At 26.6% G+C, this 71,679-nt stretch overlaps 8 protein-coding genes across 10 annotated transcripts; all 8 read right to left on the bottom strand.

Annotated features, from left to right (window-relative positions):
- Nucleotides 1–25,467: 25,467 nt before the first annotated feature.
- On the bottom strand, nucleotides 25,468–25,698 carry LOC127288340 (uncharacterized proline-rich protein-like; the record flags this gene model as incomplete). The annotated part of the gene is made up of 1 exon (XM_051315732.1): nucleotides 25,468–25,698. A coding segment is annotated over one exon (231 nt), but the record flags the coding sequence as incomplete, so codon positions are not given.
- Nucleotides 25,699–43,678: 17,980 nt separating this feature from the next.
- Nucleotides 43,679–46,482, bottom strand: LOC127288375 (uncharacterized). Its single transcript, XM_051315783.1, has 4 exons — nucleotides 46,428–46,482; nucleotides 45,933–46,070; nucleotides 44,838–44,993; nucleotides 43,679–43,872 (listed from the first exon to the last, which is right to left on the bottom strand). Exons 1-4 carry the CDS (start codon nucleotides 46,473–46,475, stop codon nucleotides 43,690–43,692), a joined length of 525 nt encoding a protein of 174 aa, XP_051171740.1. The 5' UTR covers nucleotides 46,476–46,482; the 3' UTR covers nucleotides 43,679–43,689.
- Nucleotides 46,483–47,890: 1,408 nt separating this feature from the next.
- Nucleotides 47,891–50,362, bottom strand: LOC127288363 (uncharacterized). Its single transcript, XM_051315767.1, has 4 exons — nucleotides 50,034–50,362; nucleotides 49,529–49,699; nucleotides 48,370–48,525; nucleotides 47,891–48,156 (listed from the first exon to the last, which is right to left on the bottom strand). Exons 1-4 carry the CDS (start codon nucleotides 50,079–50,081, stop codon nucleotides 47,950–47,952), a joined length of 582 nt encoding a protein of 193 aa, XP_051171724.1. The 5' UTR covers nucleotides 50,082–50,362; the 3' UTR covers nucleotides 47,891–47,949.
- Nucleotides 50,363–51,484: 1,122 nt separating this feature from the next.
- Nucleotides 51,485–52,725, bottom strand: LOC127288339 (uncharacterized). Its single transcript, XM_051315731.1, has 3 exons — nucleotides 52,714–52,725; nucleotides 51,734–51,889; nucleotides 51,485–51,658 (listed from the first exon to the last, which is right to left on the bottom strand). The coding sequence occupies exons 1-3, from the start codon at nucleotides 52,723–52,725 to the stop codon at nucleotides 51,485–51,487; spliced, it is 342 nt and encodes a 113-aa protein (XP_051171688.1).
- Nucleotides 52,726–54,923: 2,198 nt separating this feature from the next.
- LOC127288377 (uncharacterized) lies at nucleotides 54,924–59,480 on the bottom strand. Of its 2 annotated transcripts, none has more exons than XM_051315786.1 (4): nucleotides 59,344–59,480; nucleotides 57,211–57,348; nucleotides 56,770–56,925; nucleotides 54,924–55,170 (listed from the first exon to the last, which is right to left on the bottom strand). In XM_051315786.1, exons 1-4 carry the CDS (start codon nucleotides 59,389–59,391, stop codon nucleotides 54,997–54,999), a joined length of 516 nt encoding a protein of 171 aa, XP_051171743.1. In that variant the 5' UTR covers nucleotides 59,392–59,480; the 3' UTR covers nucleotides 54,924–54,996. The 2 variants fall into 2 exon arrangements, with proteins under 2 accessions (XP_051171743.1, XP_051171744.1); XM_051315787.1 differs by having other exon boundaries at nucleotides 57,280–57,348.
- A 1,739-nt stretch (nucleotides 59,481–61,219) lies between these two features.
- LOC127288362 (uncharacterized) lies at nucleotides 61,220–63,474 on the bottom strand. The gene is made up of 4 exons (XM_051315766.1): nucleotides 63,307–63,474; nucleotides 62,757–62,933; nucleotides 62,040–62,195; nucleotides 61,220–61,550 (listed from the first exon to the last, which is right to left on the bottom strand). The coding sequence occupies exons 1-4, from the start codon at nucleotides 63,352–63,354 to the stop codon at nucleotides 61,344–61,346; spliced, it is 588 nt and encodes a 195-aa protein (XP_051171723.1). The 5' UTR covers nucleotides 63,355–63,474; the 3' UTR covers nucleotides 61,220–61,343.
- Nucleotides 63,475–63,930: 456 nt separating this feature from the next.
- On the bottom strand, nucleotides 63,931–65,486 carry LOC127288370 (uncharacterized). Of its 2 annotated transcripts, XM_051315775.1 has the most exons (4): nucleotides 65,370–65,486; nucleotides 65,138–65,269; nucleotides 64,620–64,775; nucleotides 63,939–64,506 (listed from the first exon to the last, which is right to left on the bottom strand). In XM_051315775.1, the coding sequence occupies exons 1-4, from the start codon at nucleotides 65,430–65,432 to the stop codon at nucleotides 64,330–64,332; spliced, it is 528 nt and encodes a 175-aa protein (XP_051171732.1). In that variant the 5' UTR covers nucleotides 65,433–65,486; the 3' UTR covers nucleotides 63,939–64,329. The 2 variants fall into 2 exon arrangements, with proteins under 2 accessions (XP_051171733.1, XP_051171732.1); XM_051315776.1 differs by lacking the exon at nucleotides 64,620–64,775 and having other exon boundaries at nucleotides 63,931–64,506.
- Nucleotides 65,487–66,058: 572 nt separating this feature from the next.
- LOC127288371 (uncharacterized) lies at nucleotides 66,059–67,754 on the bottom strand. The gene is made up of 5 exons (XM_051315777.1): nucleotides 67,610–67,754; nucleotides 67,239–67,370; nucleotides 66,833–66,988; nucleotides 66,535–66,734; nucleotides 66,059–66,341 (listed from the first exon to the last, which is right to left on the bottom strand). Exons 1-4 carry the CDS (start codon nucleotides 67,670–67,672, stop codon nucleotides 66,558–66,560), a joined length of 528 nt encoding a protein of 175 aa, XP_051171734.1. The 5' UTR covers nucleotides 67,673–67,754; the 3' UTR covers nucleotides 66,059–66,341; nucleotides 66,535–66,557.
- Between the last annotated feature and the right edge of the window lie 3,925 nt (nucleotides 67,755–71,679).

The following is a 71,679-nucleotide window of genomic DNA, read 5'->3' as shown; positions in this document are numbered from 1 at the left end:
AAAGTGAAAAAGTATTATAATTTTATTGTTGTCAATATTTTTAGTATAAAAGAAAAAAAAAATATGAATTTTTTGAATGCCTGAGTAAAGAATTTGATTGCGAAAATTCGTGAAAAAAAGTTATATATTTTCCAAGAAATCAGGTATAAGTTTCCCAAAAAGTTTTGCTGACATATATATACAATTTCATGTGAAGTTTGATAAAATTGAATCAGCAAAATCCCATCTCAGAGTGTATATATATATATATATATACCTATATATTGGTGTTAGACTTCCGCTTTTCGTGAAAAATCGATTTTTTGCCTTGGGTTTCACACATGATAAAATTGCATGGGGGAAACGTGAAGAAAATTCCTTAAGACATAACCTCTTAAATTTTTTATAATATACTTTTTTTTACCTTTTTTCTCTTAATATAGGGTCAGCCGGGGTAAATCCGAACGCTTTTAGTAAGTTTCAACAATAACATAAGTTTTTTCTTTTAAAAGACAATACTTCCGGTATTCTGGTGCATGAAGTTGTTACTTTACTTCCATAGAACAATTTTATGGGGTAGCAAAAATTTTTGATAAATTACAATCGCAGGAAACTTAGCGTTCGTATTTACCTCGATACTTTGCAACTTTCCTAAAATACCCGGGTAAATACGAACGCCACTGTATTTCAGAAAAATCTTAGGGAAAATAAATTTAAAGTATTGCAATTGTTAAACTTATATAAAAACTCAAAAAAATACGATAAAAAACCTATTATGTAATAATGCATCATATATAAATACAAAAATCAAACAGGTTAAAAATTAAAATGCATTACACAATTAAAACCTTCAATAACTTTATCAAATCATAATGGATTTCTGCAAAACTTGATACAGAAAGTATTTTGGAGTGATTGAATGTAAATACAAAAATAAAAGTGAAATTTTTTAAATTCAAAATGGCGGACTTTCCTAAAACTTATTTTTAAAAATGATCAAATTTGCTAACTCCAAATTCGTAATCAGCGACCCTGAAACCCCCCGAGTAACAATTTTCGAGCGAATCCAATGAATTTTTTAATTCTCGTCCGCCATATTGGATCCGCCATTTTGAATTTTTAAAAACTGACTTGAAATTGGTAATCAGCGACCCCAAAAACCCTAGAATACCAAATTTTATTAAGATCCTGAAAAACTTTTTTCAACAAACCATTTGGCAAAAAAAGTGGAACACTCCTTCGAGAGAACAGAGATTAAGTTTCTGCTTATTAATTACTAACGAGGATACATATAGAAAGAAAAACTTTTTTCTATGTACACTGAGAAAACTGTTTGGTATCATCTACTGAAGTTTGGTACTCCAAACCAAATTTTTTATTTGATATATGTGCAACTAATCCGTTTGGTTCGGGCTACTAAATTTTTTCGTTGAATCATTTTGTTCGGTCAACCAAATTTTTTGTTTTGCACAACTAACTTATTGTTTTTAAGCAAACAAAAAATTTAGTTAAATGAAAAAAATTTTTTTCTTTTCTCAACCAAATTATTTTTTGGCTCACACTTATATTTTTTATTTTTCACTTAATTTTATCACTTTTGTTATCCTCTTTTATTCTTTTCGCTTTATATTACCTACCACCCTATGTCTACTTAAATTAATTTCTATTGCGGAAAAACCTAACACTGCTGGGGATCGAACCCTCAGACTACGCAACGCAAATCAAGAACGCTGACCACTACACTAAGAATCCTAGTGACAATGTGAGTGTAAATTATTTTCATAAAGTATACAGGCTGGAGAAAAACTTCCGTTCTTTTAACAAGCTTTATTCTCTCGACAGCCATGTTATAAAATATGAGAATAAAGAATTTTTTGTTGTAATTCTCGTGATCATAATTGACGTGCTCGAGATTTTATTTGCATATTTTCTTTTCACCAAAACACAGTGACATTTGACAGTTGAAAACATTAGAGATCAAGAGTTCTTACGGTTTTTGTAATTAATACCGACCATTTTCCTATATAAAATTTTTTCACTCAGTAAATTAAATGATAGAACTATCACTTCAATCAAGAAAATTAATATTTTCAAATATTTTCTAATGAGATGGTTCGATTTTCACATGAAGAACGAACATATTTCCCACATTTATCCATTTCTTGATCATATTGTTCGATATGCATCACTACACACACTTGAATAAAACTGGACGACACGAAGAGCGAAGCATGGTTAACGTGTGACATCCGTAAACAGAGAAATAAGCCATATTTACGAGAACAGCGCATGCGCAATTGAGCATTCAGACGGTTTGGTTTGGAGAACCAAATTATTCAGTTAATAGACGCAAAAGCTTGAACGAAATTTTTGGTACAGCCAACTAAATTTCTCGATTGATTGCTTCTTTCGTTACTGTTATGTCAACTAAATTTTTGTAATCTTAACTAAAAGTGCTCTACCAAATTATTTTATTAACATTACATTATTATTTTTCTCAGTGTACTTTTATAATGTTAAAATAATAGTGTAATCAAATAAAAATAATTTTGTGTGGCTCTGATATAAGAAAAAATTATTAAAAATACCGTTCGGATTTACCCCGGTTTTCCAATTTTCCGGGGTAAATACGAATGGTCTGATATTATTAATAATTTTTTACAGAAGGCAAAAATGAAAAATAGTTTCTGTTGTAGTATTCATAATAAACAATTATAAATAATAAAATTAATTTTTAGCTTCTTTTTCTTCAAATACGAGACAAAAAATACTGAAAGAGTGTCATCTTTGATTTTCAATCTTTTTTGCAATACTCGTTATCTTTGTTTATGCTGTTGCTAATTAACAAACGAAAAATGGGATAATACTTAGAATCTCTTGAAGAGGATCTGAGGTAAAAATTCTCATGTCTAACATATTTTTTAAACTTTTAAGTAAGCTGAAATAATTAGCGTTCGGATTTACCCCGGCTGACCCTAATGAAACTCAAAAAAAAAAAAAAAAAAATTTAGTTAAATCAAAAATTTAAAAATCGATGATATGTTGAATATCATCCTCCCAAATATACAGTATTGGTAAATTAAATATTGGGAGAGAGAGAGAAATGTCGATAAATAACAAATTTTGAGTTCCCAGGATAATAATTTTTTTTTTCATTTTTTTTTTTCATTTGAGGCAATCCCTGTTTCCGTTATTTGTGCCATGAGGAATACAAACAAGAGTTTCGATCGGGGTCGAATGTACAAGAATGTGTAGAGAGTATTATTTTTGGAGCACGCGCTGCAAGTTGCGCAGGTCACGCTTGACAATGGGTCGTTACGTATTTTTTCTCTCGCTTTTTTTAGACCAGAAAAGTGTGCGACTGGGGATTATTACGAGACTCACGGGGATGGACCAAATGTGCACGGGCATATAATACGGCAAATTGCTGACCGATTTATATACAATCGTTCAAATCACGTGGTCACTGCTACCGTTCTTGGCCAAAAAAAAAGAAAGAAAATCGTTAATTATTGGTCACCAATTCAGTGTCAAAAAAAAAAAAAAAAATTTCGTAATGAAAATTCTATTTAATTGAAAATTTTAAATAAAATTTTTAATTAATAAGAATTATGCTAAATAAAAATTTTGCTTAATGAACATTTGGCTCAAAAAAATTTATGTTAAATAGAAATTTTGCTAAATGAAAACTTTTGTTAAATAAGAATTTTGCTAAAACTAATTCTGCTTAATGAAAATTTGGCTTAATAAAAGTTATATTGAATGAGAATTTTGCTAAATGAAAATTCGGTTTAACAGAAATTTGGTTAAATAAAACTTTTGTTAAAAAAGTATTTTGCTGAAAATAATTCTGCTTAATGAACATTTGGATTTAAAAAAAATTATGTTAAATGAGAATTCTGCTTAATGATAATTCTGTTTCATGAAACTATATTCATATAAAAATTTTTTCTTGATGAAAATTTAGTTAAATAAAAATTTTTAAAATAATATGTTTATAGTGAATATTCATGAGTCCTTTATTATATTTAACGACTTATTATTTTTAGAAAAATAATTGCTGAGAATATTCTATTGATGATTATCAAACAAAATAAATTATTAAATTCACAAAAGAATTGGTAAAATCTTTTTCCCTTCTTAAAATTCAAAATTGCAGTATAATCACATTAGCATTTGAAATACAACTTCTCTTTTGAATTGCAATTTTAAATCAATAAATATTGCGTGGGAGTTGAATTTTATCATATAATATTGATCAGAGAAAAATACAAAAATTTTGCACTAAATGTTTTATTTTTTTTTTTATATTTAAGATATTGCACATAATATACAGTATTTATTTTAAATGTGTATATTACCTTGAAAGGTGGTATATAATAACAATAATAATAATAATAATAATAATAACCATTATTTTTATCATTATCATTATCGACTTGAAATTGTTTCCTTTGCGCTGAATGATTTTCTACGAAAAGAGTACTGAATAAAAGAATTATTATTATTATTGTATAGAAGGTTAAAAGCTTTTTTCTCTTCTTTTATTCGTAAAAATGTTAGGAAATTTTTTTTACAATATTATAAGTTATTAAAACAATTATTAGAAAAAATTGTAATTTAAAAAAAAATGTTATTTAAAAAAAATTCATTATTTTGAAAAATTATTATTGAAAATTATAATTATAATATTGTTTATTATAATATTATAATATTATAAATTATAATTTCTTTTTTTTTGGTGCTTATTAAAGTAAGTTTGGAAAGAATTCTTTACGACAGATAAAAAATATTTCTATATGAAAACAATTTCGAAAAAAAAGAAAAAAAAAAAAAGTTTCGTGAAATTAAACTTTAATAAAACTATGAAAATTGCATGAACGCTTTTTATTTCCGCTTTTGGCTTTCGGGCATCATAATTCCAACACCGAGAAAAGCAATGTATTTTGTATAGTGACATAACTCTTTTGCATCTCTAGCGGATTTATATATAATATATATATATATATATATATATATGTGTGTGTGAAAAGTCTGAAGTAACCTATGAATATAATTAAAGAAGAAAAATATCAAATAAAAATTTTCCATCTCTAGTAAATAATGTGACAATTTTCTTTTTTTTTTTTTTGCTATACTAGTAGTAATTATTATTTTCAATTTTTTTGAAAGGTTTCATATAAATCCATATAAAGTTTATTTGTAACAAAATTTAAAAAAAAAATTTTTTTTTTTATTATTAAAATTATTCAGTAGCAAAAAATATTTTTCAGAAATTAATTATTAAATATTCCTAAATAGTAATATATTAAATAATATAATTACACTAAAAAAAAAAAAATTTCGAGAGTGTTGGTAAGTAAAATATTATAATTAATAGGAGAAAATAATTTTAATTAATTATAAAGGAAATAATTAAAACTTTTTATTATATTACATAACTGATGATTATAATTAAATGTAATTATATTTATGTTATCAAAGAAAAATGAATTTTAACAAAAAAAAATTTCCATTCTTTTGATATAAAATTTATATAATTTAAAACAATGATATTAAGAAATATAATTAAAAATTTCTTAAGAAAGGTTATTAAAGAATACATATTTTATTTATTTATCTTAAATTTAAAAATATTTATTATTTTTAAGGAAATTATAAAAAAGATTATGAATTTTAATTAATTTTTTCTAATTTATTATTATTATTATTATTATTATTATTATTATAATTATTATTATTATAATTGCTAATATAATATTATCATTTCTAAATTTATTTTATTTAATAAATATTAAAAAACATTTTATAAGTAAATTGTCTGGTAATTGCGTGAAATTGACAAACGGCAAGTGCATGAATGAAAGTGAAAATCTCTGTTGCTGCATGAGGTATAATGCTAGCCATTACCGCTTACAGAAGGCACTTAGCCCTTGTTACTAGAGTCAACGAGCCATAAGCGAACTGGTGCTTGCGATATTGACTGCGCTAAGGGACCTAATCCCCGCGTCCCTGAGATTAAAGTCTGACTTTTCTGCCATATCTTATACACTAAAATGCAGCCCGTGTGTTATTTTTTTTTTATATCCTTATGGGAAAAATAATAATCATTACTTTAAAATTTCTTGTGTACCTATATATAAACTTTTAACTTAAGTATAATCGACACATTGAGTAAAATGGGCACTCAAAAGTTATATATAATTTAGATAAGTGAATTTATTAGTTTTGTTGTTGCTGAAAGTTTAGTTGTAATCGTTTTTGTTGAAATAAATAAATTGTATTTAGTTTCAAGTAGGAGAAATATGTATTTTTTAATATAGCGAAATTCGATTTTTATTTTTAAAAAAAGGTACATAAATTGAAGTTTGACTATAGTCCATGGATTTGAATTGGCAGCCATGACTGAGCCAATAATTGCCCAAGCACGATAGAAAATATTACAATTTGTCGATTTAAATTAACAGCCATGTTTGAGCCAATATTCATCTATTTTTGAAGTCTAATTCTTTAATAGAGTTACCAAAAAATTACGCCCAAGATTGGTCTACTATTTGCATAAATTTGGTAACCAATACTGTAAATTAGGGAGTCAATTTTGGTACCCAAGATTAGCCCAATTTTCGGCCAGTTTTGCTATCCCATGTTCTATAATTGATACAGAAATATTGGCACCCAAGATGGGATCGATATTTGCCCAAGCTTGGCAAAGTTACAATTTAGAGATTAAAATTAGCACCCATGATTGAGCCAATATTGATTGATTTCTTTAAAATCCAATTATTTAATTTATTGTTAAAAAAAATTACACCCTAAATTGATCCAATTTTCGCATAATGCTGTAATTTAATCTGTAAACATTAATATCCAAGATTCTACCAATGTTCGGCCAGTTTTGGTACCTTATGTTGCAATTGATACGAAAAATATTGGAACTCAAGATATCGTATTAACAACTCAAATTCATATTTGTCAAAAGTTGATGGATAATGCTATACTTTTTTCGATTAAAATTTCCACCCACGATTGAGCCAATATTTGCCCAATTTTGAAGCCTAATTCTACATAGTGTTTTTAATAAGAAAAAAAAAATTCACACCAAAGACTGGCTTATTACTATAAAATACTATAAAAAAATATATCATCATATATAAGGGTCGATTTTGAAATTTTGATTAGAAACATTATCTGCCAAGATTGATCCAATATTCGCCCAGGGTTAGTACCTGATACAAAATATATGTGTTATTAATATTAATTACCTAATATTGATATTAAAATTGCAGTTTCTTCATTAAAGCTTTGGTGAATTTTGTGTTACTTTTGTATGCCAATGTTAGTTAATTAATTTTAGTACTGTCAAACAAACTTGGGTGAATATTGGCTCAACCTTGGGTGACAATATTAATTAATTGACAGTATCATTAGTTTTGTTTGTGCATGTTGCCTTAATTGTGGATGTCAATATTTATCAATCAATTACAATATTGACAAACAAACTTGGGTAAATATTGGCTCAATTGTGGTTGCCAATATTTAATCAGCCTTTGAAGTCTAGCTTCGGTGAATTTTTTAACCTAATCTAATGTTAATAAATTACAGTTATGGTTAGCAAAACATGGGTAAATATTGGCTAAACCAGAAAAATGGGTGAATCCTGGTTGATAAAGTTTATTAGCTAATTAATTGCAGTTTTTGCAGTCAAACTTGGGCGAATGTTGGACTAAGCAATTGATCCAATATTAATCAATTGTAGCATTGGTTGTTAAACTTGGGTAAATATTGGCTCAATCGTGGTAGTCAATGTGCGGTCAATTAATTGGAGTTTTTGCAGTTAGTGAATTTTGAACCAATCTATCAGGACAATGTTAGTAAAAAGTCATTTCTAGCCTTAGCCAGCAAATGTGGCTGTATATTGGCTCAATCTTGGGAGCCTGTATTAATTAATGAAAAGTATCATTAGTTTTGTTTCTATACTTCCTGAATTGTTGGTGTTAATGTTAAACAATCAATTGCAGCATTAAATAACGAACTTGGGTGAATCTTGGCTCAATCTAGGTTTTTAATTTTAATCAAGTAATCGCTGCCTATTTTCGTTAAATTTTGAGCGAATCTTGCGAGCAAATGTTAATCAATCAACTGCAGTCTTAGCTAGCAAACTTGGGTAAATATTGGCCCAATCATGGCTGTCAATTTTAATTAATAAATGGTATCATCAGTCTCGTGTGTTTTTACAGTCTCAATTATTATAGGTACCAATTTTGATCGAAAGTTTAGCTATGGCTAACCAACATGAGCGAATCCTGGCTTAATCCTGGGTGCTGTATTAAATTATAATCAATTAGATATAATTGTTTGTTACGCCTGAATGATTACTGAACCAATTTTTTTCAGTTTAAAAAAAATATTAAACTCTTTCTCTCTCTCTTGCTCACTCTTATTATACTTTGTGGGAATAAAATAATAATTGACATTTACGATAAATTTTAATGGAAAATAATAGCTAAAAAGATTATTGTGTCTGCGGCACCTGAAGGTAATTTCAAATAATCGTTATACTGGTATGTCATATTTCCCATGATAGATATACTATAGTTCGCATTGAATTACAGTATAAGATAAGCGATAATGGCTAATAACTAATATAGCCGTTGGCCTCACGTGGAAGCAATAATCTTTTATTTAAAAACTGATTGGGGAATATACATCTCACGATTTACTGGAAAATAATATTTATATAGTCTCCTTTCTCTACTTTTTCCTTTCGCTCTTATTTCATTGCAATATAATTTCATCTAATTTTTCAACAATCTTTTATCATATGCACTTTTGTTGAATGTTTTTAGTATATTTATATGGAAAATATATGCAAGTTTATTCTTTTTTTTTCTTATATAAGGTCTTCTTGCATCATATATAAGGTTTCTTTGATGTATGAATATACATTGTATACGTACACACACACATATATATATATGTATATAGGTAATATACTCTTGCATTATGATAGGTACATCCACTATAACAAGAAATTGAGTTTATCAATCTCTTTTCAACTCAAGCCTGCCTTCTGTCCTGTGTCTATTTATCTTCCTATCTATCTTCAATCTTTTATGATATCGTGTATCTCTGTGTGTGAACAATTTGTCACGCTTCACCTATAAGATTCCTTTATGTAAGAAAGTGTTTGAATATTGTGTAGAGAAAAAAAAATTGATGCAACTTAAATTTGAGACAACATATATAGGATATTTTTGAATATATAGTCTGGTGGTAAAAATATCAGGAATATAGTATAGTAGCGATTCACACGTATCATTATGCACTGAATAATAATATTTTTAAATTAAGAATAGTCTTTGACATTTTTAAATATTTCATTAAAAATTTATTTTCTTAATTTTTTTATAATATAATTATTATAAAATTATTATTATAATTATTATTATTATTAATAATTATATTATTATCTCTCTATATTATAAAAAGATTTCGCCACTGTCTCCAGTATGAGTCTTTCCATGTCAAGTGTACCCAACACATGTTTTTGATAAGGTTAGGTTAGGTTAGGTTAGGTTAGGTTGGTTACTCTTGACATGGAATAACCCATATATCTACCTATATCAGTATTAAAACGAACATAACCTCAAAATTCAAGGGCATAGGTCTCCAGGATTCAAGGTTATGGATCAAACATAACCTTAAAATTCAAGGGCATAGGGTTTTAGGATTTAAGGTCAGAGATCAAACATAACCTCAAAATTCTAGGACATAGGTTTCCGGGATTCAAGGCCTCAGTTTAAACATAACCTTAAAATTTAAGGACATAGGTCAAGGGATCGTTGGGTTTGAGGCTATGTCCGACAAATATAACTTCAAATTCTCCCAATCAAGAAACGAACATAACCTCAAAATTTAGATAAAATTTTAATAATTTCAATACTTGTAAGCTTTTAAAAAATTAATCATTTAAAGTGGAAAATAATGGGGGTTGGCGCGCGAAGTTTTAAGTTTTAATATAATATTATATTGTATTAAGAATACTCTTAAAATATAAGAATATATTAATAGTAACACATTTAAAAAGGTTTCTCAGAATATTAATCTATTAGCGTTAAAAATTTGTATATTTAAAAAAATATAAAAAATATTTGCAAAAAAAAAAAAAATATATTCTTCATTTGAGAGAAAGATTTCTCTACTAAAATCCTTTACAATTTTATATTTGAGGGAAGAATAATACTATTACTCTTTACTTAATAGTAATTTCCTCTCATTTGAAGAAGATAGACATGATAGGACAATAATTTTAACATTTGAATATGTTTATAGGCAGAAAAGAAATATTTTTAAAACAGAAAAAATATTCTAAAATTGAGAATATATTTTTGGCACTAATTTTAGAATATAATAATGTAATTTATTTCTAAATTTAGTACTACCTATTCTATTGTTAAAATTAGAATATACTAAATTTAAGAATAAATTACATTTAAAGTATTCTAAAATTAGGTATCAATCGTATATTTTTAAATTTTCGAATATTTTTTCTAGCTAAAAAAAAACAACAACAAAGTAATGCTTCCATTTTTCGATTCGCGCAAAAAACATGTGATTGTGAGAAAATTAGGGATCCTTGAAAGTGAGTGATTCTGTAAATTGTGTGTAGATAGGAAAGTGAGTTCAAACTAGCCTTTCACTATATATAGATATTCAGTTTACTTTTCGGGTCACTGTAATTTTCACTTTATGTCCCTCTTTGTCCTAAGATAACATAACTTTTTTTAAATGTTGTTACAAATTATCCAGTGCTCTCAAATTTTAATATTATTATTATTATTATTATTATTATTATTATTATTATCATTTTCTTTATCACTATTATTATTATCATTATTATTATTATTATTATTATTATTATTATTATTATTATTACTGTACAAAATTTTAAAAATTATATAATACATGCTAAAAAAACTTTGTATAAACTAGCGAAAATAATCTCTGGAATAGTTATAAGTATAGTTAATATTGCCTTAGCGATAATCCATTTTCGCTAGAATAGACAAAATGAAATTTTCTATGAGATTTAACTATATTAATTATATATCATGAATATATAGTGTTTTTTTTAGTATAATAGCCCCGGTTAACGGTATCAAAATTTTAATTAGTTCCGTATTGTTTTCCTCAATTAATTTATTGTGAACTTCAATTTTAATACTAGAAATTTAATTTTATATAATAAAAAATAAAAAAAATTAAAAAGTGCGTTATATTGGCTTCATCAAACACAATATTTTAGTTATTATATATATATATATATATATATATATATATATATAATAAATTAAATATTGTGTATACAGTTTAAAAATATTGCCTTTTTATGCAAACAAAAAAAGTTGAGAAAAAAAAATCTCGGTAAAATGTTTCATGCAATTTTCAACATGGTATATAGTATATATAGTAGTTGATAGGTTTCCGTTTAATTTGCAGTATGGGTGCTGGTGGAAAAAAAAAATTGGTGAAAAAAAATTGGTGAAAAGGTAAAAAAAAAAAAGAAAACAAAAAATGAAATCAATAGAGTCATGGGGGAAAAAAATTGGAAACCAATAATTATTCGAGGTACGCAGACAGTCGTAGTATACAAATGTGAACAATATTTCAAAGTAATGTCAAATGCAGGGAAAGAGAGATATTACTGGGCCGATTGCTTTCTTTAATGGGTCGTTATTTATACGACAAATCGCACAGTAGTACAAGCACGTTCGGTCAGCCCCAAGTAGAAATGGATTCATATCCAGGCAGCACCCTCTCTATAACTATATATACTTTCTGAAAAATAGAAGTTAAGCGTAATTCTTTTTTTTAGTTTTTTTAAAAAATTTTTTAATTCTCTCTATTCCATTTAAAAATTGACAGTAGAATCATTTCATTTATTTGCTATGACATTTCTTTGGTCATTGAAGAGCTTTTAATTGTTTTACTGTTTATTATCAATTAATTATTATTTGCCATCACACAGAAAAATCCGTAATATGTAAATGGAAATTAATGTAGGGTCAGCCGGAACGCTTATTATTTCAGCTTAATTAAAATTTTAAAAAATAAGTTAGACATGAGAATTTTTACCTCAGATCCTCTTCAAGAGATTCTAAGTATTATCCCATTTTTCGTTTGTTAATTAGCAACAGCATAAACAAAGATAACGAGTATTGCAAAAAAGTTTGAAAATCAAAGATGACACTCTTTCAGTATTTTGTCTCGTATTTGAAGAAAAAGAAGCTAAAAATTCATTTTATTATTTATAATTGTTTGTTATGAATACTAGAACAGAAACTATTTTTCATTTTTGCCTTCTGTAAAATTTTATTAATAATATCAGACCATTCGTATTTACCCCGGAAAATTCGAAAACCGGGGTAAATCCGAACGGTATTTTTAATAATTTTTTCTTCTATCAGAGCCACACAAAATTGTTTTTATTTGATTACACTATTATTTTAACATTATAAAAGTACATAGAAAAAAGTTTTTCTTTCTATATGTATCCTCGTTAGTAATTAATAAGCACAAAACTTAATCTCTGTTCTCTCGAAGGAGTGTTCCACTTTTTTTGGCCAAATGGTTTGTTGAAAAAAGTTTTTCAGGATCTTAATAAAATTTGGTATTCTAGAGTTTTTGGGGTCGCTGATTACCAATTTCAAGTCAGGTATTCAAAATTCAAAATGGCGGATCCAATATGGCGGACGAGAATTAAAAAATTCATTGGATTCGCTCGAAAATTGTTACTCGGGGGGTTTCAGGATCGCTGATTACGAATTTGGAGTTAGCAAATTTGATCATTTTTAAAAATAAGTTTTAGGAAAGTCCGCCATTTTGAATTTAAAAAATTTCACTTTTATTTTTGTATTTACATTCAATCACTCCAAAATACTTTCTGTACCAAGTTTTGCAAAAATCCGTTATGATTTGATAAAGTTATTGAAGGTTTTAATTGTGTAATGCATTTTAATTTTTAACCTATTTGATTTTTGTATTTATATATGATGCATTATTACATAATAGGTTTATTATCGTATTTTTTTGAGTTTTTATATAAGTTTAACAATTGCAATACTGTAAATTTATTTTCCCTAAGATTTTTCTGAAATACCAGTGGCGTTCGTATTTACCCCGGTATTTTAGGAAAGTTGCAAAGTATCGAGGTAAATACGAACGCTAAGTTTCCTGCGATTGTAATTTATGAAAAAATTTTGCTACCCCATAAAATTGTTCTATGGAAGTAAAGTAACAACTTCATGCACCAGAATACCGGAAGTATTGTTTTTTTAAAGAAAAAACTTATGTTATTGTTAAAACTTACTAAAAGCGTTCGAATTTACCCCGGCTGACCCTATATATTCTTATTTTAAGAATAATATATTCTCTCTAAATCAGACTAAGTGAATTTACACTTAGAATTTGTCAAAAGTCTTTAACGTAGAAAAATAAGTTTATATGCACTTAAAAATAAGTGAAATTTTTTTTTGCAAAATTAAAAATTTTATTCCACATTATTTCTTTTCATTTTATCTTGTTTATTTATTTTATTATTTATTTACATTCAATTTAACGTTTAATTTATATTTAACCAATTGAAATATTTGTGAACTTTGATAAAATCTTATCTCTGCCTGGGATCGAACCTCTGTTTTTAAGCTGCGAGTCGGGAGCTCTGACTAATCGACTAAACATATTTGTGAGAGACTTAAACTAATTGTTCTCTTAAGCTATAAGCTGAGAGCGAATCAAATTATTTGGTTGTCGCAACCAAATTTTGGTTAGGACAACAAATGATCATTTGATTTTTTAGACCAAACTATTTTGTTGTGTTAACCAAATTATTTTCTTGTCGTAACCAAATTTTGGTTGGAATTTAAAAATGTTCAACCAAATAATTTTGTTGGCCTAAACAAATGTTTGGTTGAAATAATTCTACGACTTTGTTTTAATCAAACAAAATTTTGTTACAAGAACCAAAATTGCCTAACCAAACAATTTTGTTGCAAACATAAAATCTTTTTTTTTTTTAGTCTAAAATATTTTTAAATATATTCGCCAAAAATATATTTTTAATTTCAGTTTACGGGTTTTTTATGCTTCAATGTTGATCCAAGGCTTGATATAACATTATAGTGTTAAAAAAAAATTATATCTAATATTATTAAATATTTAAATGCGATTAATATTTTTAAAAATTATATATTTTATATATATATATATATATATATATATATCTAATATAAATGGATCATTTACAGGTGCAGAATCAAGTAATTTCTACTATTGGTAAGTACGTTAATATTTAATATTTAACAATTAAATCGAGGGGGAATTTACTAGTTAAAAACGTGTACACTTGACTACCGATAATACACCTTATATTACCCTTATTACCAAGTATTACACGTTATTACAGAGTATTACACATTATCATTTTCACTTTCACTTTAATTTCCACTTATTTATATTTTACAGAAAAAAAAAATTCAGTCAAAATAAATGGTAAAGAAATTTATACAAAATTTTAATATAAAGAAAAATAAAGAAAATCATTTTGAATAAATAAATTCATAATATATGTTACCAATTTAGCGTTATAAAAAATAATGAGAAAAGACATTATTTCCTTTTTGTTGTATATATAAGATAATGCAATAGATATTTGAGAAGAAAAAAATATATATACATACATATCTTATAAATGTTTTAATGAATCATCTTTCATTTTTCTTGTAGATTATTTAAACACTTAAGATAATCAGAATTACTTTTCTCTCTGCTTTTTCAAGTATAACCTTGATGTTAACACTTTGTTCCTCTTCTGAGACAAGTGACATGATTTTCGCAACGTATCTTCGCATAAGTATTACGGCCTCGTCTTCTCTATTTCTTGATGATATCTAAGTTGCATTATTCTGCGTGTGACCCCATGGGCGTGTTTTCCAAACAGTTGCGAATATTATTCGAAGGGCACTTTAAATTCTTTCTTTAAATAATGCGCTTATTATTATAATTATTTTTATTATTATTTCAATATAAATTGCTTTAAATTCTTAAAATACTTGTGTGACAATTACTTGAAGTAGTTGAACATTACATAAACCCTCCGTTGGGGCTATTATACTCAATAAAAGTTGTTTATTTATAAAATATCCTCAACATTTTTTTATACAGCTTTATAGCTAATATAAAATATTTTCTGCAAATAGTCTAGATTAGTGATAAAAAAATAGACAATTTTAAAAAATTTTCTTTATTAAAATTTGTTTAATAAATATAAACATAGAAATTTTACTAAAATCTATATTTAGGGTCAGCCGGGGTAAATCCGAACGCTTTTAGTAAGTTTCAACAATAACATAAGTTTTTTCTTTTAAAAGACAATACTTCCGGTATTCTGGTGCATGAAGTTGTTACTTTACTTCCATAGAAAAATTTTATGGGGTAGCAAAAATTTTTTATAAATTACAATCGCAGGAAACTTAGCGTTCGTATTTACCTCGATACTTTGCAACTTTCCTAAAATACCGGGGTAAATACGAACGCCACTGTATTTCAGAAAAATCTTAGGGAAAATAAATTTAAAGTATTGCAATTAATAAACATATATAAAAACTCAAAAAATACGATAATAAACCTATTATGTAATAATGCATTATATATAAGTAAAAAAATCAAACAGGTTAAAAATTAAAATGAATTACACAATTAAAACCTTTAATAACTTTATCAAACCATAACGGATTTTTGCAAAACTTGGTACAGAAAGTATTTTGGAGTGATTAAATGTAAATACAAAAATAAAAGTCAAATTTTTTTAATTCAAAATGGCGGATTCAATATGGCGGACTTTCCTAAAACTTATTTTTGAAAATGATGAAATTTGCTAACTCCAAATTCGTAATCAGCGACCCTGAAATCCCCCGAGTAACAATTTTCGAGCGAATCCAATGAATTTTTTAATTCTCGTCCGCCATATTGGATCCGCCATTTTGAATTTTTAAAAACTGACTTGAAATTGGTAATCAGCGACCCCAAAAACCCTGGAATACCAAATTTTATTAAGATCCTGAAAAACTTTTTTCAACAAACCATTTGGCAAAAAAAGTGGAACACTCCTTCGAGAGAACAGAGATTAAGTTTCTGCTTATTAATTACTAACGAGGATACATATAGAAAGAAAAACTTTTTTCTATGTACTTTTATAATGTTAAAATAATAGTGTAATCAAATAAAAATAATTTTGTGTGGCTCTGATATAAGAAAAAATTATTGAAAATACCGTTCGGATTTACCCCGGTTTTCGAATTTTCCGAGGTAAATACGAATGGTCTGATATTATTAATAAAATTTTACAGAAGGCAAAAATGAAAAATAGTTTCTGTTGTAGTATTCACAACAAACAATTATAAATAATAAAATGAATTTTTAGCTTCTTTTTCTTCAAATACGAGACAAAATACTGAAAGAGTGTCATCTTTGATTTTCAATCTTTTTTGCAATACTCGTTATATTTGTTTATGGTGTTGCTAATCAATAAACGAAAAATGGAATAATACTTAGAATCTCTTGAAGAGGATCTGAGGTAATAATTCTCATGTCTAACTTATTTTTTAAAATCTTAATTAAGCTGAAATAATTAGCGTTCGGATTTACTCCGGCTGACCCTATATAAAAAGATAATATTTTTTTTTAAATTAAAAATTTTTAAGTTAAGTAAACAACTGAATATAATTTCCAACAAACTTTAAGTTATTTTAGAAAAAAAAGTTACAAAATTAACTTGAAAAATATATAAATATTAATGATAGTTACTTTGTTTATGTTATGTTGTACTCTGTGAAATATTATAATTTATAATTTTTGCCAAAAAAAATAAAGTCATTTAGCGCCCTCTGTAATAAAACTATTAAATAATATTTACACTAAGCGTCAAGTTTAAACATTTCAATATAAATATTTTATTAATTAAAAACTGCGGCACTAAGTATAATAGCCCCTGGGTGAGTAGAATAGCCCCGGTTGATGATATAAAAAAAAAAATTTTTTATTTTTTTATTTATATTTTAAATATAAAAATTAATGCTTCATATATTGGATAAAAAAGGCATACCTACATGTGAAAATCACTGTAATGAAATTTTCAAAATATCGAACCTAATTATGTGCGGGCTACTCTAAATAACGAGGTTCGATTAGCTATATATATATATATATATATATATATATATATATTATATGATGGTGATGAGAAATATACTGTGATTTGATTTTCGATTAGATTACAGTCGAATGTAATTTCATTAGTTCATATGACCCCTTTTCCGCGTCATACATATAACACCGTGGATGCCATGTTCCACGCTTTATTTGAGAAACATGTCCTATGTATTTAATTAATTGCTCTATATAGCATGTCATATGTAATTTAATTATATTTACACCAGGAAAAAGGTTCACTTTAATATTTTTGGGTATAATATTGGTACAAGAATCGCAAATTTTTTTTTCTTTTTTGCTTAACCAAAATTCTAAACTTTATGAAAAAAATGTTTTAAACTATTTTAGTGTTGACATCTTTCTGAAAATTTTTCTCAAAGTTTTGGGACGCATGATTATGTTGTAAAAATCATTAGTCAGAATTTACATTTTATCGAATTTCATTTTGTCATATAATTTGTTTTGAGCCGAATTTTTATTCGTTTGAATTACTATTTTGCATAATTTTCATCAAACCAATTTTCTATATTACAGAATTTTTATATAACCGAAAATTTGTCTTCACAGAATTTTTATTTGTTCGAATTTTGATTTGTCAGAATTTTTATTTGCTTGAATTTTCATTTAACATAATAGGCATTTTAAAGAATTTTTATTGGGTAGAATTTCATTGCATAGAATTTTCTTTCTGATGAATTTTCATTTGTTTGAATTATTATTTGATATAATTTCCATATAACTGATTTTTAATACTACAGAATTTTTACTTAACCGAAAAATCATTTAATAGAATTTCTAATTGATAGAATTTTCATTTATCCGAAATTGCAAATGGCCGAACAAACAATCGACAGAAAGATATCGGCGTAATTTTTAAAATTAACCTATCACAATTTTATGGATAATTTTTTATTGGTTGATTTTAAAAATCGCGCCGAAATATTTCTGTCGATTGTTTGTTCGGCCATTTGCAATTTCGGACAAATAAAAATTCTATCAATTAGAAATTCTGTTAAATGTTTTTTCAGTTAAGTAAAAATTCTACAGTATGAAAAATCGGTTATATGGAAATTAAATCAAATAATAATTGGAACAAATGAAAAATCCTTTGAAAGAATAAAATGAAAATTCTATCCAATGAAATTCTACTCAATAAAAATTCTTTAAAATGCCTATTATGTTAAATGAAAATTTGAGCAAATAAAAATTCTGAGAAATAAAAATTCGAACAAATAAAAATTCAATGAAGTGATATTTTCTGGTAATTCTTTAACATCGATTTGGAAAATTTACATGTTCTTAAATCTGTTAATTCTACAGATATTTTCTGTAAGGATTTAACGCATGCGCGAAAACAATGCAGTGATTCGACTATGGCTGAGTACGATTGAGTGCGAGAGGTTAAGGCGAATTTAGTGTTTTTATTATTATCATAGTGTCGGCAAGAAAGTTTAATTAAAAAGGAAACGTCTTAATGATAGAACGTCCAAGCGCCCATCCTGCTGGAGGGTCTTCCGGCAGGACGCTTGGACAAGCCGCTGCGTACTGCCGGCAGGATGCTTCTCCGCACATTGCGCCATCCTGCCGGCAGGATGTTCCGTCATCCTGCCGGCAGGACGCACTTTATTTAAAACATATATTTCCATTAAAGTTTCTTAAATTACCACATAAAATTTTATATATTATAAATTACCTTAAAAATTTCATAAATTACCATAAATTACCCTATAAATTTCCAAAATTAGTTTTCAAATTTTTCTTTTAGATATTATAAATTCCCGCATAAATTTCATAAATTACCGTATAAATTTCATAAATTACCGCATAAATTTCCTGCAATAATTTTTAAATCTTAAATTTTGTTTGTATTACAATTATAAATTACCTCAAAAATTTCATAAATTACCGCATAAATTTCCAAAAATTACCACATAAATTTTCTGCAATAGTTTTTGAATCTTGAATTTTTGTTTGTATTATAATTATAAATTACCTCAAAATTTCATAAATTACCTCATAAATTTCCATAAATTGCCAAATAAATTTCCATAAATTACCAAATAAATTTTCTGCATTATATATATTTTTTTAATCTTGAATTTTGTTTGTATTATTATTATAACACTATGTATAAAGATTTGTATCCAGCGCAATTGCGGACGGATGAAAAAGACTCAGATGACAGTCTTTCCGAAAAAACATTATAAAATTAATATGGATTCAGATAAACATAAAAAAATATATATGGTTCGAAAGGTAATTAAAAAAGCTATCAGATCATGTAAATATCAAGTTTCTAAATTTAAATATCAGGGCTGGGTAATCGTATCAATAAACTGAGAAGAGTCCTGCCGGCAGGACCGGGCGTCGACGATCTAGCACTAAACATTAGGTCAGTTTTACAAAAATTTAACTTCTTTAAGTTGCCTAGCCTTGGGGTTTGAATTTAGAAATTTAATTTTTACATGCGCTGAAAGCTTGTATCTTTACCTTTCCAACCATATATATTTTTTTGTGTTTATCTCAATCCAAGTTAATTTTAGAAAGCGATTTCGGAGGGACTCACCTGAGTCTTTTTCATCCTGCAGGAAGGACGTTGGACGTTCTATCATTAAGTATATAAACATTATTATAGAAATAAATTATTACAAATTTTTTATTTTAAAATTAACTGTAGTGATTAAGTGAGAAAAGTCGTTTGTTTCAATTTCTCGACATAAGAAAAAGTGGATTTATCATAAGTTTTGAAAACTTGCTCCTCATTTTTTTTGTTAGAAAATTATTGAAGGATGAATTTATTTACATAGAAGTTATACTAATTTATATAATAATGTTCCGCGAATTTAATGTATTCGGAGGAGAATATAACCTATAAGAAATACTCTACCAAATATATATTATCCCCAAATACTATACATAATTTGGTCACTCAACAGTTTTTAAGAACTGTAGCTCAAACTTGTAGAATTAACAGATTTGAATGCCAATGATTCTACAAATTTCTCTATTTGGAGAAACATCAGTAGATGGCGCAGGAGTTTCTGTAAATTCTACAGAAAATTTCTTTCCGTGTTCGTGTCGTTTCCGTTTCTGTTCTGTACACAACTCATTTACACATTGACTAATGTGTTGTGTCCGGTTACGAAACACTTCCCCATTGACTAATGTGTTGTGTTTTGATAAGACACATTTCTACATTGATTATCGTTTCGTGTTAGGACACGACACATTATCTCATCGAATATCGTTTCGTGTTTGTATCTGACACTTTTGAAATAAAGAAATGTTTTCGTGTTCGGACCTGACACATTTAAAATAATAAAATGTTTTTTGTCCAGACACAAAACATTTTCTCATTGAATAACGTTTCGTGTTTGGATACGAGACATAATTTAAAAATGGCGGATCCAATATGGCGTAACAAGTAAATTTGTTCATGAGAATATTTTACAATGAGAAAGTGGGTCCTATCCGGACACGAAAACTCTTGATTATTTTAAAAGTGTCGGGTGTGGACACGAAAACATATAATTATTTTAAAAGTGTCGTGTCTACTTAAAGTGATAGTTATAATTGTAAAGGATTTTTTAATTCTATGACATAAATGTTCTTAAAGCCTATTGAACCACTTTAAGTAGTAAAAGCTACTACTGAAAGTAGTATTTTTAATTGGAAACGATTTGTAAATTTTACATCAAAAACGTTTTTCAAGTTTATTGAATTAATTAAAATAGTAAAAAATTACTACTTAAAGTAGTAGTTTTAATCACAAAGGATTTGTTAATTCTACAACAAAAATGTTCTTAAAACCTATTGTACCACTTTGAGTAGTAAAATCTACAACTTAATGTAGTAGTTTTAACTGGAAACGATTTGTAAATTCTACATCAAAAATCTTCTTCAAGTTTATCGAATTAATTAAAATAGTAAAAATCTACTACTTAAAGTAGTAGTTTTAATTACAGACGACTTGTTAATTCTACAACAAGAATCTTATTAAAGCCTATAAAATCATAGAAATTAATAAAAAATTTACTACTCAAAAAGCAGTTATATAAATTATAAATAATTCCTTTTACTACATTTCATATAACTGGTGAACAGTAGTTGGATTTACTACTCTTCAAATTTTGAGTTGACTACAATTCCACTTGTTTTTACTACCTTAAGAAAGTTCATTTTACTACCGACCTGTAGTTGTACTTTAACTACACACGGAAAAAAAAAAAAAGTAATTTTTACTACTTTCATAGTAAAATTGGACCTGTCCGAAGTTTCTGCGCATCTCTGGCAACTTTTACTCAAAAAATAGTAAAATTTACTATTTTTGTAATAATTTTTACTATTTCTGGAGTAAATTTTACTATTTCTGGAGCAAATTTTACTATTTTTGGAGTAAAAGTTGCCATAGATGCGCAGAAACTTCGGACAGATCCCATTTTACTATGAAAGTAGTAAAAATTACTTTTTCTTTTTTTCCGTGCACTGTAAAAAGAAAGGTATTAATTTAATACCGACTTTAGATACGAAATTGTCATTTGGTTCTATTTTAATACCTAAAATCGGTACTGTTTTAGTACTTTTCGGTACTATTTTAGTACTTTCTTTTTACAGTGTACATATTTACGTAAAGTCAACTATTACTTATTAACTTCTTAAAAATAGTTACATTAACTACATGAACATGATTAGATTAACTAAAAAAGTAGTTAAATAACTACTTTCTAGTCAACTATCAAATGGTAGTTGAATTTCTCGGCAAAATTTTGTTCAGTGTTGATATTACAATGTTATATTATACCAATATTACGTGTAATATTACTGTGATATCAAATTAATATTACTTGCTACTTGGGCTATCAAAATTATTGTTGCAAAGTATTATACAATTTAAAAAAAAAAAAAAATCGGTAACAAACTTTAGTCGAAAACAAAGTAACTTTATTTTGTTTTTACAAAAATATTGAATCACAATGCGAATGAAATTTAATTCTAAAATAATGTTTGCCACATGTCGATATTAATAAAATCAATGATTCGAAATGTGAAGAAAAAAAATTTATATGATAAAGGTTAAAAGTTTATGCTCAACGTGTAAGGTATAAGAATGAAAAATAATAATCGGAGTCTGCGGGAGTAGAGCACAAGGTTTTTCATAATTATCGAATATTGTGTATATATATATATATATACTCGCGAGATTTAAAGGAAGTTATACGATGGTGGTGGTTTAGTGTTGGATTTGTGTAGTTCATATCGAAAGAAGAAATAAGGCGGGGATGTAAGAAGAAAGGCAGTGCTATAAAAGACGATCGGACCACGTTGTGGGGCATCAAAACACTTTATCATGAAGGTACGTAAACATTGTGCACGGTTCTTATTTGTTTTGTTTTTTATTAAAAAAAAAGAAGTGAATTTAATGTCTATGTTAAAATATTTTTGTACATATTTATTTTTTTATGTACTGTAATATTATTTATTATAGTTATACATGATATAAAAATAAAGTTCAACGTTCATGTATATATATATATATTTATATATATAAATATGAGTTTAATATTATCATGGATTTTCGGAAATATATGGTTTATCAGTGAATTTCTCGTTTTAGGTGTTCGTGTTCGCGATTTTAGTGGCGATTGCCGCATCTACGTATGGTAATTATTACTCTATTGTCATTTTATATCTATGATATAAACTATTTCGTGTTTAATATCTATATATATATAATATTCTCAAAATATGCAATACAATAAAAATTGATAAACAATTATTTTTAAATATATTTTTTTTATTGATTATTATTCTCTTTAATTACATGTTTATTATCTCTTCAAATTTTCATTTTTTAAAAGTAATTTTTATATATTTTTCATATTTACAAATGGGAAAAAAATAATCTCAATTTAAGATGAAAATGTCTTTTGAAATAAGAATTTTTTTAATAAATGATTTTATTTATTTATTAAAGAAAGTTTTAAAGTATTTTAACTTTTTTTTTACTTCTGATTAAAAGAATTTAAGAAAATAAACAATTTTTAAGGTTATGTTCACATTTTTCTGCATTTAATAAAAAATCAATGCATTTTATTTTAAATATGCTCTTTAGTCGGTATCAAAACTAAAATAAAATAAGTAAAATTTTGTAAAAAAAAGTGCTCGATTGTACAAAACATAAATATTGTTATTTTTACATTTAATGTTTTTTTTTACTTTTTTTATTTGAATTATTTTTTAATTTTTCTTTAATTTGTTCTATTTATATATTGGAAAAAATTTTTTGTTATTTTGAACATTAGAAATTTTTATTTTATTTTCTACATCATTTGTTTTTAATGCGTTAGTTATTATATAAAAATAAAATTTTGTTTAACCCCTTTACTGATATAGAGAAAAAATTAAAACTTAGTGTTTTGAGGGTTTTTGGAGTCTCTGAATAAAAAAAAATTTATTTCGTGATTTTTACTTGTTTTTAATTGTTTATTAGTTAAAAACAATAAATAATTATTTAATTATTAATTAATTAAACATCATTGATACCTGTAGTGTGCGAATAATGATATAAAAGAATTTATTTTACAACTAAAATTTTCATTTTTTTTGTGTTAAGATGATCACGACACAACGTACGTGTCGCTGACAATGAAGGGGTTAAACTTAAAAAATGTTTATATTACAAAATAACAATTTTTAAAAAAATTTTTGTAGAAAATAACAAATTAAAAACAAAGTTTTTTTTAAAAAGTAGGAGTAAGAAAAAATTTTCTATGTTCAAAATTATAAATAAATAATTTTTTTTAATACAATAAAGCAATTAAATAATAATAATAACAATAAATAATTAAAATTAAAAATAAAATGTTAAAACACGGAATGTAAAAATTACAATATTTACCGTAAAATGGGGTAAAGTGGGCTATTTTTTCACTAAAATTATCCACTGATTATGAATGAAACAAATGTCAAAGTAATATTTTTTGACGTCCATACAAACCAAAGTAATCATAATTAAAGGATTTTTTTTCTTAGAAAAGATAAAAAGAAATTTTTAAAATTAATTTGTAACAATCGTCGACTTTTACCTTAACGCCGACTTTACCTCATTTTACGGTATGGTTTAGTCAGTCTAATATTTTTTTTGGAAAAATTTTGAGTTCTTTGGAAAATTACTATATTATGTATAATCCATTTATGATTTTCAATAATTAATAATTTTTAATAAATGCATGTTTCATTTTTTTTTTTGAACAACAAATAAATAATGTTTTATTATAAATAATGTTAAATAAATAATAAATAATAATGTTAACTATTTTTAAAGTGAAAGGAAAAATTTTGTTAAGCAATGAATAAAAAGTGTGATAAGTGAGAAATTTAAAATTAATTCACTATGATGTTTACTGTAGTAATAAACATGTTTTGAAAAAATACAATACTTTCTTATTTTTGTTGAAAATTTAAAAAAATTATTTACATAATTCGTAATTAAAGTAGAAAGAAATTTTTATAAACTATTTTGCTTTTAAAAATATTGTTTATCAAAGTTATGATTTTTCAAAAAATTCAATGTTCCAATTTTTTCTATTGGTATACACTTTAGGCATTTCACTTCATGTATAAAATTAAAAAAAATTTTCTTAATATACGTGAGTTTTCTTTTCTTTATATGTAAACAATTGAAAAATTAATATGTAAAACTAATATAAAAAATATATATATATATATAAAATAATAATAATTTAAAAATAATTGCTTCCTTGTGTAATAGTTTCTACTATATATTGTAATGAGATTTTTAATTTTCACAATTGTAAAATTGTATTTTAAATTTAAAAAATAGAAAAACCACAAATTCTTTCCATAATGGGTCACAAAACTTTCAGTAAATTCAATAATTCATTAGACAATTATATGGAGTTAAATGACAGACAGGTGTGAAGTGCGTTAAGTAACTATATAGCGACATATTTGTGCAGAAAAAAAATATATGCCTATAAAAGAAGATATATATATATATTTATTTCTCGTTTTTCTTGCAGGTGGTTACATAAGTAGTGGATGGTCGGGTGGTGGCGGTGGTGGTGGTAGTGGATGGAAATCAGGATGGAGTGGAGGTGGGGGTGGAGGTGGATGGAACAAAGGTGGAGGCGGCTGGAGTGGAGGTGGGGGTGGATGGAACAATGGGGGTGGAAAAATTATTAAAGTTATCACAGTGAGTGGAGGGGGAGGCGGTGGATGGCCAAGTGGAGGTGGTGGCGGTTGGAAATCAGGTGGGGGTGGATGGTCCGGAGGCGGTGGAGGAGGAGGAGGTGGATGGCCTAGTGCCTGGAAATTAGGAGGTGGAGGCGGTGGTGGTGGATGGTCTGGCGGAGGCGGTGGTTGGTCCAGCGGAGGTGGAGGTGGTGGATGGAAATCCGGAGGTGGATGGTCCGGAGGCGGTGGCAGTGGTTAGTAATATTTTTTTTAATCTAATAATTAATTCTTTTATTTATAAACAACTTATAGTTTTATTAATAATTTTATAATTTATATATTTAATTTTCGCATTAAATTATTATTAAATTATTTTCTAAATAATTATATTTTTTATATTGTATAATTTTTTTAAATTGTTAGATACATTTTTTTTATATTTTTATCTATATTACATTAAAATATTTATAATAAATAATTTAAGTTTTGCCATTTTAAAAATATTATTGGTTTCGTAAAACCAATTAAAGTAAAACAGATTATAGGCTATAAATTGTTATAATTAGTTATATTATTATTATTATTATTATTATTATTATTATTATTATTATTATTATTATTATTATTATTATTATTATTATTATTATTATTGTCATTATTATTATTATTAATATTAAAAAAAAATTATAATTCTTATGTATCACTGTATGAAGAGTAATATATATATTTTTTAATTAAGTTTACATTTTGCATGTGGGTTCAATTCCTGCGAAAACGCAGGGCGAGATATTTATTGAAAACGTTGTCATTTTTCCGGATAGAGCGTAATGAACGTGCAGCCGGGAAATTGGTTTACGATCGTGTCAAGTCATTGCAATTAATTTTGCACCGCTTCGATGAAAAAAAAAAAAAAAAAAATGAAAATTTTCTCTAATCCTGTTAAATCCGACATTTGGTATCCGTAATCCAATTACAAAACTGTAACTTTAGATAATCCGCTCTTTAGGAAGAGCATATTTTTATTTTCAACTTTTCAAATTTATACATTATAAATTCAATTAAATATTATATCTAAAATTGTAAATTTATTATTTTTGCTTTTAAACGATTGTCTTTTAACATTTATAATTAAACTTAAAAATACTTTTTTAATAATAATTATTTTTTTCTATAAAAATTTTTGGAAATATAATTTATCTTATGCAAAATAATTTTATATATTATTGATTATAATAATGACAATAATTTATAATAATTATTATAATTTACAATTTTTTGTTATTTCTTACTATTTTATATTAATATCAATATATTAATTATAGTATTATTTTTTTTCAGGATGGTGGTAAAAAAAACAAATTCCCTTCGTTTTAGAAAGAAAAATTTTTCCACTTTCCTGAATAAATCAAAATGAGAAAAAAAAATGTACGTTCTCCGTTTTGTAAGAAGAAAAAAAAAATGAAGAAAATTGAAGGCACACTACCATTTCATTTTGTTTGTACTAAAATGGCACAAAACGACTGCGAGGCAAAAATCAAAAGAAAAGAAAAAGAGATGTAGTTATGTGCAGCTGCGTCATTGTATTATATTTCACCTAATAAAAACTTTTGCATAGAGGCACAACACCATTAAACGACTATATTTCTATTTTTCCATTCTTGTGATTCTTACTCTCTTTTATATACCTCTTGTTTAGTTCTCTTTACACACTCATTTCTGTGACTTGAAGCCAATTTCTCTTTCTTTTCTCAAGACTTAGTACTGAAATTTTCAAAGAAAACCTATACTCCCCTCACTCTTCTCTCTCTCTCTTTTTATCCATCCCTTGAAAAGTTTCAACGATTCCAAGTTTTGCCTCAAGAAACGACAACGACTTCCGAACGACTTTCGATCCACAAGCAGGAAGTGATTCCGAAACTTTTCCGGGATCTTAAAGTATTTCGCGGATGTAACTTTCGTTAAAGCGAGGAATTTTAATCGTTTATTTTTTTTAACGAATTTTCCTGTGATTAATCGTTTAAGACAAATGGACATAATTGTTTTTCAAAAAAAAAAATAATAATAATTTTTTCGATAAATTCACTTCTAATTGGATTTCAATTGATTCCAGATATTTTTTAAAAATAATTTCTTAAATTGAAAAAATTTGAAAAAAATCATTACACCTAAGTGAGAAATTGGAACGCATGATTAAAATATCCCATATAAAAATCATTAATTAAATTTTCATTTTGAAGAATTTTATTGGATATCATTATTTTTTAGACGAATTTTTACTTAACAGAATTCTTATGTATTCGAATTTTTATTGTACATAATTAGGGGAGACCGAGGAGGAAAGTAACAAAGCTTATAACTTTTAAACAAATTATCGGATAGACATGGTTCAAACATATTTTTAGTCGGCACTGTTCCCCCTTCCTCCTCCATAGTGTGTCCGAGCCTGACAGGAAAGGTTAGGTCTGATTCCGGTGTGACGTGCAGAAAAAACGTCAAAAGGAAGTTTTCGTTCAAATTTTCAAATTCTCGTATTTCTTTAATTTTATTGTTTTTCAAAATGTGCCTTTCGTTATTTTTTAGCCTTATTATCTGTCTTTAAGTTGTGCTTAAACAAACAATTTAACAGTTGTGTAGTTTTAACTTTTTTGTTGACATACAAGAAAAAATCGACCGAGGAGGAAAGTAACACGCTACTTTTCTCCTGTTGTCGATATTGTCCATGTTTTAACTAATGATTGAAGCAAATCGTATTTAATTTTACGAATAACAGAGATTTATTTAAGAAAAACCTGTGATCTAGGTAAGCATAAAATATCTTTAAGAAAAAAAATGAGCTAAATTCATAAAATGTTCGAAATATGTGCTAAATATGTCCCAAATATGTGCCATATAAGTATAAAGTGTACTTAAACTTTTATGTGTTCCTAATAAAAATATTTCTAATTAATAATAGTCATTAGTCTAAAGAATTTTACATAATTTTATACTGTTACTTTCCTCCTAGGAGCTTGTTACTTTCCTCCTCGGGGGTGAGGAGGAAAGTAACAGATGAAGAGCTTGCGTAAAAATTATACTGTGAACTGTCAATTTATTATAAATGTTTAATTCAAATTTTATTTAAAAGGTGAATGTCCAAGCTTTCATTTAATATATTGGACAAATTTATCCGACAAATATTTTTAATGCTAGCATAAAAAAACTGATTTTTGTTACTTTCCTCCTCGGTCTCCCCTACTAAAAGGACAAATTTTTATTTGTCCGAAATTGCGAGTGGCCGAACAAATAATCGACACATAGATTTCGGCGCGATGTTTAAAAATTTATCAATCAAAAGTTATCAAGAAAATCGTGATTGGTGGATTTTAAAAATCGCGCCAAAATCTTTTTATCAATTGTTTGTTCGGCCATTTGCAATTTCGGACAAATAAAATTTCGGCGTTTTATGAATTCTACCAAATAAAAAATTGGTGCCTAAAATTTCTTTAAAAAATAATTATATCTAATAAAATTGTTAAAAATAAAAATTCTAACTAATGATTTTTATGGGATAATCATGCGCCACAATAAAAAAACATTGATAATTTATAATTTATAACAATATAATATTATATGTGGGGCATTCTTTGTCAAAAAGACAGCCTCTCTGCCCCCAATGGATTTAATAAAAAAAAACTTCTATATCGGCTTAAATTACAGAAAATTTTGTCTATTTTTTGATGCCGTATGGCACTTTTTCAATATTAAACATAGGGATATAAAAAATTATTGGCATAGTAATCTACATTATCGACTGATGGTAAAAGCAGGAAAATGATGATATAAAAAATTACCGACATAGAAATCTACATTACCGACTGATGGTAAAACAGGAAAATGAAAATATAAAAAAATTAACGACACAGTAATCTACATTAACGACTGGTAGTGAAACAGGAAAATGATAATATAAAAAATTACCGACAGTAGGTAATGTAGATTTCTGTGTCGGTAATTTTTTGTATTTTCATGTTTTACCATTAGTCGGTAATGTAGATTTCTATGTCGGTAATTTTTCTAGTTTTTTTTGCAATTCTTAATTATATTCTTATAACTAAAAAATCGTTAATAATTTATTTTATTTAAAATTTATAATTTAAAATAAAAAAAAATTATTTTTACAAAGTAGAATAAATTTGTGGGAAGTTTGCGTTTAGAAATTGAAAAATATTTCGATTTTTGACAAAATTATGATATTATTACCTCTGTTACTTGGGTTAATAATAAAAACAAATTTTATTTTACAATGAACTATATATATATGTATATAAATAAAAGAATAAGTGCTGAGAGTAATTTTAATGTTTTAACTGCGAGAGTTTGAAAGCTGAATCGAATTTGTTTCCAGAGGCCAGCCAATTTGTACTGAGCAACTTGAATGAATGTTCAGAATAGTTTAAGAGCCGCCGATACTAATTGGGCTCTTTAGAATCACGCTTTTGCATTAATGACCGGCTCCTCGAGAGATTCATGTCTGTCGATAAGAGAGAACCCACACACAATCACAACCATGGATAAGAACAGAAAAGACATTATATAAATTCGTCGAACAAACTTTTGTTCATTTTCAAAACCAAGCGCGAAGACAAGAAACAAGAAAAAGAAAATTATAAATAAAAATTAATTCACAGTGCCTTGAACTCATTCGTTTTCTTAAAAAAAAAAAAAAAAATGAAAAAAAGAAATCTTCACTTCTTCAGTACAGAAACAACTAACAAATTCAATTTACGCTTCAAGTGAAAGGTCTACTACTGAGCATAATTCGTACTTAATGGGTGCAATGTCTTTCGAAAGTTACATCTTGAATTAACAATAAAGCGACAAGTAATAATAATAATAATAATAATAACAATATTAATAATTCAATATACGAAGACAGGATGAAATTACTAATAAAATTATGACAATAAAAAAAGGCGAAACAATATTAATAATAATAAAAAAGAGCAAACATTTAAATATGAATATAAATTTGTGTTTTTAAATTTTATACAACTGTCACGTCACCGTAACATTTTTTTATCTTTATTTATGTAAAATTAATTTTTTTTAAATACATTTGTAAATAAATAATTGTTTTTAAATAAACAGATATTTGTAAATAAATATTTGTAAATAAACAATTATTTATGGATAAACAATTATTTATAAATAAAACGAATATTTGAGAGTAAATTAATTGTTTTTAAAATGGTAATGTTAATAATCATAATTAATGTTAAAATGATCAATATATAAAAATTATAATATTTCTTTAAGATGTAGTGTTCTTGACATATTGTATTATTAAAATAAGGAAATTAACATACGGAGTCACCAACACATAGAAGAAAAGCAATAAACACTTTTCACGTCTGTGAGGTACCGATCTTGAATCTAACCCAAAGAGGCGAGCTGGTACCGCCGCGAAGAATACATTGGAAAATATACCTATATAAAGGGAGACCTTTCACTTCGAAGGCAGTCCCAAATTATACACACGGTGTTCGTCATAGCAAGTGTTAGATACAGTTTCCAAAATTATAATATTTCTCAGTGGTTACGTGCGGTAATAAAAATCTTAACGACCAAGAAGATCCAATCTTAGGAGGTCAATACAACAGGTGCCAATTGAAGACTCCTCAATATAAACATCTTAAAGGTAACCATACCAAATATTCAAACAAGGATTTATTTGATTATATAAATTGTTAAGAACATTTTACATTCTTTAAAATAAATAATTTTTATATTATATTTCTATTCATTTATTTAATGAACTTAGTTAATTTAACTAAGTTAAATATCACAACGTTGTTATTTTATAAATCTATTTTTAGATTAGCTCTTAAAGCGAAATTTTGGCAACCGTCTATTGTTTACAAATGTTTTCCAGACAATTTTATCTAGATATTATAATCTTGATAATATAATATAGATATATAAGATAATCTAGATAATAATATCTGTATAAAATAATGTTATTTAAATAGAAATATTATCAATAAGAGATAATTTTCTCTAAATAAAAACATCATCTACATATAATTATCTTATCTAGATAATATTATATAGATTTCTTATTTGGATTATCTCATATTAATTTTATTTAGAATATATATGAAATTATTGGAAATATCTTGATTTTATCTATAAACTAAATAGATTGTACAGAAAGATAATTTAGCTAAAAAATAATGAAATCAGTGACCTGAATTGTGAAATTGATTTTTACTGTACGAACTTTGACTATATGGATTCGCGTCATATATTTTATATAGTTTTGTGATTAAAAATGAATTTCCTGTCACTGTATATAACGATTGCAGAAAATAAAGAACAAGTTATCAGAGATAACTATTTTCCAATTAGGATTGAAAACTGATGAATCATATACATGTCAGGATATCAAAAACATTCCAGGGGAAACAATCTGATAAGCATTGTGTATGTTTCCAGGTGTAACACACGAATTTACCGTTTTGAGGGGAAATTTGAATTTTCGTTGCAAAAAGAACAACAACAAAAAAACAAAATAGCTATCTTTTAAAATTTTTAAAGGGTGAAAAAAATTTATGATTCAATTAATACTGATGATATTTGATAAATAATAGAGCGTGGATATCTAAATTTTTTTCCGGGTATTTAATATAAGTTTTTAATTTAAAAATTTGTTTTTTTTTTTTAAATAAAATTAGTGGATTAATGAGAGATCTACTCATTTGGCAGAAAAAAATTTTAAATGTGACATATTTTTTATCGAGAAGCTTCACATTATCCTCTATAATATACAGTTGAGATTTTCTAACGCTTATGTTGTCTTTTTATGTTCTATTTTTTAATTATTTTTTTTTCGTAACACTGGGAAATGTGCCATGAAATAAATTATTTTTACGAGTTTCACTTTTAAATTAGCAAGGATGCACGTTTTAGATATATATATATATATATATATATATATATATATATACATGTTTGTACATGTTTCAGTTGAAAATGTTGAACAGAAATGTCTTGAGTCTTATCCAGAAAAAAGTGTAAATTAATATTAAAGGGGATAATTTCTAATAGAGTACACAAAACAAGAATAATATTTCTCTTCACAAAATTTGGAATTAAATTAGAAATCTGTAATCTGTAATCTGAAAAACCTATATGAGTCATAGTTTTTATATTTAAATATTATTATTATTATAGTTTCAAGTGAATACTATTATTTTAAAAAATAATTATTTCATCATATTCGATAGGACATTTTGTATTTTCAAAATCTGATGCCAGATTCGTAATCAGCGATCCCAGAAACCCTGATAATGAGTTTTAAGAAAATCAGAACAATTTTGACCTTTTTTAAACTGCTATAGCGGTCTCTCAAACCGTAACCAAATAATATTTTGTTGGCTGAAATAAATGTAGAATTATCTCAAGCAAACATTTGGTTAAGCCAACAAAATATGATTTGGTTAAATATTTTTAAATTCCAACAAAAATTTGGTTACGACAACAAAGTATAATTTGTTCGCTCTCAGCTCGTATCTTATGAAAGCAACAAAATACATTCAACCAAATAGTTTGGTTGTTTAAATACCAACAAAATTACTTCGTTGACACAATCAAACTTTGGTTGCTGAGACGAAATATTTTTCTCAGTGTAGGAATTTCCTTTCCCGGTCTATCAGACTGAGAAAGCATTAAATGTGACTTTTTTTATCTTCTAGAAGTATATTTTAAGAGAAAAACCTTTCAAGCAATGCGTAGGGATTTCCTTTTCCTGGTCTCTCAGACCGAGAATGTACAAACTGTGAAGTTTTTTTTAACACCTAGTAGTTTCTATAAAACTAAACCTTTTTCTTTTGCGTTGTGATTTTATTTTACGGTCTATTTATTTGAGTCAATCAAAAAATTTGGTTGAGTGTTTTTTGTTGGCATAATAAAAATATTTGATTAGCTCAACCAAATTTTTATTTTAGGTCAAATTTATATATAATTTATATATCGCGGATACTTATACCCTAACCGATTGATGTTGCTTATGAGAGAGAAAAACACTGCCATCTGACGGATAGTTGGAAAGTTAAAGTAGCGCGAAATTACAATTGCGTGAAGGAAAAACTGTAAGTATAAACATTTACTTGAAAATGTATTTACTTAAGAATGCATACTATTGTATTAAACAAATATAATGATCACAAATAATTTTTTTAATTTTAGTTCTTTATACTACAGTTTTTCATTTATGCAATTTGAATTTCGCGCTACGCTAATTTTCCAACTATTCGCCAGATGGCAGTGTTTTTCTCTCTCATAAACAACATCAATCGGTTAGGGTATAAGTATCCGCGATGTATACAGAACATCTCTTTTATTTAGCTGATAAATGTTAATGTCTAGCAGGACGTTAGATAATTTTTTTCTTTTTCTCCGTTTATACAAAACGATTTTATACATTTTTTTTCTGCGTTCTATCAAAAAATTAATAACATTTAGCGCCTCTTATAATAAAACTATCAAAAAATATTTACCCTAAGCGTTAAGTTCAAACATTTCAATATAAATTTTTAATTAATTAAAAACTGGCGCTGAGTATAATAGCCCCTTGGTGAGTAAAATAACCCCAATTTAGTTGTTTGTGGGTAATTTATAACACCACACGTCAATATAAATATAATATATAAATAATATCGAATGAAACTAAACCTGGCACCTACTTATCAGCCCAAAGTTAATTTTGAAAAAAAATTATGTTATACACTGAGAAAAAAAATTTAGTTTTTGCAACAAAATTGTTTGATTAGTCCATTTTGGTTCTTGTAACCAAATTTTAGTTGGCTGAAACAAAGTCGTAGAGTTATCTGAAAATTTGGTTAGGCCAATCAAATTATTTGGTTGAACATTTTTAAATTCCAACCAAAATTTGGTTACAACAACAAAATAATTTGGTTAAAACAACAAAACAGTTTGGTCTAAAAAACCAAATGATCGTTTGTTGTCCTAACCAAAATTTGGTTGCGACAATGAAATAATCTGATTCGCTCTCAGCTTATAGCTTAAGAGAACTGTTAGTTTAAATCTCTCACAAGGATGGGTAGTCCAGTGGTCAGAGCTCCCGACCTTCAGTTTTAAAACAGAGGTTCGATCCCAGGCTGGGGTAAGATTTTTCAAAGTCCACAAATATTTCAATTAGATAAATATAAATATATAAAATATATAATAAATAACTTGGTGCTGATAACTAGATGCCAATTTAAGTTTTATTAAGGGATCGTGCACATAGTACGTCACGCTATTTTTACTCTTTTTGCCCCCCTTCCCCAATGTCACACATGGTTCCATATATTAGCGCTATTTTTTCTATGGGTCGTCACAAAATCTCTAGACCCCCGCCCCCGTCCCCCTGTTCGAGTGACGTACTATGTGCACGATCCCTAATATCGAAAATAAAATAACGATAAACAATTATACTAATTTTAACAAAATTGATAAAACAATAATTTTTCAAAATCATTTATAAAAAGAAAATCAAATTAATTTACCTTGATAAAAATGTCACATTTCCTTTATGTGAATATAATGAGGATCATCTATTATTAACCGTTTACGAGAGAGCGAGGTGTAATAATAATAATAATAATAATAATAATAATAATAATAATAATAATAATACCAGGAGAATCAGAAATATATATATATTTAGCTTAGCAGATGAAAGGATACATGTTTGAATAAAAGACGAGGCGAAGGGTTGATTCTCATTAAAAGGGCGGTGACGATGTAACATACTTTACAACCACAATGACTATACCTCGAACCACTTTAAATCAACACATGTCTAATTACGTCAAAGTGGTTAGGGCGAGTGTCGTTACGTGATAGTAGTTGACACACAGACATCAATTTCGATATTGCTCTGTGTCGTATGAGCACACAGACACACACATACACACTGTCATAATCTGTTTGCATGGCACGCAAAAGCGTTGGAACGGATATTTCCTACAATTCTATTCCGGCTAACAACCATCGATGACGACGAGCAATTAAATTAGCGCGGATTACGAAATACGCGCTAGAGTGTGCGAAATGAACGATTTGCATGGAGAGAGAGGGGTGGGATGGTTTATTCACTGGTGGGGTGAAAAGGGAAATAGAAGGGGGAAGGGTATACAGTGCGGGACACACAGAAACACGCTGGATTTGTAGGGATATTATTGAAGTGGTGTGGGAGTGCGAGATCGCATATAAATTTGAGGCAACCAGCGGCGATGTTTCAAATACATCTGTGCTGTGTGATATCATGCCCCCCCCCCTCTCTCTCTCTCTCTCTCTCTCTCTTTTCTCTACCTCCCATACAGCAAACCTACGAGTTACGTTTATCCCCACCATTTGCGAGTCAGTACAAATCGACCTGACACTCTGTCGTCAATTAAGGTAATTCTACAGTACCACACGAGTGTAGTAATGTATTTCTAATTGCTTCTAATTGCAGAGTAATTATAGATTTTCCTTTATCAAGGAATCGAGTTTCTTTCATATACATATGTAGGTTATAACGAGTTTTTGATTTTTTTTTTTTAGAGAATTTTGAAAGAATTTTGATCATTTATTTCAAAAAGATTTATGTGATTTCACCTTTCCCAGATAGATAGGAAACTTGTAGCAAGCTTGCGGCAAACTTACCGTGCAATATTGTAAACCTTCCGCGCAAGCTTGCTGCAAGCTTGTTTGAGCTAGCGAAATGTCCCACCCAGGGCAAGCTTGTCGTGAAAGCTTGCTGTAAGCTTTCCAGGAAAGGTTGCTGCAATCTTGCCATGAAAGATTGCTGCAAGCATACTAAGAATGATTAGGGTCTTTTGTCAGTGTCTTTCGAACCCGGGTTCAATTCCCAGTCCCCTCAAATTTGTTTCGAAAATTTTCTCGTTAAGTTTCCAAATGAAAATAAACAGGACATAATTAATAATAATAATAAACGTCACAAGGATTTTCAAATTTAGAAAACAAATAAATTTTTTTAAAATTTAAAATGTATTTTTTAAAAATTGCAGCATGCTTGCAGTAAACTTTCCAGAAGCTTATTGAAATTCTCCTGCAACCTTACGTAGCAAGCTTACATCAATCTTTCACGGCAAGCTTGCCGCAATCATTCTTAGTATGCTTGCAGCAATCTTGTAGCAATCTTTCATGGCAAAATTGCAGCAACCTTTCTTGGAAACCTTACAGCCAGATTTCACGGCAAGCTTGCCCTGGGTGGGACATTTCGCTAGCTCAGACAAGCTTGCAGCAAGCTTGCGCGGCAAGCTTGACAATATTGCACGGCAAGCTTGCCGTAAGTTTGCTGCAAGTTTCCGTGCTATCTGGGTCACTACACTTTCACTTCACCTTCACTTTCAGATAATGTTCACTTCACCTTTACTACACTTTCACTTCACTTTAATACGATCTTCACTTCACTTTTACTCCCCTGGTAGAAATAGTGAAGTGAAGATCGTGTTAAAGTGAAGTGAAAGTGTAGTAGAGGTGAAGTGAACATTATCTGAAAGTGAAGTGAAAATGGAGTGAAAGTGAAGTCAAAGTGAAGTGAACATCATGTAAAAGTGAAGGGAAGGTGAAATGAACAACGTTTAAAAGGGAAGTGGAAATGAAGTGAAAGTGACGTGAACATCGTGTAAAAGGTGAAGTCAAGTTACAGAATTGCAACCCTGGTCCCACTTTGGGCACCATTTTTGTAATGAATTATTGAATTGTGTTATGTAAAAGATCTGTTAGTTAATTCGTGGCTGTACGGTCAGTGTACACGGTTCGCGTCCCAAGGGTCCTGGGTTCAATCCCCAATGCGTGCAAGATTTTTTAAAATTATTCTTACACTGAAAAAATTTTGGTTCAACAACTGCCCCAAAGGAAAAATTTCTATATTCAATTAACTTAAAACATAATATTTATCATGATTTTTTGTATGAATGAAGTTAACTAAATATAGAAATTTAAAGGAAAACTAACAAAGGCCTGATAAGTTTTTCCCTAAGTAGAATATTGATCAGGACCATCATATAGGACACCTAGTAGGGCACTAGTCAGTTTCTCTGGGTAAGGTCAGACAGGGAAATCTGGTCAGTACCCCATCAGACCCACATTTCAATTTCTGCACGAAATCTGCCTTTAGAAAACCATCCTGTTCGTCTATAATAATAATAACTATAATAATAATAATAATAATAATAATAACTTAAAAGTTATTAACGTTTGTAATCGATAACTTGAAGACATTTAATTTCTTTTCCATATATAAAAGGAAGATATTTCTACTATATATGGAAGTAACTTTAGAAATCACACACCAATTAGACGCACACTGCACAAAATTTGGATTGGTTACGTTCGTGCACCCGGTGTAGAAAGAGCGCGCAGACATGTAATTGCTGTTCCCTAGCGACGTTTACAACGCGGTCGACCACGTTAACCGTCCTCGTGAATCCCACTTGGTTTCATTCGGCGAAATTGTGCTATACGTTCACTTTCTCAGATTTTAGTGATAAACGGCCAATAGAGAAAGACGATGCACATTGACCAACGACGTAAGACCTTATTACAGGGTACTTGTTTTGAAATTAATCTTTTCAACGACCAATTTTATGGCACTATACGTTTTTAATAAACTACCACTCACTTTTTTTAAAAAAATTTATCTACAGTTGCTGTGCTGTTGTGAGTAGACCTCATAAATGTCAATTTTGTACATATGAACAAAAATAGTAGGAATTAATCAAAATTTCAATTTCATTGTGGTCAGTAAAATTTCTTTTATGATGTCTGGTTTCTAAGGATGTTCATACCTAGGAATGCAGACTTCCAGAAAAAAAAATTTAATTGACGTTTCAAAAGTTAAAATATTATTATTAATAATATCCGTTGGTAGAACATTTTCTACTCTACTTTTCTTCAGAAATTTTCAAAGAATAATATACAATTCAAATTCAAAAAATGTTTTTTTTTCCATACAAAATATACCTCAACTGGGGCTATTTTACTCATCCAGGGGCTATTAAACTCAATGCCAGTTTTTAATTAAACCATTAACGTCCATGCTTAGACACATGGAAAAACAAGAACTCTCTGGGTAATATATACTCACTTCTTAAAATTAATTATTTTTTGAAAATTTTTTTTTTTGTAGAAGGTAAATAAGTGTACAGTGCATCTTTTTTATATTATACATTTTTGACATCCCTTTATGTAAAAAAACAGAAATATGTAAATTATAAGATTTCACAGGGTATACAACATAACCACAAAAGAGTAACTTTCATTAATACTTATACACGGAAAAAAAGGCATTGCTTACAGATGCTAACTGATGTTTGCTATCGGATCTATCAAAATTAGTTACCACAGCTAAATTTTTTGCTGACAACAAAAAAAAATTTGCTATGATAAACAATATCTGTCTTAATTTTTAAAAAATTTACTGTCACAGCAAACTTTTTTGACTCCAAAGTAAATTTGTTCGCTGTCCCTATATTAGCTAACGTAATTTGATGTGACAGCAAATAATTCGCTGCCACAGCAAATTTTTTCTATGCGTGTACTTTTTTCAAGTTAATTTTTTTAACTTTTTCTCCTAAAATAACTTAAATAGATGGTTAGAAATATTGCGTTTGCTTACTTAACCTAAAAACGGTTAACTTAAAAAAATTTTACCTTTTTAATAAATATAGATTTTAGTAAAATTTACATATTTAACTTTCAAAATTGTTATAAAATTTTTTTTTTAGTTTTTCTATTTTTTTTTATCGTAATCTAACTTTTCTGCAGAAGAAATTTCATATAGCTACACGCATAAAAAAATTTTGCTGTAGCAGCTAACTATTATAGCAGTCACATTAAATTACCTTAGCTAATGTAAGGACAGCGAACAAATTCGCTGTTGGGTAAAAAAGTTTATGGTGACAATAAATTTTAAAAATTTAAGACTGATATTGTTTATTACAGCAAACATTTTCGTTGTCAGAGCAAAAAAATTTAGCTGTGATTACTAATTTTGATAGATCCGTAAGCAAACATCAGTTAGTAGGTATCCGTAAGCAATTCCTTTTTTTCTCGTGTAAAGCTGTAGAAAAAAATTTTGAGGTTATCTTCCTATATTACAAAAAGATATCGCCGCCGCCTCCGCCGCCGCCGCTGTTTCAAGAATTCTTGACCTAGGAGGGGGGGAGTCCCCCCTCCTAAATTTTGAGGTTATGTTCGTTTCAAGGCTCTGAATATAGCCGCAAGTCCCCTCCCCTCCCGCGCCAGAAATGACCTAAATTTTGAGGTTATGTTCGTTTCAAGACTCTGAATATAGCCGCAAGTCACCCTCCCTCCTCTCATTTCCCCTCCTCCGTCAAAAATGACCTAAATTTTTAGGTTATGTTCGTTTCAAGACTCTGAATATAGCCGCAAGTCCCCTCCCCTCCCCCGCCAGAAATGACCTAAATTTTGAGGTTATGTTCGTTTCAAGGCTCTGAATATAGCCGTAAGTCCCCCCTCCCTCCTCTCATTTCCCCTCCTCCGCCAAAAATTGACCTAAATTTTGAGGTTATGTTTGTTTTAAGACCCTAATAAAGCAGTAAGTCCTTCCCCCTTCCCTCATCTCTCTCTGTATTTCCTGCCAAAAATGACATAAATTTTAAGGTTATGTAAATTTCAAGACTTTCAATATAGCCGCAAGTGAAGGTGGAGTTTCCGCCAAAAATGACTTGAATTTAAAGGTTATGTTCGTTTCAAGACTTTTTAATAATTTATTGGTTGTTAGGCAATTTCATTGAAATTATTTTTAAAAATAATTTCTTAATGTCGATTTTAATTGATTTAATTATTTATTTATTATTAATTTAATTAATTTATTAATTAAAATTTAATAATTTTAATTTTAATAATATTTTTTCAGATTTCAATGAATTTGTAATAATAATTCTTTGAAATAGGTGGTTCATTTGGAAAAATGAGATCAATGGAAAATTAAAAAAAAATGATTAAATAGGGGGGTTGGCGCGCGAAGCGCGCAGGGGGGCGTAGCCCCTCTAGTTTTATAAATAAAAAAACTTTGCTGACAATGAGTATAATAGCCCCAAACCGCGGGGCTATTATGCTCACTACTTCAAGTTTCAATAACTCTGATAAAAAAAAATTTTCTTGCCGTCTAACTTACAGGATACCTTCAGACGGAAGTTCACAACATAACACGAGAGTAAAAACTTTTGTTTATTTAAATTATGATTTTTGGTAAAACACTGATTGTGATTAAAAAAATGTAGTATTTTTTTTGAGTATAATAGCCCCGGTAGACAGTATGTAAAAATTCATGGGCTTTGATTCACCATTAAATATTTATTTAAATTAAAAGTGAAAAAATACACATAAAAAAAAAAGATTTTGCGTGTTTGCAACAAAATTGTTGAATTAGTCAATTTTGGTTCTTGTAACGAAATTTTGGTTGGCTAAAACAATTCGTAGAGTTATCTCAACTAAACATTTGGTTAGGCCAACAAAATTATTTGGTTCAACATTTTTAAATTCCAACCAAAATTTTGTTTTAACAAGAAAATAATTTGGTTAAAACAAAAAAATAGTTTGGTCTAAAAAACCAAATGATCGTATGTTGTCGTAACCAAAATTTGGTTACGACAACCAAATTGTTATGTTAACAAAAAACATTCATCCAAATTTTTTGATTGATTCAAAGAAATAGTTTGATTGCTTAAATACTAACAACATTTTTTTTTGTTTGCCCAACCAAATTTTGATTGCTCAACATTTTGTTCAGTTTACGTATTTTTTTTGCAAATTAAATTTTATCCGAGAATGATGAAAATTTTGAAAATAAGGACTAATATATATATATATAGGTACACTGAGGAAACTGTTTGGTATCATCTACTGAAGTTTGGTTCTCCAAACCAAATTTTTTATTTGATATATGTGCAACTAATCCGTTTGGTTCGGGCTACCAAATTTTTTCGTTGAATCATTTTGTTCGGTCTACCAAATTTTTTGTTTTGCACAACTAACTTATTGTTTTTAATCAAACAAAAAATTTAGTTAAATGAAAAAAATTTTTTTCTTTTCTCAACCAAATTATTTTTTGGCTCACACTTATATTTTTTATTTTTCACTTAATTTTATCACTTTTGTTATCCTCTTTTATTCTTTTCGCTTTATATTACCTACCACCCTATGTCTACTTAAATTAATTTCTATTGCGGAAAAACCTAACACTGCTGGGGATCGAACCCTCAGACTACGCAACGCAAATCAAGAACGCTGACCACTACACTAAGAATCCTAGTGACAATGTGAGTGTAAATTATTTTCATAAAGTATACAGGCTGGAGAAAAACTTCCGTTCTTTTAACAAGCTTTATTCTCTCGACAGCCATGTTATAAAATATGAGAATAAAGAATTTTTTGTTGTAATTCTCGTGATCATAATTGACGTGCTCGAGATTTTATTTGCATATTTTCTTTTCACCAAAACACAGTGACATTTGACAGTTGAAAACATTAGAGATCAAGAGTTCTTACGGTTTTTGTAATTAATACCGACCATTTTCCTATATAAAATTTTTTCACTCAGTAAATTAAATGATAGAACTATCACTTCAATCAAGAAAATTAATATTTTGAAATATTTTCTAATGAGATGGTCCGATTTTCACATGAAGAACGAACATATTTCCCACATTTATCCATTTCTTGATCATATTGTTCGATATGCATCACTACACACACTTTTTTACCCAATTTCTGAAACACATAAAAATCCCGAAAACACTTGAATAAAACTGGACGACACGAAGAGCGAAGCATGGTTAACGTGTGACATCCGTAAACAGAGAAATAAGCCATATTTACGAGAACAGCGCATGCGCAATTGAGCATTCAGACGGTTTGGTTTGGAGAACCAAATTATTCAGTTAACAAACGCAAAAGCTTGAACGAAATTTTTGGTACAGCCAACTAAATTTCTCGATTGATTGCTTCTTTCGTTACTTTTATGTCAACTAAATTTTTGTAATCTTGACTAAAAGTGCTCTACCAAATTATTTTATTACCATTACATTATTATTTTTCTCAGTGTAGTCAAAAACTTGTAAAATGATCTCCCCCAAAAAGAGAAAGAACCAGGATTATATCTTTAACATCGGAAACGTGAAAGTTCTGCAATGAATCTGCATACATTCATGTGCAGTGCTATAACCTTTGGATTTCCTGTTTTTCGAGGGTAGCAACCATTGCTTGCGCGATTATACATCTGTACACTCTCTTTTCCTGTGCGAGACGGTCTAATCCGCAATTTCAATCTCTCTTTTCTCTTGTTCCGGAAGAAAGGCAAAGGAAAAAGGAGAGAAAGAGAACGGGGTGCTACTGCTGCTGCTGCTGTGAGATCAAAAAAAAAAGAAAAAAAAAATAATAAACTCTTGCGCTTGTAGAAAAAAAGGGGCTCTAGGTGCGAGTGCAATGCATGTCGTGAATCAGCGGACGATTCACAGCGGGACTCATTCCGCTTTTCTTTTATTCCGCGGTTTGTGGATTGATGGTATCACTCGCAGTTGAAAATGTCTGTAATTTTTATAACGTCGCGCTCGCTGTATTCGTTTCTACTGCCATTGAGTATAATATTTCTTTACAAAATGAAAATCATTTTCATTTGAGCAATGATTTTTTTTTTTTTTTTTTTAATGGAAAACGATTTTATATTTGGGACATATTTGTCAAATTTGACCCCTCTCTCCCTAATTTGTTCTAACACTGGTTTAAAAAAGAAAAAAGTCTTTATGTGACTTAAATTAAATACTCAGAAAAAAAATTTGTTTGAAATAATCAATTTTTGGTTGAATCAATCAATAATTTATTTGGTTCAAACAAATTCTTTCTTTAATCGAAAAAAATGTTAAAATAAATGTCATTTTTTTGTTTTGTTTTGGAGATATTAATTAATGTTAATAAAAAATGAAATATTTTATAAACAAATAAAGTTAATGTACTTGTATCACTTTAGAAATTTTACCCCATATGTATAGGTACATGTTGTGTATGTTTCAATTTTTTTTTTTTTTTTTTTTGTTTATTTATTATTACAGTAATAAACAGGCTTACACAAAATTAACAAAAAAGAAAATATGAAGAAACAAAAAAAAGAAATTTATTTCTCTTTTTAAAATATTAATTATTTTATTTAAAAGTTTTTTGAAATATTTGTTATTCACAACTGTCACCAGATATAGAACCTCTAAACCAGGCGCTAATTAGCACAGGTGTCTTATCAGAATCAGTCGGATTATTTCTAACAATATGAAACGTTCCAATAGTTGAACCACAATTTGTATTTTCCGTTGTTCCTTGAAATTCGGCAATTAGCGGATAGGAAATTTTGACTTTTCGCTAGAAATAAAACATTTTTTAAAAAAAATTTCAAATCTCTTTCTAATTTTTAAAAAATATACACGCATTTGCAATGCTAAATTCATATGGGGCATTCAATGTAAGATTTTAATTTAAAAAAATTTTTTTTAAATTAAAAAAATTTTTTTCGAATAATTGTTTTCTTATTTTTTTATGAAGATTTCGAAAAAAATATGTTTAAAAATTTTGAATGAAAATCTCATGTTAAATACCCCATATATGTAACGCACCACGAAAAAATTTACCTTAGAGATAAAAAATTTTAGGTTATGTTTGTAATTTTTAAAATTGAAAATAGACAAAGAAAACTAATTCTTATTATAAACAATGATCCAGCCAGCAGGATCATTTTGATCCGCAGCAAAAATGAGTCAAGTAGGTGGCGCCACGTTCTATGTCGTTTAGCATTGGCTCATTTTGAACCGCAGCAAAAATGAGCCCAGGTATTTCACAGAAAATTAAAAGGTATTAAAATAAGCTGCAACGCTTATTATTTTAATCCAATTTTGCTTATTTTAATCCATTTTGGTATTAAAATAAGCAAAATTGGATTAAAATAATAACCGTTGCAGCTTATTTTAATACCTTTTAATTTTCTGTGTTATTGTCATCAAGCTAAAACTATTACTAAAAATATAACCTAAAATATTTTTTTTCCTCGAATATTTTTTTTTGTCGTTGCGCGTCACATATACCCACTTGGAAAGATTCCCCAGAAAGTGCCCCCTGGAGGTTCTATCAGAATTCCGCCGGAACTTCCAACGTAATTTCGTCGGAATTCCATCGTAGTTCCAAAGAATTTCCGATGGGATTTTGACGGAATTCCGATTGATTTTTTTCAAAAATTTTAGAGTCCTAATTCCGGCGGAATTCTGATAGAACCTCCAGGGGGCACTTTCCGGGGAATCTTTCCAAGTGGGTAGAATCTGTTTCATATTTTATACCTTCTTTATTGAACATTTATTAGTGTTTCCAAATTTATTTAAAATAAAATACTTGACGGAATGTTCTAAAGATCCACTTTCGTATTTATTACATAAATTGTCAATTTTTATTGTTTCTACAAGTCCAGTAGCTTCAGAAGCTTGCATATAGTAAACCTAAAAAAAATTTACAACTTATTTTTACGTATACAGTACACTTTAAGACCCACATGCGCAAAACAAAAAAAATAGCATTTTGAGAAAAGTGGGGGTAGAAACCCAAAAAATTTTTTTTTTTTGTTATTTTTGATATCGAAGTGGTTTTCAATGTACTTTTGTCCGCTGAACACGATTCCGAGTTCTAAAATTGTCTATCGCGTCAGGATTTTAAGAAAAGTTGGGGTTAAGATCCAGAAAAACGTATTTTTTGGGGGTTTTTAAGATTTTTTTCTCTTTACCCCCACTTTTCTCAAAATGTTGACGTGCTAGACAATTTTGAAACCTGGAATCGTGTTCAGCGGACAAAAGAACATTGAAAACCACTCCAATGTTAAAAATAACAAAAAAAATTTTTTTGGGGTCTCTACCCCCACTTTTCTCAAAATTCTCTATTTTTTTGATCTTGTGCTTATGAGTATTAAAGTGTACGATTAAAGCTTTCATTTAAGACTTCATGGAAATGTTTAACACGTCAGGTTAAAGAGAAAAAAAATATTGAAAATTTCCAAAAACACGTTTTTTGGATTTTTACCCCCACTTTTCTCAAAATCCTGACGTGCTAGACAATTTTTGGATACGGGATCGTGTCGAATTTTGCAGACCTGTGTCCACTAAAAAAAATTGGTTACAAAAAAGCGCTTTACTTTTTTCATTGATTTTTTTTCCAAATAGAATAACTTAGAGATATTTAAATTTTTTTTTACGCAAAATTTAATTGACATTTTTACTAAATATTTAGAATTCTAAAGAATTAGATAAAAGTTTATTAAATTTTGCGTAAAAAAAATATATATATTTACTGTAAGTTTACATTAATTTTAAAGTAAAATTAATTGTTTACTATATATAAGCATGTAAAAAAACTAATACAGGCTTTTACAATTTTATATTGCTTACCGTTAAAGAATTATCATTATCAAATTTCTCCTGCCACACAATTTCCTGTTGGCCTTTATTTTTTCTTACCATTACACCACTAGAATTTGTCCCTTGAATTATATGTCCTGTAGTAACAGTAATTGTAAATTCTAATGCCTAAAAGTAAATTAGAAAAACATTTAATTTTGTTTACATTTTTTGTAGAAATAATTTATGTGTAAATAAAAAAATAAATTTAGTAGAAATTTGTATTTTTAATTAATTTTTAGTAAAATTAAAATTTTTAGTAAAATTAAAATTTTTTAAAATTAGTAATTTTCAATATGATTTAGTTGCTTTTTTTCTATTAAAGTTTTAGTGAAGCATTACTAAGACTTAGTGGCAAATTTTGACTAATTTTAATTAACGCACGATTTTTTACTATATAATTTAAATTTAAAGAGAGAGAATAAAAAAAATTAATATATATATATATATATATATTTGTTTAAAAAATTAGCGAATGAAACTTACATGTGAAACAACGATTAGTGAATAAAGGATAATAATTAATTTTAACATTTTTGTAGAGGAGCAAATTTTTAATTTTAAATTATTTTAAGCTGACCACATGTATTTATAGTAAGTGCGATAGAACTGGTTCTCTTTTTTTTATCATAAAATGTAGATAAACTATTCCCAAATATAAACATTGTATCTATATTATTAAAAAAATTTAATTATTTTTACCCTGAACAAACATCTAATCATTAAAAACATTAAGAAACAAGTTTAGGAGGCCGTTTTTTTTCAATGATTTTTATAGTTCTTTTTTTAAAGAGAAAAGGGGAAGGTTTAAAGTTGGATTATATTTTTATTAATATTTTTTTAAATAAATTTTATGTACAATTTTTTAATTTACATAATTAGTTAGAAAAAATTTCATCCTTTCAATAAAAATTAAATTTAATCACTTCGGTTTTGAAAAAAATCACTTTTTAACTATATAAAAATAGTTAAACCAATTAAAAATGTAAATGGTAGAATGACATTTTGTGATTGTATTAACTCAATTTAAAAATGTTAAAACAACTCAAGATGTAAGTAGTAGATTTTACTACTGAAAGTGGTTCAATAGGCTTTAAGAACATTTTTTTGGTACATTGAATAAATATTTTGCAATTAAAACTACTACTTTAAGTAGTAGATTTTACTACTTAAAGTAGGAAAATAAAATTATTTTTTTATTTATAATTGTTTATTATCAGTAGAATTGATTTTTTCATCCTCTCTCCTATACTGACGCTTATCTTATGCCCTAACGGTTATGTGCCTAACAGAGAAAATTTCTAACCGACGGGAATTGAACCCTCGACCCTAACGCTCGCTATCTGATATCTTAACCGACTAACCACGCACGCTCGCTACGACAGTCTGAAAACTACTCGAAGACTACTTTATGCTTGTCCAATTGGTAATTTAACTATTTAAAGTAGTCATTTTTACTACTTTTATTAGTTGCTATAACTATCCTTTTTAAGTTTTGACTTGTAAATTTTTCATCTTTTAATTATATTATAAGTTGTTTAATTGCATAGTGCAGTAAAATCTACTACTTAAAGTGATAGTTTTAATTGCAAAGGATTTTTTTAATTCTACGACATAAATGTTCTTAAAGCCTATTGAACCACTTTAAGTAGTAAAAGCTACTACTGAAAGTAGTAGTTTTAATTGGAAACCATTTGTAAATTATGCATCAAAAATCTTCTTTGAGTTTATCGAATTAATTAAAATAGTAAAAATGTACTACTTAAAGTAGTAGTTTTAATTATTTTTTATAATTATTATTTTTATTATATACAATGTATTAATGAATTTTTTATCTATATTGACTAATTATTTTTCATAAACTTTTTTTTTATCATTATTTTACGTCAAAATGAAAACAAAATGAAAGCAATCATTAATAGTGAGTAAGACTTAAAAAAAAGTAAATTTATATTATTTTGTTTATTTTATTATATTTTATAATAATTACAAATTATTAAAGTTAAAATTAATTTAAATGATTATATTTTATTTTCGGATAACAATTGGCACCAGATATATGTCCTGTGAATGTAGCAACAAATAGTGCTGGAGTAATTTTAGGTTTTTTTGGATTTAATTTAAAAATATTGTACATTGCATAAAAGGGTCCACAAGCATGATTTTTAGTTGTATACGTATAAGTATATGGCATTTCAAAAGTGCTCGTTGATCCCTGTGAAAATTACATTTTATATAATATAATATTTAAATTATTTATATATATATATATATTTAAATGAAACAGAACATCTTAATTAAAAAGTCATTTAATCTCTAAAAATTAATTTAATATTTTCAAATAAGTTTTTATTTTGATGAAAAGAAAATTCGTTTTTTTATTTTTTTATAAATCAATTTTTTTTAGGTTTATAAATTCATTTCTTACCTTTTTAATTGGACACTTGAATGTATTTGCAAATCCTTTTAAGATCAAAAGTTGAAGAAAATATTGTAAACTGTCTTCTTTATAAGTGTTACACATATTAGGGACAGTTACAATTTCGCGTATTCCAGAATTTGCAAAAAAATAATTTACGTAAGCCTATATAAAAACAACGTATAAAATAAAGTTTACAATTTTTTTCCAATTAAATAGTAAATTTATTATATATTTATTTATATAAAAACAGGAGTTTAAAATTTAAATGAAATTTGTTTTTGTTTATATTATGATTTTTTAGCTGACTTTATTTTATTTTTAAATTTGTATTTCATACAATTAGATTAGTATAAAAAATAATATACTGAGAAAAATGTTTTATCAGAGCAATCAAAATTTAATTGGGCCAACAAAAAATTTTTCTTGATATTTAAGCAACCAAACTATTCGTTTGAGTCAACCAAAAAATTTGGTTGAGTATTTTTTGTTGACATAACAAAAATGTTTGGTTAGCTGAACTAAATTTTTTTATTAGGTTAACAAAAATGTTTGGTTGATCAAATCAACAGGTTTTTTTTTTGTAAAATTAAAAATTTTATTCCACCTTATTTCTTTTCATTTTATCTTTTTTAATTATTTTATTATTTATTTATTATCGATTGAACGTTTAATGTATATTTATCCAATTGACATATTTGTGGACATTAAAAAATCTCATCTCCGCCTGGGATCGAACCTCTGTTTTTAAATTGCTTGTCGGGAGCTCTGACCACTGGACTACCCATCTTGTTGAGAGATTTAAACTAATTGTTTTCTTAAGGTACGAGCTGAGAGTGAATTAAATTATTTGGTTGTCGTAACCAAATTTTGTTTAGGACAACAAAGCAATAATTTGGTTTTTTAGACCAAACTATTTTGTTTTGTTAACCAAATTATTTTGTTGTCGTAACCAAATTTTGGTTGGAATTTAAAAATGTTCAATCAAATAATTTTGTTGGCCTAACCAAACGTTTGGTTGAGATAACTCTACGACTTTGTTTCAACCAACCTAAAATTTTGTTACAAGAAAAAAAATTGCCTAACCAAACGATTTTGTGGCAAACACAAAAATTTTTTTTCACTGTAATATATCTAAATACGTAAAAAAAAATTAAAATTTACGAACCTTGAAAGAATTGTTTTTATTGTTGAATTCTTCCGTCCATTCAAAGTTCAAATTATTACCCACTTTTGATAATTTTACACCTGTTGTAATATTGTTCATCAAAAAGTTACCAGTATAAAGAATTATGGTTCGGTTTACATCAGGTGTAGTAAAAAATAAGCTGTTTACTTCCTAAAATTGTAATTTTAAATTCAGTACAGTTTAATTTTTCTTAATTTACATATTACCTATAATACCAAAGATGTTTTTTTTTAAAAAAAAGTAAATGTAAAATACATTTTATTACCCATTTTATCTTGAATAGCAATTAAAATAATAATAAAAAAAAATTATAATAATAATAATAGAATATATTTTATTTTGCTATGGTTGTTTCATTTTTACAAAAATTTTGAATAATAAATCAATATTTTCAATTCTTTATAGTACGTAATTTGTATTCTAAATTCTCCTTTTTTTATACATATTGAGTATGTGTATAAAATTATGATCTATGTATACTTACATTTGTATCAACAGCGAAAATGATAAAAAAACATACAAATTTCAACATTTTTGTTTGATACGTATGATAATGACAGAATACAATATTTATAAAATGGGCTTTTGATTAAAAAAAAAAAAAAAAATTTCCTTAAACTTAGTGCTAAAGTAATCTTAATGTCTGGATTCTTATCGATTATTGTTTAGGCGAAAAAGTGTGATCTGGTAGAAGTCCCTTTAGACTTAAATTTTTTTTTTTACAAAGAGGAGTAACAAATTCACCTACTCTTCAATAATTGTAGACCTTATAACAAAAACACTAGACAAAAAACCGTAACTATCAATTATGTTTAGGAAAATTATACACTTTTATATTTTTGAAAATGTAATAAAGATAAATAAATTGTCTACAAAACTTTGTTATTTTATCATAACTCGTTTTTGTTGCATTTAAAAAATAATACCTAAGTGCAGTATAGTTTGCTTGTAAGTTTAAACAAAAATAATAAATGAATAATAGCAAAATTCACGTTTTTTTTTCTTAACCTGATGTACTTTAATCTAATGTTAAATTAAAACTTAAATTTTACATTATACTTATATTACCCATATAGAGAATTTTTATAATAAATTTTTTTAAAAAATCAAGTCATATATGTTTATGTAGTAATTTATCACGTGGAATTGAATTGCGTTATTAGTTTTAAAAAATCTTTTTTACCGACAGCTGATGAAACAGATTAGACCGATTAAATCGATGATAATTCTTAGTCAAAATTATTTTATCGACTGCTGATAAAACAGATTAGACCGATTAAATCGACAATAATGCTTGGTTGAAAAAAAACTTTTTTACCTACTGCTGATAAAAGAGTTTTGACTGTTAAAAACTGTTTTACCGAGTTCTAATAACGTAGAGTTGACTGATTTTATTAAATACGCAATAATTATTCCGACAAAACTATTATACCGGCTGCTGGTAAAACTTATTTGACGGTTTACATAAATTTAAAACTGTTTTACCGACTGCTGATAAAACAGATTTCATGGTTTTCATCGGTAAAACAGATTTAAAATAATTATTTAGTTTTTAATCATTTAAAAATATAATTATTATTGGAATTTAGTTTTTGTTTCAGGTAAAGAGTGCGGATTTTTGAAAATTCATTAAATTTTTTGCAATTTTAGATTATACGGGAGTGTTTGAACTTAGTGAAAGTGACCCCAGAGCTATATTTTAGGACCTATCATCAATATCGGTAAGTTCTTTTTATTTTTAATAACGCATGATATAATTCATTTATATATTAATTTCTACACTGCAAAAAAAAAAAAAAAATTGGATAAAAATTTGGGCACTTATAAATTTAAAAATTTAGAAATATATAGTTAGATGTCAATAAAAAACTTTTTAATACTTTAATATTATATTTTTCAATATTTATATATAACACATCAGTTTCAAATATAATATTAACAACCACTTATACCACCTCGTAACCAGGCAGAGATTAATAAAGGAGTCGTTTCAGAATTCGTTGGTTTGTTTCTAACAATGTTGATTGTTGCGATAATTGGTCCACATCTCAAACTTTTTGTTCTTGCATGGAATTTGTGAATTATTGGATAGGAAAGTTTTACTTTACCCTATACGAATAAAAAAATTTTTTTTTTTAAATTATAAATTTCTATTCTTTATTAAAATTTTAATATCTTTTTTACCTTTTTTATTGTACATTTATTGGTATTTCCAAATTTGTTTAGAACAAAATGCTGAATTCCGTTCATCAAAGTATCCTTTTCATATTTATTACACAAATTTTCAATTTCAATTGTTTCCGTCAGTCCCACGTCTTCGTAAATCTGCGTGAAATAAACCTAAAAGAAATTTATAATAAATAAATTTATTACATCATGATTTTTTTATTTTTTTTATTTTTCACTTAGAAAATTCTAATTTTATTTTTCTTCAATAAAAAAAAATGTATCTTTCCCCCCTGAAAAAGTCAAATTTATTTTTTATCTTCATTTTTTATGGTCTTTTTCAAAAATGCATTTTACAAATCGAAAAGACGCAAAAAAAACTATTGAAACTCCCCTCCCCCCCAAGTAAATTATAGTCTAAATGAAAAAAAAGCTTTTTGCTATGAATTATCATCCCATAGAACTATAAATTACCCAAATTTTCGGAAAAAAATTTTTTTCCACCTTAATCACTTCACATGGAATTCCTCATTTATGGGTAATTTCACGTGAAGTGATCCAGATGAAAAAATGTTTCTTTCCAAACATTTTTTGAATAAAAAAAAAAAAAAAAAAACTTTGACTCTTTTTGGGTAAAAGACACGATTTTATTTTTTTTTTTTTAAACAAAATCTGAGGTTTAAAAAAAATATTTCATTTTGTAACTGATTTTAAAAAATTATTTTTATATAATTATTTGAGGAGAAAAAATTATTTTATTTATTTTAATTATATTTTGGTTGGAATTTTATTGACATTATAAAAAAAAATCGATAGAAATAATGAAATATTCATTTTTGTAGAGTACGAATAGATAAAAATAAATATTTAATCAAATCAAAAAAATAGTCGCAATGACGTGTGTCAAATTGCATATAAAAAATAATAAATAAATTTTATTTTCGTATAAAAAATTTCTCAATTCCAGTTGTGGATATTTATATGTGGGTTTTTTTTACCTTAGTAGCCATTTTTTTGTCAATACTTGCCTTTAAAGAATTATTTTTATCAAAATTTTCTTGCCACACAATTTCCTGATTATCATTAATTTTTCTAACAATTACATCACTAGAATTTGCACCTTTAGTTATAAATCCTGAACGAAGAGTAACTATTCGAGACTTTGCCTGTAAACATTCAAATATTTATATTTTTTTGTAAAAGTAAAATAATTAAAAAATTTTTAAATGAAATTCTTTAGAAATTTACTTGGAAAGTGGAATTTTACTCCAGAAATAAGAAAAAGTAGTAAAATTTTAACTCTCTTGATTTTAAAAATTTTTTTCTTTTTAAAATTTTGTTAAGGATTTTATTTTAATTTTCTTTTTTATAAATTATTAGTTTAATTATTTTAATTATATTATATTTTATATTATTTTAATAATAAAATCAAATGTATATAGGTATTAGCAACAGATATTATTTATTTATTTATTTTTTACAATAATGAAACTAAACTACTTGTAATTTATAACGAGTATTGCAAAAAAGATTGAAAATCAAAGATGACACTCTTTCAGTATTTTTTGTCTCGTATTTGAAGAAAAAGAAGCTAAAAATTCATTTTATTATTTATAATTGTTTGTTATGAATACTGGAACAGAAACTATTTTTTATTTTTGCCTTCTGTAAAATTTTATTAATAATATCAGACCGTTCGTATTTACCCCGGAAAATTGGAAAACCGGGGTAATTCCGAACGGTATTTTCAATAATTTTTTCTTATATCAGAGCCACACAAAATTGTTTTTATTTAATTACACTATTATTTTAACATTATAAAAGTACATAGAAAAAAGTTTTTCTTTCTATATGTATCCTCGTTAGTAACTGATAAGCAGAAACTTAATCTCTGTTCTCTCGAAGGAGTGTTCCACTTTTTTTGACAAATGGTTTGTTGAAAAAAGTTTTTCAGGATCTTAATAAAATTTGGTATTCTAGGGTTTTTGGGGTCGCTGATTACCAATTTCAAGTCAGTTTTTCAAAATTCAAAATGGCGGATCCAATATGGCGGACGAGAATTAAAAAATTCATTGGATTCGCTCGAAAATTATTACTCGGGGGGTTTCAGGGTCGCTGATTACGAATTTGGAGTTAGCAAATTTGATCATTTTTAAAAATAAGTTTTAGGAAAGTCCGCCATTTTGAATTTAAAAAATTTGACTTTTATTTTTGTATTTACATTCAATCACTCCAAAATACTTTCTGTACCAAGTTTTCCAAAATTTCTTTGTGATTTGATAAAGTTATTGAAGGTTTTAATTGTCGAATGCATTTTAATTTTTAACCTGTTTGATTTTTGTATTTATATATGTTGCATTATTACATAATAGGTTTATTATCGTATTTTTTTGAGTTTTTATATAAGTTTAACAATTGCAATACTTTAAATTTATTTTCCCTAAGATTTTTCTGAAATACAGTGGCGTTCGTATTTACCCCGGTATTTTAGGAAAGTTGCAAAGTATCGAGGTAAATATGAACGCTAAGTTTCCTGTGATTGTAATTTATCAAAAATTTTTGCTACCCCATAAAATTGTTCTATGGAAGTAAAGTAACAACTTCATGCACCAGAATACCGGAAGTATTGTCTTTCAAAAGAAAAAACTTATGTTATTGTTGAAACTTACTAAAAGCGTTCGGATTTACCCCGGCTGACCCTATCAGTTTTTCAAAATTAAAAATGGCGTATCCAATATGGAAGACTTTTTTTAAAATCGTTCAGATTCACTTGAAACTTTCTACTTGGAGGGTTTTCAGGGTCGATGATTTCGAATCCTCTGTCAGTTTTTCAAAATTTAAAATGTCTGATCTAATATGGCGGACTTTTTTAAAAAAAAAATCGTTTGGATTCGTAATCAGTGACCCAAAAAATCCCCGAGTAATAAGTTTCAAGTGAATTTTATGCTTTTTGATTAGGAAAAATGTTGTATTTTAATAATGGATAAAAAAACAAAATGGCGATTATTTTGTAAATTTAATCCGATTTTGAAACACTATCATTTTCACTATCACTTTTATTATCACTTTCACTATCATTTTCACTTTGATGGAAATTTTTTACTGAAAAATGAATGTAAAAATGAAAGTGTGACTGGAGATGAAAATAAAATTACACAATCGCACCGAGGTCTAAAATTTTTACTCATATTTCTAAAATAATATTTATTTATTTGTGATCATATTTATAAAACATTGTTCTAAACATTTTTGAAAAATTATACAATTTTCTTTTTATTTAATTAACAATCGTCACCAGTTACAGTTCCTCTGAACGTTGCACCAATTAGCATAGGAGTTGTATTATTATCTGTTTTATTATTTCTAAAGACGTTAAACATTGCAAAAACTGGTCCACAATTTTTATTTTTTGTCAAATAGGCAAATTTCACTGGAAATTTGACTTTCTTTTTACCCTAAAAATAATATTATTTTTCAAAAATTAGTTAAAAATTTATTAATTAATTAAATAATAATTATATACATAATTAATTAAAATTTTTAATTAATTACATTGAATAATAATAAACAAAAAAAGTATAATAAATTGTAATTAAAAAAAACTATCAAAAATATGTATTTTAAATAATTATAATATTTAGTTATTTAGGTACTGTGTTCTTTTATTATTTTAAAATAGTACATTGTGCATCAAGTGGAAATACACTAGTGTCTATAATCTTGCGTTATGTGTCAACATGAAGTTAGTTAGGAAATGAAACGATACATCGATTTATTGCTGCGATATCAACGCGGATACACAAACTAAGCTATATCGTCTGATTAATTGTTTATTTTGAATATTTAAATAAAAATATCTAATTCTTTTATTTATTATTATTTTCCTTAGCATCAAATTCTTTGAAACGATGAACAATCAATTGTTTAAACAAGTAAAAGAATTTTGAAAAGTTAATAACAAAAGCTAAAAAATTAAATAATTATTGGAAAGATTCCTCTAATTTAGTTTGAAAAGCGACAAATAACTTAAAAATAAAGGAGAAGAATATAAATATATATAAGTATAGTATGAAAATTGGAAAAGCAAAAAAAAAAAGATAAATGCTAACGTATTTTCATTTATAAATTTCTACTACATCATAGAAAAAAGTTGGACTCATATTTGTTGCATTTCAAAATGAGTGCATGTTAAATGACATAGAACGTGGCGCCATCTGCCTGTCTCATTTTTGATGCGTATCAAATTGAGAATAAATTTTGTACTCAATTTGAGATTTGGGTTTTTCTGTGATGTTTACAACCTTATCTGATGATATAGTTCTCACGCGCTTCATTATACTGAATAATATAGAAATTAAGAATATTATGTCCCTTTAAATTTTGACAATACTATTATTTTTTTTGTATTGGAGATAATAGAATGTGGGTGATATTTCCCTAAACATTTATGTTTATATTTTATCAATCACATGTTTGAACTCATTTGCTTCTCAGAATTGATGTAATCACGTAAATTTAATTAAATAAGAATAAGAAATTATATAATATTTTAATAATCCCCGCCCACTTGGAAAGATTCCCCGGAAAGTGTCCCCTGGAGGTTCTATCAGAATTCCACCGGACCTTCCAACGTAATTCCGTCGGAATTCCATCGGAGTTTCAAAGAATTTCCGATGGGATTCCGACGGAGTTCCGACAGAATTAGGACTCTAAAAATTTTGAAAGAAAATTAATCGGAATTCTGTCGGTATCCCATCGGAAATTTTTTTTAACTCCGATGGAATTCCGACTGAAGTTCCGGCAAAATTCTGATAGAACCTCCAGGGGGCACTTTTCGGGGAATCTTTCCAAGTGGGCGTGGACTGAGAGCTTATGAATGCTTCAACCTATTTCTTCTACTAGTGGGAGAAATGAGCATTTCCCTCACGATCACGTGACACATAAAGGAATAGGCTATTTTGAACCTCTGCCACCAGGCCTAGTAAATCGCATTTTCCGTGCAGGTATTAAAAAAAACATATTTGTAACGCATATGGAATATTTTTAAATTATACCTTTTTTATTGGACATTTATTGGTATTCCCGAGTTTAGCCAATACAAATTTTTTAACGGCATTATTTAAAGTGCCATATTTATATTTAGCGCATAAATTATTAAGTTCAACAATTTCACGTACACCAGAATCCTCAAAAAAATAATTGAAATAAATCTAGAACAAAATAAATTTTATAGCATATTTCCAACTACTCTGAAAAATAATCTGTTTAATAACAAAATTGTTTATTTAATGCTCGCTGAAAATAAATTCATTTTTTTATTAATAATGCAATAAAACAATTTTTATATTAAGAAAATAATAAAATAATTTTTATATTAATAAAACAAAAGAAAAATTCAATCATCTCATTTGTATTTTAATAAAATTCTGAAATAATAATATTAAAAATTACTCTTAAAGGAAGAGGGAAATATAGAGGGGAATTATTTTACCTACTTTTAATGAATTTTTATAATCAAATTTTTCCAGCCATTCAACTTCGAGATAGGTACTTTTTGGTCTTACAATTATTCCAGAAGCATTTTTTCCTTGTACAACATCTCCTTCGGGAAGATTGACGTATCGTTTATAAGCCTTCAATAAAAATGAAAATCGTACTAAATGTTATTTAATATTAATTATTAATAATTAATATTATTATAATAAGCAAATTAAATATTTAATATTGTTGGAATAAATTAAAATTAATAGGGCCCTTTGGGGAAAATGTAAACAAGGTGTAAATGTAAACAGCAGATATTGCAGCTTAATTTACAGATTTAAAATTAAGTTCGACCCCAATATTTTAACCTCAGCTCACCTGCAACAGGTTCTGAGTATTGCCAATTTTTTTTTTCGACAATTGTCAAAGCCATACTCCAATTTGTCGCTTAATGCATGAAAGATTGAAAATCAAAGATTTACTGTTTCAGTATTTTGTCTCGCATTTGAATAAAAATGAACTAAAAATTCAAACTAAAATTTCTAATTATTCCTTATGAATCCCTTAACAAAAGCTGATTTTGATTTTTTAATTTCGTCAATTCAGTTAATAGATAATTAAGTGTTTACATTTACCCCGAGAATTCGAAAACTCGGGGTAAATGTAAACAGAATTTCTGCTGCATTTTAAAAGAAAATAATTGAATAAATTTGCTTCTATTTCACAATTACATTATTTTGGCCCTGTAAAATTACATAAAAAACGAAATTGGATCTTCTTTTATATCTCCTTCGTGTTAGTCAGTTGCAGGTATAGACCTGTATAGTATTGCATAGTGCATTTACGTGTTTAAAATATGTGAAAGCGAGTCTTCACGATTGGTAAATAAAACTCAGGTACGTAGGAATCCTAGAATAAGAGTGAATGATTGATTGGTTGATTGATTGATAAATTGATTGATAGATTGATTGATTGATGGATTGATTGGTGGATTGATTAGTTGATTGGATAATTGATTCATAGATTGGTTGATTGAGTGATTGGTGGATTGATTGGTGGATTGATTGGTGGATTGGTTGATTGATTGAGTGATTGATTGGTGGATTGATTGGATGATTGATTTATGGATTGGTTGATTGATTGATTGATTGATTAATTGATTGATTGATTGATAAAGAGGAAAAATTTCGCACTATATTAATTGTGTTGATATTCATATTTTCTAAATGTCAGTGGGCAGAGAAATTTAGTCCAATTTGATCAATTTTTAAAAACCTCTTTCGCGATATTGAATCCGCTATTTTGAAAATTTTAAATCTGACTTCAGATTCGTATTCAGCGACCTCGAAAACCTCCGAGTAGCGAGATTTAAGCAAATTTGATCAATTTTTTAAAATATTTTTAGGTTCATCCGCCATATTGGATCCGCCATTTTGAAAATTTTAAATTTGTCTTCAAATTCGTATTCAGTGACCTCAAAAACCCCCGAGTAGCGAGATTCAAGCAAATTTGATCAATTTTTAACAATATTTTTATGTTTGTCCGCCATTTTGGATCCGCCATTTTGAAATTTAAAAATTCGATTTTAGAATCTTATTCAACAACCTTAAAAACTTATTTTCACTAAGTTGAATGAAAATCTATTAAAATTTATTGAAGTTATTCAAGTTTTTACATTACTAGGTTTGTTATGGTAATGATTGCTTATTTTATATGTTGCATATCAATCAATTGGTTCAATTATTTTACATCTACCAAGAATTTTTTTTCAGTATACTGGGGATAACTTTTCTTAAACCTCTTTAAACTACAGGGGTGTTTACATTTACCCCGAAATTTGGGAAAATTTCAAAATCTCGGGGTAAATGTAAACAGTCAGTTTTAAGCGATTCAAGTTGATCAATATTTTTTTGTACCTCATAAAATGTTTCTAGGGAAGTGAAGTAACAAGTTCATGCAGTAGAAAACCGGAAGTATTGCTTTTTAAAATAAAAAACTTACATTATTGTCGAAACTAAGTAAATCCGTTTACATTTACCCCAAATGACCCTATAAAATCTTCATTAAAATAGAAAAATAATCATCATTATTATTAATATATAATAATACTGATAATAATGGAAGATTAAAATTTTTAAAAAACTCACATTTGCAGCAGCAACGAGTGCAAAAAGTAGATAAATAAATTTGAACATATTTTCAAGTTGCTTAGTTAGAATTCAAGGTTTTTTTTAAAAAACATTTATTTTTCGCAGAAACTTATATAATATACTCTAAATATTTCTTATCAATGTAAAATAAATTTTTTACTGACTTGTTTTTGTAAAGTAACATTAACTGACCACGTTTTAATTACTCTAAAGATATTGTTAAAAAGTTTACGTTATTTTATCTTAATTATTTCAATATACGTATATATACAATAAATCTATTTTTTCAAAATTATTTTATATGATTTTGTAAAATTTTGCTAAAAAAATCCAATTTGAAGAATTCAAAATGACGTTTTAAAAATATTCACAAAAAAAGTGAAATTTAATTTTAATAAATCTGTTTGAAAATCGTTAATTCGGTTGTTTTTGTAAAGGTCGACATTTTGAATTTTTTGATTTGGACTACATATTCAGCTTTCGAGGTTCCAAAACTCTTAAAATACTTAATGATACTTTAATTTTTTTCAGCTGTCGCTTTTCGGTCCATCACTCATTATAAATGGTATGTACTTTTTTTTGCCATTACATTTGGTCAGTTAAAGATAAATAAATTATAAAATGTAAAACTTTAAAAATTTTTTTAAATTATTTTATTAAGGAAATTTTTTTTTTCATTTTTAAAAAGCTGGTTTTTAAAATTTATTTTTATTAATAAATAATATTAATATAATAATAAATAATAAAAAATTAATGCTAATGATTATGTTTTACTATATGCAGGATTTTTAGTCATGAAGTTATAATGTATCGACAGTGAAAAACACAAAAAAACATATGAATATGAACATTTTGTTGTGATGAAATATTTAAATTTTTTGACTGGTCTTTTGATGGAAAAAAGAAAAATGTTTTTTTTTTTTGTTTTTCGTAGTCTTTGTGTGAAAATAAACTTAATGTCCAAATTCTTTATCGCTCATCGTTTTCACACAAAAAAATGACATTGGTAAAAATGACTAAAAATGTGTAGTTAAAAAAAAGCAGTTAAAAGTACCATATTCAGAACCATTTTAACTAAACTTAGACAGTTGGTGGTACTAAATTTTAGTAGTCAATTTCACTTAACAATTGTTAAAAATAGTAATTTTTATGATTTATGTAGTTGAAAAAACCAATTTTTCATAGTTGCAGAAAAACAACTGAAGACTGTCGTTTAAGTCTAACATATAATTTTTGTTGTGAAATTAACTGTTATTTTGTATAGTAAATATTACTATTTTTAGCAGTTAAAAAAGTTTTTATGTAAAGTTTGAGACGTATTAATTAAAAGAAGATAATAACTATTAAAAGTAGTAAATTTGACTGCATTGGATAGTAAAATTAACTGCATAGTAACAAGATCGTTCTTAAGTATCATGCAAGCCATCCTAGCGTGCGTGCGTGGTTAGTTGGTTAAGTTGTCGGCTTGCGAATGTTAGGGTCGTGCGTTCAATCCCCAGCGTTTTAGGATTTTTCTCTGTTAGGTATATCAGAATTAAATATTATAACCTCAACATGGAGGTTAATAAACATGGACAAACTCTTATTAAACATGGACATTAATTAAATGTTTTAAGGTTAACTAAATTAATAAAAATTAAAAAAAAAAAAAATAGTTAAAATTTAGTTAAATTTACCATGAATTTTTTTGAGTGATTTGTGCAAGAAAATTACCCTTGTATAATTTTTTAAAATGTATTTAAAATAGTAAATTGGATGAATATTTTATTTTTTAGGTCAAAATCCTTCATTGTTGCAGATAATTTGAAAATTTATTTATTTTTAATTTATTAAAAAAAAAAAAATTAGGGCAGGGTTATTAATACTGTATATGAAATTATATTATTGTTAATATATTTAATCGTTATAAATTATAAAGTTTAGATAGAAATAAATTATAATAATTAAATAAATAATGATAATTAAATAAATTTTAATAATTCAATAAAATATAATAATTAAATAAAATTATTATATTGTGCTTTAGGATAACAATTAGGACCAGATATATGTGCTGTAAATGTAGCAACAAAAAGTACTGGAGTAATTTTAGGCTTTTTTGGATTTAATTTAAATACATTATACATTGCGTAAGTAGGTCCACATGCTGGATTTCTTGTCATGTATGAATAAACTAATGGCATTTGAAAATTGCCCGTTGCTCCCTGTGGAAATTATATATTTTACATTTAATATATAATTTATGACATTTTTAAATTAGTACCTTAAATTTTAAAAGAGTATCCAACAAATTTTTTTTTTGTTATTTTAAAGAAATATTTTCTATCACTGCAACTGTTTAATTCAGAAGAATTATTCCTTTGATATAAAAAAATATTGAATACAATTTTTTTTTAAAATCTTTGTTTCCAATGAAAGAAATGTTTTATTTAATCTTATATTAATGTACTATAATTTTTATTAATTTAAAGAAATTTTTTTTTTTTTGGATGTAAACAAAATTTCTTTAATTCAAAGAAAACCTACATTTCATTCAATTGTAATTTTTTTTATATCAAAAAAATAATTTTTCTTATTAAACAAATATAGAGTGAAAGAAATAAACCTTTTAAAAATGATAAAAACTTTTTTTCGTATGATTCATTGAACTTTTTTTTTTTATTTTTTAACAATTAATTTTTTTGTGACATTACCTTTTTAATTGGACACGTGAAAGTATCAGCAAATCCTTTTAAAACCAAAATTTGAAGAAAGTGTTGTATAGTGTCAGTTCTATAAGTACCACACGCATTGGGAATAGTTATAATTTCACGTATTCCAGAATTTGCAAAGAAATAATTTACGTAAACCTGCAAAACAATATTGTTTATATAAAATCTTAAGTTGAGTTTGTTTTAAATTAAATAATAAATTTACATTTTATTTTTAAATTAAAATCAAAAATAAATTGGTTTATTATTTTTTTTAACCTCAAAAAATATAATTTTTTTTTTGTTTAAAATTTGCGGTTTAAAGCAAAAATTGGAGCTCATTTTGTAGTTCTTATTGTAAATTCAGATTCAGAAGTTTAAATTATGTAATAATTAAATATAATTTCCAAATCAAAAATGGTGTGTATCCAATATGGCGGATCCAAAATGGCGGATATTTGAAAAATGTAATTAAAATTTTTTAATTTTAATATACAGTAAGAATTTCATAATTAGATTGAGTTTTTTTATTACACATCAAAATATATATAAAAATATGTATATTTTTTGAGGTTAGAAAATAAAAACGAACCAATTTTGGAATTCTGACTTTGGATTTGGATTTAATGACCCCAAAATACGTAATAAATAATTAGTCTGGTACGCAAGAGAAAAAAAATTTTTGTTTTTTATAAATCTTTGTAATTAAAATTTACTAACCTTAAAAGAATTATTATAATTGTTGAATTCTTCCGTCCATAAAAATTTCAGATTATTATCCTCTTTTGATAATTTTAAACCTGTTGTAATATTATTCATTTCAAAATCGCCAGAATAAACAATAATGGTTCGATTAACTAAAGGTTTTTGTTTTGTGAAAAATAAGGCATTTACTACCTAAAATTAAAGTTCATTTTTTGTATATAAAAATTATAAGAAAGTTATAAAAAAAAATATCATGTAAAAAATATTTCTAAATAATTTTTCAAATTTTGGTTTTCAAACATACATCTAATAATTTTAGCGAAAAATATTTAAATAAATAACGAGTGAGAAATTGCCAATGGCAACCATTGGGCCATTATAAGACCAATGATGGTCCAATATTAGGCCATTGCTGCCAATATTGGGCCACTCTTTTGCCAATGGTAAATTTCCCACTGTGTAATAATAAAATATATGAAATTTTTTAATCATTTTTATAATTAACATTTATTTTAACTTTTTTTTTTTTGGTAAATATTGACTGTAAAAACTTTATGATACTTACATTTGTAGCAATTGCAAAAATCATAAAAAAACATATTAATTTCAACATTTTTGTTTGCTAACTGTTGTAATAAAATAAATAATTTTTAAACTAGTCTTTTGATATAAAAAAAAAAATTTCGCATATTTAGTGGCAAAGTAATCTTAATGTCTGGATTCTTATCGACTTGTTTATAATAAACAAAATAGTTTTATATTTTTTAAGAATGTAATTAAGGTAAATAAATTGGCTAGAATTTATTTCTTTTTTTTATCATAACCCGTTATTGTTGCAAATAAAAAATATTACGGAGCTAAGCATAGTACATTTATGTCTGAAAATTTTAACGAAATACAATGTAAGCTAAACATGAATAATAATAATTATTAATGATACTTTGTATAAATTTATTTCAATTAATCTATATTGATATAGGAATAAGATATAACAGATATTCAAAATATTTTTCATAAATTAAAATACAAATTTTTCTTAAACACTTTTATTTATTTTTTTTTTTTGACATTCTACGTTTGATAAAAAAGCTTTCATAACATTAATAACTATCCATTTTAAATATTATAATACACATTTTACGGTTATAGTAAAATGCACTAGATAAAAAATAAATTTTAATTTCAATAATTTTTATTTAACATTTTATTTTTAAGAAATACACTTTTTTAAAAGGAAATATTAAAGTATGTCAAGTTTATGTCTTATCATAATTACGTTCTTAAAAGATATTTCATTGGTTTCTTAGACGTATTAAATATAGTGATAAAAAAAATTTTTAAATATCGAAAAAATTTTTAATGAAAAAATACTGTGCTTTTAGAATCATCGTATTTCTCGAAACACGGCAATTTTTTTTACAAAATCGGCCAAAACACCAAGTATAATTTTCTAAATCCGAAAGATTGTGGGAATCCATACAAAAACGCAATTGCAAATCGAAAAGTAGGAAATTGATATTAATAACTCCTTCATTACGCCCTACCGCCGTTAGATGGCAGAATCATTCAGACTCTTAACATTATCCGTTTAACAATCATTGCCAGTTAAAGTTCCCCTAAACATTGCTCTAACAAGCAAAGGAGTCTCATTAGAATCTTCTTGATTATTTTTCATAACATGAAGAGTTGAAATAAATGGTCCACAACGTTCAGCTTTTGTGGTTTCGAATGTATAAGTTATCGGATAGATAATTTTAACTGTACCCTAAAAATAACAAAATTTTTTTTTGCAATTTCATATTTCCTTTAAAACCCAGAATCTTTGTGCATTGCTAAGATTTGCATAATTTAATATTTTTTTTTTTTTTAATATCTTGCCTTTTTTATTGGACATTTACTAGTTTTGCCAAGATTGTTTAGAACATAACGCTTAATGGCATTTTCTAAGGAACCTTTATTTTGTTTTTCACATAAATTAGTCACTAGAGCATTTTTCATTAGGCCAGTGTCTTCGTAAATTTTTGAAAAATGAACCTAACAAAAATTACAGTAGATTTTGATATAATTGAAAATTATAATTACTATATATATATATATATTTTTTTTATATAATTATATTTTTTGCTAGGTATATATATTCACATGTTTCTTATAAAAATAAATACCTTTAGAAAACTAAATTACAAAACTTTTTTTTGTTTCAGTTTTTTGATTTAGGTAGTTTTAAAAAATAAAATTTTTTTTTTAGGAAAAGTTTAATATTATTACATGAAAATCTAACAAATATGTTCAGTCCCAATTTTTTCTTTATCCTTACTTTGTTCGTATATTTTTTTTTGTTAATTTTTTGTTTTATATTACTTTGAAGAAAGAAAGAAAATGTTTGTCCTGCTTACTTTTAAATTATTTTGATTTTCCAGCCACACAATTTCTTGATGACCATTATTAGTTTTTACACTTACGCCAGTGGCATTTTTTCCTTGAGTTATATTTCCTGAAGTAAAAGTGACTTTTCGAATTGAGCCAGCCTAATGTAAAAAAAAAAAATAAATAAACGATTGTTTTTCATCAAACACGATTTTTCTCATATGGATCAATTTTTTTCAGGTAATATTAAAGGAAACTTACATTTAAAACAGTAATGTAGGCGAAAAGTGTAAAAAGTAATTTTAACATTGTCGTAAAATTCATTTCAATTTTCTAACTAAATATATTAAACAGCTAACTGGATAGTTTTATATAACAACCAACCGGTTCTTTTTAGTTAATTTATTATTGTAGATAAAATTTACAGTTTTATATCATATTTTCTTTATTTCTTTATATGAAAAAATATTATTTTTTCAACTATATTTTTTTTGTAGTATTAAAAATGTATTCGTAAAGAAAATTTGAAGGGACGACTCTATACAAAAACGCGATTGCAAAACGAAAAGTAGGAAAGTAATATAATGACAGCTTCATTACGTCCTACCGCCGTTAGATGGCCGAAGCATGCAACGAGCACAAAGTCGCATCTGTTATACAAAATTCGGTACCTAAAAATTATGTTTAAATAAAATTTCGTTTACAAAAAAAGAAACAAAAATGTTAATTTGAAAAATGAAGATTCGTTTAAAAAGAAATTCTATTAAATGAAAATTCTAGATAATGATTTTTATAAGATATGCATGCGCCTCGTTTTGGTTGATTTTGTAAAAAATGTTCGTGTGTCGAGAAAAAGGTTTTTTTTATTTTTTTTTATTTTTAATAAATATTGATTTGAATCAAAGAAAATTTTGTTTTAAATAATCAAAGAATTCTGTTTCATTTTAAATTGTCCTATTTCATGTGATTTTTTTTTTAATAATTCACAGTTTATAATTATTATTTGTTTATATTTTTTTAAATTATTATTATTTAATTATTTATTAGATACAATATTTTGAGTAAAAATAGTATTTGAAAAACTTAAAAATAGTTTTGAAAAATCTTGCAATCATGGGGTATCGAACCCCGGACCCGTGGGGCGCAAGCCAAATACTCTGACCTCACAGCCACAATGACTTTCAGATTTTTTTACTTAAAATTTCTTCTTGACTATTAAAATTGTACTGATATCTAGAATTTAGGAAGAATGGTTTATAAATTAAATCAATTTTTTGATGTTTTAAAATTATTATTAATTTATCTAATAAATAAAATTAAGAAATATAATTTAAAAAAACAAAATTAATAAATAAAATTAATAAATGAAATTAACAAATAATAAATTAATGAATTTATTTTATTCTAAAATTATTTTATTACTCACATTGCCTTGAATATTTTATACTTTCAACAATCATCACCGATTGTAAATCCTCTAAATATACAAGTGAGAAGCAATGGAGTTTTATTAGAATAATTTTGATTATTTTCAACAATATGAATCATTGTTATAAATGGTCCACAACGATCGCCTTTTGTTGTTTCGAACGTGAATATCATTGGATAGGTAATTTTTACTGTACCCTATAAATAAAAAAATAATTTTTAGAATTTCAAATTTTTTTAAACATAAATTTATGATTTTAATTGCATTAAAATATTTTTTTTTTATAATCTCTTGCCTTTCTTATTGGACATCTATTAGCTTTTCCAAGTTTGTTTAGAACAAAACGCTTAATTGACTCTTTTATTGATCCTCTTGATTGTTTATCACAAATATTATCAAATATATAATTTTCCACTAATCCTGACTCTTCATAAATTTTTGAGAAATAAACCTTTAAAAAAAATTAAATTTATTACAGTGAAAAAAAATGTGTTTAATTCAAAATTAGTTATTTAACTATTATGAAATAAATATTTAATTGAACCAAATAATTTTTAAAATAAATAAACTATATTTGAATCAATAATTTCTGTATTTAAAATAAATACGATTTAATTGACACAAATAAATATTTATCTGATATATAATAGACAAGTAACCGATTATTTGAATTAAATAAATTTTTTTTTCAGTGCACTTACCTTCCAATTATCTTGTCTTTCTTGCCACAAAATTTCTTGACGATCATTATTGTTTTTTACAATGACACCATTGGCATATTGTCCTTGAATTATATTTCCTGAAGTAATAGTACCTTTTCGAAATACAGATGCCTAAAATGGAAAATCAATTAATTTTTTATTTTTTTTTATTTTATTATTTTTCTTGTAAAAATATCACTTTCTGGTTTTTTAAAATCGCAAATTGTAAAAAAATATAATTAAAATGTATCAATTATAAAAGAAAAATAATTAAAAATACATCAAAATTGTATTTAATTAAAACTTGTTATTATTGTATTTAAATAGTCTAAAATCGATTTTTTTTCGAGTAATAAATGAATGAAACTCACATTTAAAACAACAATGAAAGTAAAAAGTATAAAAAGTACTTTCAACATTGACGTTAAGTTCATTTCGAATTTTGTAACTAAATGTATTTAGTAGCTAACACATGTTTTTGTAGTATTTAACCGGTTTTATTTTTTTTAATTATTGATATATCATTTGACTATAAATTTTTTCTTTTTTATCTTTTCAAGAAATGATTATAGTTTTTTTTTCAACTACTTTGTGTGGTTAATAAATTTTGACACAATTTATTGCAATGTATTTATTAATTGATTACATTGTACACCAGGAGAAAGATAATGAACTTGTTATAAACTCTGATAAGACTCGGAGGCTATGGTGATTACAGTATCGAATAGTCCTTCTATTGACCCATTGTTGGAACTATCAATTATGCAGCTTTGTCTTCTTGGGAGTCTATTTATAGTTCTATTCGTAAACTTTAAATTTTTGATATAAATATTGTCACTTTGGATCAGATATTTTTAATTTTTTAATTTTAAAATCAAAATTCAAATTCAGCTACCACAAAAACTTTCCTATGCCAAGTTTCATAAGAATCTGTACATGATAAAAAATTATGTCCGCCATTTTAAATTTTTGAATTTTAAGGTTCTTTTCAAATTTAGCGACCCTAAAAACCTTTATATATACCAGATTTAAAAAAAATTGTTGACTAGATTTTGCTGTACATTTTTGGACCCTCATAGTTACAGTCGGTAACATTTTATTGACATGGGGTATATTGCGAATTTTCGTAGTTTAAAGTACATTTTCCGTTTTAGTACCGTTTTTAGATATACTTACAGTTTTACTCTTTGTATAATTAGAACACTAGTTTAACTCGTAGTTCAACAAAATATCGCGAATTTTTAGGCAGTATTACAATTGTTAAAAACAATAACTGAAAAGCAGATTATTCTTCAATTTTTTAAATAAATAAGTGATGTTTCAAGGTAAAAAAAACATAGAGACATGCTGATTAATTTTATTTGAATTGGTAAGGAATTTTTTCATTTTCCAGGAAAACATTCTATTCAAAAAAATGGAATAAAATTGATGATTCTTAGTCTGCTGCAATTTAGGTTCAATTAATAGGTTTCTTTAAGGTATTTTGTGTTGTTTCAAGGTAAAAAAAACATACAGACATGCTGATTAAGTTTATTTAAATTGGTAAGGAATTTTTTCATTTTCCAGGAAAACAGTCTATTCAAAAAAATGGAATAAAATTGATGATTCTTAGTCTACTGCAATTTAGGTTCAATTGGTAGGTTTTTTTAAGGTATTTTGTGTTGTTTCAAGGTAAACAAAACATAGAGACATGCTGATTAATTTTATTTGAATTGGTAAGGAATTTTTTCATTTTCCAGGAAAACATTCTATTCAAAAAAATGGAATAAAATTGATGATTCTTAGTCTACTGCAATTTAGGTTCAATTGGTAGGTTTTTTTAAGGTATTTTGTGTTGTTTCAAGGTAAACAAAACGTAGAGACATGCTGATTAATTTTATTTAAATTGGTAAGGAATTTTTTCATTTTCCAGGAAAACATTCTATTCAAAAAAATGGAATAAAATTAATTCTACTGCAATTTAGGTTCAATTGGTAGGTTTTTTTTAAGGTTTTTTTTGTCGCTTCAAGGTAAAAAAAACATACAGACATGCTGATTAATTTTATTTGAATTGATAAGGAATTTTTTCATTTTCCAGGAAAACATTCTATTCAAAAAAATGGAATAAAATTGATGATTCTTAGTCTACTGCAATTTAGGTTCAATTGGTAGGTTTTTTTAAGGTATTTTGTGTTGTTTCAAGGTAAAAAAAACATACAGACATGCTGATTAAGTTTATTTAAATTGGTAAGGAATTTTTTCATTTTCCAGGAAAACATTCTATTCAAAAAAATGGAATAAAATTGATGATTCTTAGTCTACTGCAATTTAGGTTCAATTGGTAGGTTTTTTTAAGGTATTTTGTGTTGTTTCAAGGTAAACAAAACATAGAGACATGCTGATTAATTTTATTTAAATTGGTAAGGAATTTTTTCATTTTCCAGGAAAACATTCTATTCAAAAAAATGGAATAAAATTGATGATTCTTAGTCTGCTGCAATTTAGGTTCAATTAATAGGTTTCTTTAAGGTATTTTGTGTTGTTTCAAGGTAAAAAAAACATACAGACATGCTGATTAAGTTTATTTAAATTGGTAAGGAATTTTTTCATTTTCCAGGAAAACATTCTATTCAAAAAAATGGAATAAAATTGATGATTCTTAGTCTGCTGCAATTTAGGTTCAATTGGTAGGTTTTTTTGTAGGTATTTTAAGTTGTTTCAAGGTAAAAAAAACATAGAGACATGCTGATTAATTTTATTTGAATTGGTAAGGAATTTTTTCATTTTCCAGGAAAACATTCTATTCAAAAAAATGGAATAAAATTGATGATTCTTAGTCTACTGCAATTTAGGTTCAATTGGTAGGTTTTTTTAAGGTATTTTGTGTTGTTTCAAGGTAAACAAAACGTAGAGACATGCTGATTAATTTTATTTAAATTGGTAAGGAATTTTTTCATTTTCCAGGAAAACATTCTATTCAAAAAAATGGAATAAAATTGATTCTACTGCAATTTAGGTTCAATTGGTAGGTTTTTTTTAAGGTTTTTTTTGTCGCTTCAAGGTAAAAAAAACATACAGACATGCTGATTAATTTTATTTGAATTGATAAGGAATTTTTTCATTTTCCAGGAAAACATTCTATTCAAAAAAATGGAATAAAATTGATGATTCTTAGTCTACTGCAATTTAGGTTCAATTGGTAGGTTTTTTTAAGGTATTTTGTGTTGTTTCAAGGTAAAAAAAACATACAGACATGCTGATTAAGTTTATTTAAATTGGTAAGGAATTTTTTCATTTTCCAGGAAAACATTCTATTCAAAAAAATGAAATAAAATTGATGATTCTTAGTCTACTGCAATTTAGGTTCAATTGGTAGGTTTTTTTAAGGTATTTTGTGTTGTTTCAAGGTAAAAAAACATACAGACATGCTGATTAAGTTTATTTAAATTGGTAAGGAATTTTTTCATTTTCCAGGAAAACATTCTATTCAAAAAAATGGAATAAAATTGATGATTCTTAGTCTACTGCAATTTAGGTTCAATTCGTAGGTTTTTTTAAGGTATTTTGTGTTGTTTCAAGGTAAAAAAACATACAGACATGCTGATTAAGTTTATTTAAATTGGTAAGGAATTTTTTCATTTTCCAGGAAAACAGTCTATTCAAAAAAATGGAATAAAATTGATGATTCTTAGTCTACTGCAGTTTAGGTTCAATTAATAGGTTTCGTTAAGGTATTTTGTGTTGTTTCAAGGTAAACAAAACGTAGAGACATGCTGAATAATTTTATTTAAATTGGTAAGGAATTTTTTCATTTTCCAGGAAAACATTCTATTCAAAAAAATGGAATAAAATTGATTCTACTGCAATTTAGGTTCAATTGGTAGGTTTTTTAAGGTTTTTTGTGTTGTTTCAAGGTAAAAAAAACATAGAGACATGCTGATTAATTTTATTTAAATTGGTAAGGAATTGTTTCATTTTCCAGGAAAACAGTCTATTCAAAAAAATGGAATAAAATTGATGATTCTTAGTCTACTGCAATTTAGGTTCAATTAGTAGGTTTTTTTGAAGGTATTTTGTGTTGTTTCAAGGTAAACAAAACGTAGAGACATGCTGATTAATTTTATTTAAATTGGTAAGGAATTTTTTCATTTTCCAGGAAAACATTCTATTCAAAAAAATGGAATAAAATTGATTCTACTGCAATTTAGGTTCAATTGGTAGGTTTTTTAAGGTTTTTTGTGTTGTTTCAAGGTAAAAAAAACATACAGACATGCTGATTAATTTTATTTGAATTGATAAGGAATTTTTTCATTTTCCAGGAAAACATTCTATTCAAAAAAATGGAATAAAATTGATGATTCTTAGTCTACTGCAATTTAGGTTCAATTGGTAGATTTTTTTGAAGGTATTTTGTGTTGTTTCAAGGTAAACAAAACATAGAGACATGCTGATTAATTTTATT

This window comes from Leptopilina boulardi, unplaced genomic scaffold, assembly GCF_019393585.1.
Source record: "Leptopilina boulardi isolate dan_hultmark-lab unplaced genomic scaffold, ZJU_Lbou_2.1 LbouV2_384, whole genome shotgun sequence".
NCBI lineage: Eukaryota > Metazoa > Arthropoda > Insecta > Hymenoptera > Figitidae > Leptopilina > Leptopilina boulardi.
This window is presented reverse-complemented; position numbering and strand designations above follow the sequence as displayed.

Excerpts from the sequence above, each read along its gene's own strand:
- LOC127288370 (XM_051315775.1), bottom strand. The coding sequence starts at position 65,432 with ATGAATTTTACGACAATGTTAAAATTACTTTTTACACTTTTCGCCTAC. Across the intron at positions 65,270-65,369 it reads CCTACATTACTGTTTTAAAT|GCTGGCTCAATTCGAAAAGT; the intron begins GTAAGTTTCCTT and ends TTTTTACATTAG. Across the intron at positions 64,507-64,619 it reads GTAAATGTCCAATAAAAAAG|GGTACAGTTAAAATTATCTA; the intron begins GCAAGATATTAA and ends TGTTATTTTTAG.
- LOC127288363 (XM_051315767.1), bottom strand. The coding sequence starts at position 50,081 with ATGTTGAAATTTGTATGTTTTTTTATCATTTTCGCTGTTGATACAAAT. Across the intron at positions 49,700-50,033 it reads TTTTCGCTGTTGATACAAAT|GAAGTAAACAGCTTATTTTT; the intron begins GTAAGTATACAT and ends TTACAATTTTAG. Across the intron at positions 48,526-49,528 it reads ATAAAAACAATTCTTTCAAG|GCTTACGTAAATTATTTTTT; the intron begins GTTCGTAAATTT and ends GTTTTTATATAG.
- LOC127288375 (XM_051315783.1), bottom strand. The coding sequence starts at position 46,475 with ATGTTAAAATTAATTATTATCCTTTATTCACTAATCGTTGTTTCACAT. Across the intron at positions 44,994-45,932 it reads ATAATGATAATTCTTTAACG|GTTTACTATATGCAAGCTTC; the intron begins GTAAGCAATATA and ends AATTTTTTTTAG. Across the intron at positions 43,873-44,837 it reads ATAAATGTTCAATAAAGAAG|CGAAAAGTCAAAATTTCCTA; the intron begins GTATAAAATATG and ends TTTTATTTCTAG.
- LOC127288377 (XM_051315786.1), bottom strand. The coding sequence starts at position 59,391 with ATGTTCAAATTTATTTATCTACTTTTTGCACTCGTTGCTGCTGCAAAT. Across the intron at positions 57,349-59,343 it reads CACTCGTTGCTGCTGCAAAT|GCTTATAAACGATACGTCAA; the intron begins GTGAGTTTTTTA and ends TTTTTATTGAAG. Across the intron at positions 55,171-56,769 it reads ATAAATGTCCAATAAAAAAG|GGTAAAAAGAAAGTCAAATT; the intron begins GTATAATTTAAA and ends TATTATTTTTAG.
- LOC127288371 (XM_051315777.1), bottom strand. The coding sequence starts at position 67,672 with ATGAACTTAACGTCAATGTTGAAAGTACTTTTTATACTTTTTACTTTC. Across the intron at positions 67,371-67,609 it reads CTTTCATTGTTGTTTTAAAT|GCATCTGTATTTCGAAAAGG; the intron begins GTGAGTTTCATT and ends TTTCCATTTTAG. Across the intron at positions 66,989-67,238 it reads AAAGACAAGATAATTGGAAG|GTTTATTTCTCAAAAATTTA; the intron begins GTAAGTGCACTG and ends TTTTTTTTAAAG.
- LOC127288339 (XM_051315731.1), bottom strand. Across the intron at positions 51,659-51,733 it reads ATAAATGTACAATAAAAAAG|GGTAAAGTAAAACTTTCCTA; the intron begins GTAAAAAAGATA and ends TTATTCGTATAG.
- LOC127288362 (XM_051315766.1), bottom strand. The coding sequence starts at position 63,354 with ATGTTGAAATTAATATGTTTTTTTATGATTTTTGCAATTGCTACAAAT. Across the intron at positions 62,196-62,756 it reads ATTATAATAATTCTTTTAAG|GTTTACGTAAATTATTTCTT; the intron begins GTTAGTAAATTT and ends ATTGTTTTGCAG. Across the intron at positions 61,551-62,039 it reads TCACGTGTCCAATTAAAAAG|GGAGCAACGGGCAATTTTCA; the intron begins GTAATGTCACAA and ends TAATTTCCACAG.